Source organism: Alosa alosa, chromosome 20 (genome assembly GCF_017589495.1).
Source record: "Alosa alosa isolate M-15738 ecotype Scorff River chromosome 20, AALO_Geno_1.1, whole genome shotgun sequence".
In the NCBI taxonomy this organism is placed as follows: Eukaryota; Metazoa; Chordata; class Actinopteri; order Clupeiformes; family Clupeidae; genus Alosa; species Alosa alosa.
This window is the reverse complement of record NC_063208.1, coordinates 22,325,654-22,397,742: the sequence shown is the minus strand read 5'-3', so window position 1 is coordinate 22,397,742 and position 72,089 is coordinate 22,325,654. Positions and strand designations below refer to the sequence as shown.

The following is a 72,089-nucleotide window of genomic DNA, read 5'->3' as shown; positions in this document are numbered from 1 at the left end:
AACAGCTATGTATGCTTGATAACATTCCCCTACTGGGCTATATGAATGTGTTATATTATTATAACACAACTTGTGAGCTTATAATGTGTAATTAATTATTGATATCTAATTCAAATGTCATTATGAATTTACAGTTAAACCCTTTGTTTTGCATAAAGAATGATGCTTGAATTGAGGCTTAATGGATTGGGTAGCTTTGACAATGAATACATTTGAAGCAATTGTGTTTTCAGTTTTCTTGTGACAGACCAATGAGTTGGACAAGAAGCTGTTCTCTGGCACCCATCAGTGTATCCATTACAGGCAACAAGGGAGAGAGTCCTTAAAGGTTACACATGATTTCCCTAAATGGACATTGATTGAGAGGACAGTATTTGTGTCAACCATGACCAGGCAGCACTGAGGAGAGAGGGGGGGGGTTGCACCAACCTTCTCAAAGACAGACAGTCTTAAGACCCCTATTAAGAGCTCTGCAACTTCTGTCTGCTCACAAATAACTAATTAGGAGATGGTCTGTTTATCTTTTTGTGTTCTCCATTGTATGCAGTATGTAATGATTTTAATGGCTGCAACACTGAAAAGTGTAAGCTACTTTAAGAGACCAGAAAATAGTGTGTGGAGGGCCATTGTAAATGGATAATTTACGGTTGATCAATAGCTGCGTGGCTGCAGGGAGACCTCAGAGAAAGAGCCATGGCCTGAGAATAACAGACCTTCTAGAAAGGTCCAAAGGTACTGAAGCTACACCAGGGAACTGGATATCACTTGATGTTTGTATGCAAATCACTGCATCCTAGCAGTGTGGTCAAGACAGTGATCAATACAACCCAGACCACATCCCTAGGTGGTGTACTTTTAGTTGTCTACATAGGCCTGCACACATGTAAATTTCCCCCAAAGGAATACTGTGTGTCTATCAGCAACCTACTACCCCAGCTTAGCAGAGCTTATTTGTAACCATTCAGGTCCATATTACAGGCATGCCAACAAATGGAAACCAGAGAGCCCAATGTAATAGAATCCATTAAGTTTAGGTAGCTCAATTTCCCAGGAGATTTCAATCTGGTGTGTAAGTGTGGTACACCATTTGTCAATAAGCAGGAAATGCCAAGCACAGAACCCAGCATTTCTGCACACACACACACACACACACACACACACACACACTAGTCCATCATCATTCATGCACAGTCACTCTTGTCTACACCTAAAAAAGAGCACATGAAAACACACAAATGCTCATTCACAGCTGTGTTTCTCATGATCACATCCTGTATTTCCAAAGACACCCGAGACGACTGAAAACAGACCTTTATGGTCATCCTTTGCACCTGTCTTCAACAACAAGCTCAACTTGTGTGTGTATGCTCTCTCTCGCTCTGTCACACTCACACACACACACACACACACACACACAGTGAGAATAAGGGGAAAGAGAGATGTGTAAAAGAATGTTCTGGATATATATATAAAACTGATACTGTGCATGAGCCCTCCTTTATGCTTGCTTGTCACCTAAAGGCCTCACACACACACACACACACACACACACACACATGACCACAGATCTCTCTGATGACTGTTTGGGGTCAACCACATCAGAGTCAGAAAATCCCTCGGAGATGACACAGGCGTCAAAACAACATAGCAGCTAATCCACTCCTGGGTGGGTTTCCTTCAAACAGGGCGACCCAGCTTGGTCCTGACAATGATTGGAGGAAGCGAACTTGACACTAGGTGAAATATTCAATCAGCTACACCAATGATTCAACTAATTACAGGTTGCTTTGTTGACTGCTGTTTGACTCAAGCGAGGACATTAGACTTTTCTCTTTACAAATGCAGCAGTTGACTCATTTGAGAATTGAGACTTAGGCTACGTTATTAAATCTTTTGATCTTTGATCGACTGAAGCTGCAGCTTTGTGCGGGAAGGGGAGAGGGGGGGGTCTATTTCATTGCTCTAATCACTTGTATGGAAATCGCTGGCATATGAGCTTCATTCTGGTTTAGAAAACGGTATCCGCTCTTCTCTGAGGCTACACGCCAAGCTTTCGCGAGGGATGGATGAAATCAGATGACCAAAGACCGGACAGGTTAGGGGTGTATAATTAGGTATGTCATGTCCCACCCACTTGTAAATTTTAGCCTACTGATCGTGAGATCTTCAGTTCACGTGTAAGTGAATAATGAATAATGCTTGAAATGATGGCCGACAAATCCGATACAGATAGCCTGGGAAAATGCTGGTGATGTCAGGTGCATTAGGCTATGTGTTCTATCTTTCCCATCGACTTTTTTAATGCGTAAAGTGGAAATTAACGTTTATTATGTACCTTTTGTACCGGCCACGGCACGGCGAACATTGTCACGCGTTTCTGCGAGCATTTAGGCTACTTTACTTCAGAATCAAAACCCCAAATCGTGAAGTCTGTCCATGCATACATGCTGTAAAGATCTGAGTCAGAGCTGTTGAAGAGACTGCATGAATTATCCTCAAGATCTCATCACACCGCCACCATGCGTCGGGTTATCGGCCAGCATGAAAAGCCACTGCAGCTTGCCAACTACTTCTTACCGGCATGCCATTGTATGCCCGAAATTGTGCTGCAGTCAAAAAAAATGCAATTAAAAACTGTCATAAAATGAAGTGACTAAATTAGAACCTTGGGAAACATCTCATCATTTCTCTGTGCGCACCACGACCACTAATATGTTATTGTCAATATGACATTGGCGTGCTGCTGTCGGCCGAAGAAATGTTCATTGGAAATAATACGATTCCATTAATAAAACACTAAGACCATCTCATAAAACCGTAGGGGCAATATCCATGCATAATCTGTGATGTATTAATGTGGATTAAAACCATCATTAGCTGTAGCCTAAATTAATATGATTCGAAAGCAAATTCAAATGCGAGATAAGTGGTAATGACCAAAATATAACACCCAGAGATACTGTTGAGGTGTTGCCTTCATCTCACGGACTCAATCACAGGGACTATTATGGAAATGTAATTCTGAAAGAGCATTATGAATTCCATAACTCCATAACGCCCATATAATAAATAGCGCGAAACTTCCCCTGGATTCATGACAGCTGAGTGACTAATTACATGACCACCCCAACAGGCTGCTAGAGTGTATGTGGAAGTGTGTTTATGTTGTGTCGAGGATGGCTTATGGGGATAATAAGTCAGGTATAGGGGTAGAATATAAGAACATATTCTTATCGTGTAAGTCTATTCAATGTAGGTCTGAAAAAAATCGATTTACATGAAGTGCCCATGTCAAAGCCCGTTTGGAGCGCGCAACAGTTAAATTGGCGGAATCACAGCTCATCACACAGCATATAGACAAGGACGGTCCCACTTCTCTTCCATCACAGTCCAGACATTGTGTGCTGAAATCAGAGCCCCTCACATCTTGGACTGGAGTCCACACGATTGCCACAGACATCCTTCGAATTTTACAGTGGTGTGATTTCTAGGAGATGGGGTTGGTAACGACATTTAACTGTGCCCCATCATTTTTGTTTGTGAACCGTATAATGTCCCCAGCACCTAATCCTGTTCACGAACGGCTGGTGCTTGAAATAAAATGTAAATGACATGGCAACATACCGAGACCATAATATGAACCTTATCGTGTTTCTTTGCGCGCGAAAAAGACTTTTAATGGTCAAACGTCCAGTTCATCATTATATTGCAGCATGAGTCATTTTAACATTACATAAACGTGGGGATATCTAATTTAAACGTCCCAATTTCTCAAAGAGTTCAGCAATTAATGGACATAAGCAGCTCACGTATCCGCTTGAGCATACTGCAAGAATTTTTATTGAGCTCTCGCTCAATGCCTGCATTGAACGGCAAACCTGGCAAGTGAATGCGTCTCCCAAGCTCCTGCCTATATTCGTGTATTTTTGCAGAGCAGACGGATATTCCGTATAAAACACATACAATCCTACGCAGGAGGTAAGAAATACCAAATAAATAGATTGCATCTTTAGAGAGTGATTACCTACCTCGCACACACGTGACCATCATAAAAAATACGAGATTCCAAAATATAACTCCAGTTTTAATCCTCATTTTTTTAGCTTGTAAAAAGTCCCCTGGACCACGTTTAATACATCCTCTCTTGAAAATGTTAAAGATTTCCGTCGACCTGATGTGATACCCCTCTATGCCATTTATTTTCATGTTCACATGAAGATAATTGTTATTTTTTCGGTCTCCGTCCTTCGACCAGAAGCGGAGCGTCTTCCGTTGTGTCTGGCGTGCGGTCACAGCTCGAAGTGAACAGCGGTGCTGGGATACCACAGCAACCTTGACTAGGACTCAACCATCTCGCCAACAGGGGCAAAAACTCACAGCTCTCAAATCAGTCGCCGGTGTGTCCGTTTAAACTCTGCAGTTTCCTTAGGTATGCTTCTTGTTAAAGAGTAGTCTTGAATCAGTTATTTTTCCATAAAAATGTATTGTACAACACCACTACGAGGAACCAAACGGTTTGGATTCATGAGCATAACTGAATAACTGTCTTTGCGCAGATAGACATGACAAAATATATATAAAGTTTGTCCTCTTCCTCTTCAAAGGAATAGGCCTATATCGCTCAAACAAATAAAATACAGACGTATACAAAAACGAAGTAAAACACAAAATAGTTTGTATCAAACTCCGAATGACGCACGTAACTATGGCACAAGTCCTTTGTTATCAGTAGAGGCAAGTGGACTAGAGACCATTTTCTATGAAGAAACCATTCTTGTGTAGTGGAATGGAATGTTCGAGTTGAGATTCGACCTGTGGTCTAAAGCTCTTGTTGGAGATGGGTGATGTGCTGCATGTAATTAAACCACAGAAAAGATCCTTGTCAAAACACAGAGAAAAAAATACCATCCTTTAGCACATCATATTTCAGAGGGATTCGATACCAATTACTTGCTCAGATATGAAGCACCGATGTGCCACTCCAAACTCTTCGACTTTACTCAGCGCTTTTTTACACTTTAAAGCTTTGCAGATATTTTCAAGGCAGACGTGCAATTGTGGAAGGACGCTTCTGCCATCTACAGGCTATGCATTCCGTCAGATATCCTCCTCGGCAACCAGGCAAGCGGTCTCTCTCTCTCTCTCTCTCTCTCTCTCTCTCTCTCTCTCTCTCTCTCTCTCTCTTTCTCTATCTCTCTCTGCGCCTGTATCTTTCTTCTCTCCTCTCTGGCTCTCTACACACACACACACACACACACACACACACACAATACACAATCAGGTGCTTCACAGCTACAACCTAAAATGCAATTGGTGCAGCTTTACACATTTATACGGGTAGGCCTAAATAGAATCGGAATAAAACAGTTATTATACAGCTTAATGTCCTATGGCTGTCCTTTGACCACTTTCTAAACACTGATATGATCTCACAGCACAAATGCACATGTTTTCTTGTAAGCAAATAGTTACGATACATATGGCTTCTTGAACGCTTTACGTTTGGTAACTCTCCAAGGTGCTGAAGTTAGACTAACCTGTTATTTTTAGTAAGTGCAGCATGCAGCCAGCATAATGAAAATAACGTGAGCATGTCTTTTTGAACATGTGGAATGTTAGTCTACTTCAAAAATATTAAGCAATACTGTAGGAACAATTTAGTACTCAAACCAAAGAAAGAAAATAAAACTGTGAGCAACAGAAGTTAAAAAGAATTCTCTGTTCCAACAAAATATTATCTCAATATATTTTCAGCCTTTCAACTATTGTTCTATAGTAGAACTCCATCACAGCATGTCCTTTGACTTTGTAAAAGCCGCAAAAGGAAATGACACTCATGTTAGACAGCCCACTCATATTCACAGAAGTTGCCTTATCTTGTCGGATGGTAGTATGTCATGTTATTACACGGCACTTCATAATGCTATAGAATGCTCTACTCACTTGTTCGGAGGTCTTATCATTTTGTATAGCAGACCGTTGCTATGCATAACAGACCGCTATCAAGGAAAATGGTTTGCTTATCACAATGAAAAGTGGACATCAACAAGTTATACGTTGCCACGCAACACCTGAAACTTTCAAGTTCTATTTGTGTGGCGAACTATTTGTTTACTCAGCAAAAAGCCACAACATGGTAACAAAATAATTTTAAAAGACCCAGTGAGTGAAGTTTCTTGACTCATTTTAGCAAGTAGCCGTATAATAACAGGGATAATGTATTGTCCACCGGTCATTATCAAAAAATAAGTCCCTTCAGGACAAAGCAAGACCCCTCCGCTTTCGCGCTGGGGTCCTATTCACCCTGTCTGGACTAATTTTCTGATAATGGCCGGTGGACAATACATTATCCCTTACTTTAAAGCATCCTCCTAACCTTTCTCTATCTAACTTGTGAGAGAAGTCACTGTTCAGGAAGACATTCTGTGTAACAAAAGTTTCTACCATAAGACTGGTGTGGTCATATGTGGTCATGTGGTTCATAAATCTTGTTTTATCTACTTGAAGGCATGGGGCAGGACACTCCTACTTCTCCAAAGTAGCAGAGGGGATCTCTGGGGGAAGATGTCACCTATTGGAGGCTAGAATGAAGAGGTGCAGATGTTGCCTCTGCATGGAAAATGAGTAGGAAATCACATTCTGCCGCTCAACGTCAATTAGTGCTGCAGCCTCCCGTACTACTCTGAGGAATGTAAAAGGCCACCAAATCAGTTTCAGTCAGGGGCACATGACCTTTAAATGTGCAAGTCTCTTCATCACTCTCTCAGCAAGGGTGTGTGGGTGTGTGTGTGTGTGTGTGTGTGTGTGTGTGTGTGTGTGTGTGTGTGTGTGTGTGTGTGTTTGAAAGAGATAGGAACAGAGACACAAACAGAGAGAGGAATGAAATGGGTGGGGAAAAGAAGTGGATGATTCATGACTGTACCTCATCAAACTCCCATTGCTCATGTCAGAGCAGAGTGCATGGGGATGACCCCAGTGGTCGCTGTGGACTCACTAAATGAAGGCACCACTCACAACAGACAATGTCAGGATAGAAGAGTCACACACACAACTGGCAACAGCATCAGCTTATTGCAGCACTCAGAAATCAGCAGATGACAACTCTCGTGTGTCTCTGAGAGGAGGGGGACACCCTACAGCCGCATCTTGACTGACAGAAGTGCAAGGCCTCTGAAGTGGAACTGTGCTGGGAGTCTATTTCAAGAAGATCATGTTATGAACACATCTATGGATATAACACCTGTGAACATCTGGTTTTTGTATTGTCCTTGAGTTGAAATAAGATGTCCAAGCGTTCACAACAAATGACAGCAAAAGATGTGAAGGACCACAGAGAATGGGTTTTGGGGGATCATATTGGAACATGCGCCAGGAATCATACTCCACCCTCAAAGATGAACACAAAGGAAAGACAGAGAGATAGCGAGAGAGTTACCAAAAGAACTGAAGACCAGAAGGCTGACACGGCGCACCATCTCACTAAGACAGCCACCAGCGGAGTTTGCACTCTCTTATGGTTCCGACTCCAGACTCGACCTCGTGTGCACACTCCATTAACCCAATAGCACAGACTCCTTGGCGAAGGTGACATGTCACAAGCTGCTGCCGCCAGCGCCAGGGCCCCTTTTTATTTATCGTGCCGAGGCTGCTCCGCCCATCAGATTTATGGGGGCCCCGCAAAACGAAAGGCTTCCTTTTATGACAGGCTTAATTGCCACACCTTGGTGCGTGCGTTGGGGAAGTGGACCGGGCGAGCTTATGGCTTTGCATGAAGTATTATGTACATACGTATATTCCTCAATTCTTTTTCATCCATATGAACAGAGAAGAAAATGCATCAGTGTGTGAAATTGATGTGCTAGTAGGGCATAACTCTCCCCCCTTTCCTGTCTGATGAAACTTGTGTAAGTATATTTACATACCGTGCCATGTTTTCCATCAAACTCAAATACTTTATAGGCATAGTCAATAAAACATCTTTTGAAATTGTATTTCAGAGAAGAGGATCTGAGAGATCACAGAGAACACAGACGAACTAGAGAATAGAGAAAATTGGGGAGAGAGAGAGAGAGTCAAACATTGAGTGTGAGTTCTAACCCCTGCCCATTCTAACACAAGCTGTTATCAAACAACAATGAGTGTCTGGACAGGATACATTGAGGATAACAGGCATCATCTCCTAACCCTGTGTCTGTGGGGGAGAGTTGGCGGTGAGGTGGGATGGCTCTCTGTGAAACCTTGAGTTGACTGACCTCTGGTGTCACGGTTTCCCAAGCACACACATCACTGTGTCAGTGTCTCCACCCTTCCCCCTGTGTCAGTGTCCATCTACCTGCCACAGTTAAAATACAGTGTGTCAGTGTCTCCTCCCTTCCCTCTGTGTCAGTGCCCATGTACCTGCCACAGTTAAAACGCAATGTTGGCTTGTGTTTCAGTGCTTTCTTAAAATGAAGTGGAGTGTTTAACCATATCACAGTTTAACAAGAAGAATACAGATCAATGGTTGGATGGATGGATAGATAGATGAATGGATGGATGGATGGATGGATGGATAGATAGACAGATTGATAGATGCGGCTTTGAGTTATGTTCTACATTTAAAATCCTCTATTTTATATGGGATATTTACATGAATGGGCTCCCTGGTTTAATACTATTTAAGTGAACATAATGTGTATGAGATCCAAGGCTGTTGTATTCCTTGGATACAGAACTCTTTTCAGACAAATATCATTATAGATGTCAGTCTATGAGTTTTTTTCATCATTATTCACTCTCTTTCCCACTCATCTGCAGGTATGTTGAACACAGATTAAAGGCAAGACCTTCTGGGGCAAAAGCATTGCACCTTCCAGGAGAAGGGCTGAAGCTATAATACATTTGTAATCCATAAATGCCAATTACATTATTTATCATTATCAGTGTTCTGAAAAGCAAATCTGCTAGCTGAGTAGAGGGCAAGGAACCCCTCTCCAGCGTCTAAATATACTTTGGGCCGCTGGGGCTTGTCAGACTGATGAGGTAATTACATATGAAAGAGAAATCAGGATGCACTGTTTTTCCTCACCGAGGCCAAGACCAATCTTCCCACCAAGCCGCAAATGACGGGGTGGATGGGAACAGTTTAAATGGCAAATATTAAATCCTTGACTTCCCCCCCCTCCTTTTTAAAAAAAGTTGTCCTGCACTCAGAGAAAGAGAAGAGATACAATTTGTATACCTTCATTTCCTTCAACTCCCCAATCCAAGTTTGATTTAACTTCAGCCACGGCATGAAAATTCCGGTTTTCGCCTTTCAAATTCCATCTGCCTGCGAGATAAGAAGGGGGAAAAAAACAACTTCAGTTCATCAAAGAGCTTGTTTTATGTGTGCTCCATTGGGCATGTTGTTTCCTTTCTTTATAAAGTTGATCATACAGAAACTAGTCACTACTTTCATGTCCCTGCCTGACCTCCCACACCACAACAAAACCCTTTCTGCTGGGAGAATGTGTTAACCTTGAAAAACGTAATCTTGGTTAATTAAGAAAGAGACAAGCATTTATTTAAGTCAGAATTAAGATAGCTCTCACAGATGAGCAGGTCATCATCTAATTATCACCACCTCCAGTGCGACTGTTGCTCTCCAAAGCCCCTGACACTAGAGATCACCTACTCTTGAGGGCATATATTATACTATTGGTGACAAAGAGGTCAAAACATGCTAGTCCTTGTTGAGTGCATTTGTTCCACATATGTTCCAAGTAGTGAAATGTATCTCTCTGCCTGCATCTCTGCTACAAATGTGTCAACCATGTCACACTTGTCTACCAATACAGAGCAGCCTATTGTAGCAATGCAACCAAGATTGTATTACAAACCCCAGAAGATTCAATAACCAGTAATGAGAAGAGACAACTCAAGTCTATTTTGCATCATCGAGTTTTCTTTTGCCACCACATTCTCTATTATTTTCAACATCAGAACATCTTGTTAGGCATCATTGTCAACTTTATTCATAAAGGCAATACTGCAGTATAATCATAATGTATACTACAGTCAAATATGTTGCAATATATTACCATTTTAATTCAATTTTCCTGCAGTCACCACACTATAACCACACACAAAACACACACACACACACGCACACACACACACAAAGTGCACATAGAGATGCTTACAGTGCAGAATTTCCATGTACCACAAGTAAGGCCTCAAAAGCATGAACCTAGCCTCCAGATGCAAAAATCCCTTCCCCATGCAGAAGGAAGAAACAACATACTGTAGTGTGTCTGAGATGTTTGCCACCGTGGCTTCCCTTCCAACTGATGACTGGTTTGTCTGAAGTAATGTTCATCCAGAGCTGTGCAAATGACAACTGAAACTAGAACATGTAATTACGTAACAAAGTTTGTAACTACGTAACAAAGTTTGAACGAAGTTTCTACGTTAAACGGTTGAAGCTGAATTAGACGCAGAAATTTGGTGAAAAGAAGAAGAAGAAGAAGAAGAAGAAGAACAAGACTTCGGATAACAGAACAGTGCATTTTCATGCTCTGTAATTAAGAAAGCATTGGGCAGTGCGTCAGGCATACAGCTGGCTCCCAAAGACTCATTCAATGAGACAGCAGTAAGTAATGTGTTATGTTTGCTGTAACATGTATCAATGCTCAGATGGCAGTGATCATTTGAAGGCATTGAGTCATACTACTGCCTCTTTTTCTCAATGCGGATGCAACATGCAGTATTGTAGCAACTGTTGTGCAACAGTTTGGCATTACATATACAGCACACAATGCCTGTGTCACCATTTTCTTCACAGCATTTGAACATGCACAGTAACATTTAGCTCTTCCAGGAATGGTGAAAAGTACAGTGTGAACAGTTTAGAGGAAAGTGTGAGAGAGAATGAGGGAGAGATGAGAAAAAAGGTGGTTACGATTTGGAAAATGATTTTAAATTTGGACATGGGTGGAAATGTGGAAACCTCAACAGAAAGCAGCTCAGTTAAAGAGCCTTGGAGATTGGAAGTGACAATTGAGCTTCTTTTTCAAAACCCGTCACTTTGAATGGGTGGCAGGTATCTATCTATCAGTGTGTGTTTGTGTGTGTGTGTGTTCTCATTGGTTGCCAATGTGTAGCTGAATGCACAAAGCTGCTGGCCGGAGCTTAGGGCCCTCCATATGTAGGCATTTGCATATCTGAGAGGAAATTGAGCACAGAGGGCTGGTGATGTTTTTGTTTACCATATGTTCATGCTCCTGTACTCTGTGCCCTTATCTCGCCAATTAACCCAGGATACTGTCTGTTTTCAAGTACAAATTATTAAGCTGTTATAAATGCCATAGATAGATGTGCCAACATAGCTCTAACATATTAAGTTGGTTCAGCGTCATGGAGTGTGCACTTCAAAATGAATCAGCTAGCATCAGCCTCAGCCGGATTGCATTCAAGTGTACAGTACAGCAGTGGACCCCTTAGATATCATTTGCGAAGAACAGTTCTAGGATCATCAGTTCAACGATCATCCAACACTGCCTGAAGAGGGTGACTTGATGATGCCAGTTAATGACATGCATCCATTCAGCTGTGTTCAGGAACGATGGTGAACTTTGTTGTGGCATTGAAATTGTGGGGCGGGACGGTGAGATTTGCACCGCAATGGCCTTTTTACCTAAAAGAACTAAGGACAAAAAATGCCATCCCATGGATGTGTGGGGTGGAGCAATGATAACGTCACCGACTGACAATCGATTGACCCGGGTTCGATTCCCTCTGTTGTGAGGCTATTGTCGCTTTGAATAAAGGCATCTGCTAAATATCAGTCAAATTAATATTAATACACAGTGACGTAAACAAATTAGTTTCCATGGAGGCAATACAACTAGGAGCTTCTAAATGGTTAAATGCTTGTTCTATGTAAAGACAGATTAAACGCCAATCAGTTTATTTAGCATTCATGTAAACAGTTCGGCTGAATTTATTCAAACTGACAAAATAAAAAAACGTCCATGTAAACACAGCTAGTGTGTATCTCAGCGTGTCTTGGTATGAAAACCTTGTCATTAGGAATTAAATCAAACAGACATACAGTATGTGAGGATATACTGCAGTTTATATTATTATCCCCCATGAATGAAGTCTTTTTTTATTACTGATGGCGGACTGACATTGGAATCTGTTGGTTCCAGTCATGGCAACACACTTGTCAAGGTTCTTATGCAATATGAATTTTTCACATTATTTCTTCTCATCGCCCCTGTGTCTTGGCTGAGTGAATGTTAAAACAAATCCTTGTCCTCAGGGCACGTCAGCACATGCTCAAGGCTGCCCCTTCAATGCTGACTATAACCTGTGCGTAGGATAGAGATAAGACGCACAGACTCACAGACACACAGACAGGTGAGAACTCTGGTGTAAGGACAATATATTCTCTCTCCACGTGAGATAGAAAGAGAGAGCACAGGAACGTGAAGGAAATGAGACATCGCTGTCGAACGTGACCGACTGCTGTTTGTGTGGATTCGGAGCCGTGACATTTGGTAAAGCGGCCAAGCCGCGCAATCTGTTAAACAACTTGGCTTTGTCCTCGGCCCTCGGCGGAAGGGGGTGTCACGGCCAAGCCTCCCCGCCTGAGCCAAGGAGGGGTGTTTGAATATTCATTAAAGTGCCCATTATGAAACTGGCCTGGCCTCTAACAAACCAATCATATATAATGAATTTGATGTGCAAAGCCTCCATCATTTAGAGGCCTCACACTGTGGGGGAGTCGCCTATTAGCTAAAGAGATTATTCATGGGAGGAAGGGAGGGAGGGAGAGAGAGAAGTAGGGATATATGGGACGAATCAGAGTGACAGAGATAGGAAGGACTGAGTGGAGAGAGATGAGGAGTGAGAGATGGAAGGAGAGAGAAAGAGAGGGGGAAGGAGTGGGTGACTATTAAAAACAAACTATCCTTGTAGTTGACACAGATTGGTCATTGTGACTCAATTTGATTTATGGGTGAGTGTGTGTGGGTGTACATACAGTTTATAGTAATCCAAATATGGTCAGACTATTATCGAGTGCATTCATGGGAAAAAAACCTGTGTGACATGTTTATTTAAAGATCCCTGAGATCTTATAAGGGCATACACATTGTCAGATGGGGACAGTTGTGTAGCAACTATTCAGACTAGCCAGTGCTAATACAGTACAGTCATGTGGAGATTTTTAGTGGCATTTCATTATTTAAGTCCACGCTTATATCCATATCTTCATTATCTTTTTGGTACAGTACATACTGTAGCAACACACCATGATCCAAGACTCAAAATGTAGTGATCTGACAAGATACTGTACAAAACATATAATATGAATGCTGTTTAAACTTATGACCGATGATAGTAGATTATTTCCCCATGTCTTTCACTGACACACACAATTTGTCTCCAGCTTGTATCGGTATGAATATCTGAACTTTTTTCATTTATAATCAGGGTTATGAGTACCGTACTGTACTCATGTAAATGTCACAGTAACTTTCAGCTATCTAAGTCTTTCATTTTTATAACTTTATTTTAAAAAGCTAGTATTTTTATGGTTTACCTTATCTTACTTCTATTACTGTTTTTACCTGAATCAAATTGCAGGGTTATGTTTGGTAGATGATTTCAGACAATTTCAGACCAAATCACTGATAGAAGGCTGTGGGGTAGAGCTGTGGGGGGTGAAAACTATCTGCTCTTACCTGCATATATCGGTTTGTGAGCTGCTCTTGGACATTTTCTGGACGGACACGGAAACCCTAAAAAAAAAAAATCAATCTGCAGTTGAGGGCCTGACTGATCAAAATTCACATCACTTTTTTCCCCAGCAGAGGCTATAGGGACAGGTGGAGCAAGAACACTTAAAAATAGAGAGAACAAGTGAAACAGATCACATCACACTATCCACCCACTCAACACTTTCAGCATATGTGTATGTGCCCTAGTCTGTGTGTGTGAATGTGTGAGAATGGTTACACTGTACTAATGGAAGACAGTGAGAGCATGCAGTTTTTCCTGTTAATACGCATGATATGATTTCCCTTGACTGAGCTAAGTGTGGGCAGGTGTCACGCATTCTGGGCCGGGCCATGCCAGTGGTGTGTTCTTATAAATGGCTACCCCCGCATCTCCCATGAGTCTCATTGGACGTGGCAAGAACACTGGGAACAAGTGACAAACATGTCAGCACTGACAACTGTCACATTCAAGATCCAGCGCTTTAGGTCATTGGGACATATGATGCTTTTGCGGAAGTTATGGTGTGCTAAGTGCTAAAGATCTTTTTGATGTAGGCTAATAAAATGCCTACACTGGAATACATTGATTATTGTTAAGGATACAAGGAAGTTTATTGTCACATGCATATAGTTACTGGATGTAAGAAATGCAGTGAAATTATGTCTGGTGTCAGCCTATTTGTGCATTTATGAGGGGGGTAGATTAAGTGGCAAGGGCTGCATAACAAAGGTGGGGGAGGATTGGGATTGGGGGGGACCAACAAGGAGCACCCAAGAGCAACAGGGGCAAGGAAAAACTCCCTTACTAAGGAAGAAACCTTGGGCAGATCCACGGCTCAAGGGGCTAACCCAACTGCCAGGGGTCTTGGTGTGTGTGTTGGGGGTCAGTCGGCGGCTAACAGTAGCCGGCTAGCAGTAGTAGGCTTGTTATTGTTAGCCTTTTCAGCAAACCAGCTTGAAAACAAAATGTTACATTGTATTGCAGCACAGCAAGACTGGGCAGTTAAATGGTGACCGGATTAAAGCAGTATGTAATTAAAGCAGTAACGTAATCAAGTGTGTTAGAGCATTTAAAATCAACATTAAATCGACCAACGTAGTACAAATACAAAGAAAACACATCTCAACCTCAGCAATTATGGGCGCAGCCATCTTTGTTTTCAACTCGCACGTTCAGCTCAGTGCACACTCAGGAGCCCCAAGGTGGACAGTCAGAATTCCGACAAAAAGGGGGTGTGTGTCGGTGAAATAATGGGAGATTTACATTGGGGGATTTCCGATATACAAATTGATTGACCCATAACTAAGTTAGCAACTTTGTTGGTTGCAATGCAGTTTCCCATTGCCAACCAACTAAATTGTTAACAGGTTATCAAATATGGTTTTGGGAAACGCACCCTGGCCCTGAATAGTTTGTTATTAATAGGAGCTTTTCTTTCACAACCAAACTACATTAGCCTACTGTATTCATACTCTTTTTCATCTGACCGAGGGGATACTGTACTGTCTGAAAGAAAAATGAGACGTTCTTTATCTTTACCTTATGAAATGACCAGGGAGACATACAGAGAAGAGGTAGACAGCATAAATTATGGTCTCAGTAAGGCCTGTATTTTTGTCCACAGAGTAGGCCTACATAATGACAACACTTTGTTTAATTATTTAAATAGCTGGGGAGAGACCTCTGGACACCACTTCCGGAGATAAGGTCAGACTGACTGACTGTAGGCTACCAAGCCTAAGTCCTTTTAGGCAAGTCTGGGTGGTGGTAGTGTAGTGGTTAAGGAGCTGGGCTAGCGTGCAGTAGCCTGAAAGTTGTCGGTTCAATTCCTGGCTTCCACCGTTGTGCCCTTGAGCAAGGCACTTAACCCCAAGTTGCTCCAGGGACAATGTGATCCCTTGCAATATAGCTGACATATGTAAGTCACTTTGGTCAAGAAGTGTCTGCTAAATAAATGTAATGTAATGTAAAGTCCCTCTACTCGGCGACCATATTTGCAACGCATTTTGGGCACTTATCGGGCATCTAGTATAGGAAGAAGCGTGTTCTAAACCTCGCTCCAGCTGCGAGATCACAACACATGATTGGCATAATCAGAACATTTTCAATAGGTCTCTGGCACGATGTATTCACATGTCAAATTTTGCCATAGATGCACGACATCGACGACTGTCATGTTTGCGTTACGAAATAAACCCCATACATTTCTATGGGAGATTGTTTCCGCAAAGATTGTTAAGGCGGAGCAAGATATTTCATCAGGAGCCACTTCCGGGAACCCAGATCGCACGAGGGGGGGGGTCAAAATCCCCCTTTATGCAGAGCAGAGGCAGCGACTGCTCCATTGAAGTCTATGGGCATAGCTCAGAATTTCACCACATATGCTAAGGTCTTGGTTCTATAGAGTTAGGAATGTGAATTTAGGGCACATTTTCATGATCCTCAAACCCTTCTGAACATTTCAGGTACATTTTAGCATTTTTGAGCAATCCAGTCTGGAGAAAATCAACCTTATATCAGGTGTCGCCCGGTTATTTCTGCCGCTGCTGTTGGCCGGTTGCAACTTACGCTCGTCAATACGTCATCGACCGCCTCTTTATGCAGACAGGATTCGATCCCCATTTCGCACCCATAGACATGAACCAGAGCCATAGAAAAAGAGAGTTGCGACACTCTTTGAAGTCGCCCGCCACGCCGGTCACGTGGTTCCGCGTACGCTTCAACAGTTCCAAACAGCTCTTTGCGTGTAGTGTTATTTCAATGGGATAGACAGCAGCAAGTGCGTTATTTGACGGGAAACATTACAACAAAACAAAAACGAGTGTTATTACGTGTTAGCATGCTTACATTATAGTGTCAATTACATATTGCGAGTATAATTGGTCTGCAACATCGATCTAAAATATGTTCTTTGGTAGTTCTAACATTGGACGCTTGTTTCCTTGCTGGACATATCGCTGTTATTGATTCCTACATTTGCCTGCATCACGCTACATATACTTTACTTACATTGTCAAAATGTAGGCTATGAATTTTGTATCCCTTTGTGTGTGGACATTAGATCCAGTGTCCTTCTCAGTTCGTTTGGTGAGATGAAGATGAAGGTGCCCAGACCCCCAATCTACAGCTTTGATCATTGTAAGACTAGCAATAAACGTCTATCAAATATATAAATAGCATTCAGTAGCCTAACAGCTTACATTTTAAAAGTTTCATCAATGCATTAAATCTGTTCAGTTCTTTTAGAGAAATAGCATAAAGGTGGCCTTGGTAGTAACATTTTAAGACTAGCCATAAACATGTCAAAAACACATAGGCTAAATAAGAATCAATAACAACTTAAATGTGAAAAGTTTGATCAATACTGCAAGACACCCACTGTTTCAATAACACACTAAGCAATAAGCAAGCAACTTTTTCAATAAAATAAGTTTTACAGCATGAAAAGGATGATGATGATTTTCAAAAATTTTTATTAAGTTTTCAAACAAGAAACAAGAACAAGAACAAATGCAAAAAAAGACTGGGAGGAAGGTATGGTGACACTGCAACATAAAAAGGAGGTCTGACACTAATTTAGGTTTCCAAAAAAAAAAAATATTTCAGTATCCAAAGTTTAAACAACAATTGTGTGTGAACTACACAAAAGACACAATGTGGAAGGGATGGATAGCTCTCCATATACTCTGTACACCTCTAAGAGGGACATGGTGACATTCTTGAATTTCCCCTTGGGGATCAATAAAGTATCTATCTATCTATCTATCTATCTATGTATCTGGTAAGGAGGATGCAACACATTTGGCTGGAGTCAGGAGTGTTATGGGAGGTGTGGAAGATGCTGGATCAACACAACTCCATTTGTGTAAGGGCCCCATTGTGTGGACCTCAAACATAAAAAAATATCTTATCTGACCATTCCAGTCATATATCAGACACCCTTCTTTTCTCTGCATTCTTGGTCCTGTGATAAGCAGAACAGGCACAGTGGAGAATGGAGGGAGAGAACAGAGCAGGTAACACTCAGTGTATACTTGGGACAACACATTAAGTAAGTAGCAGAAACCTAAGCAAGAGGCCAGCAAGAGTTTTACATAGGCTACCCATATACACAGCCAACTATTTGCAAGGCTGGTTGGGGTGCCACAAGTCCACACATCAACTATAACAATAACAACATGAAGAATGTTGGGAATTACTTTCAGAGTGATTTATGCCCTATTAACCTGACTACACTTTTCAGTTATCCAAAAAAATACATTTGTCCTACTTACAAAGATCACTGACCTAATGAAAGGCAATGCCCTCGTGTCACGTCGGTCACTTCGATGGAAACTACGCTATGTATTTGACAAATTACTTGACAAAGCAATCAAAATGATTACACCAAGAACACCAACACGAAATGTAAAATTACTGAAAACTAAATGAACTAACCTGAAACCGATTATCAGTTGGAGCAAAAACTCCTACTGTAGGCTACTATAAAGACGCCACTGTCCCACGACCACGCTCGTGCCACACTCGCCTACCGCTTGTGCCACTGTCCCGTTTGGAACAGTGATAGTGGCACGGCACTGGGCTGGCAAGGGACACAAGAGCCACGCACCAGTAACAAAAACAATAACTTATAATAGTCTAGGTTTTGCTCCTACTGCTTCCCCTGACATTCATAACTGAAATCCCCTCTTTCACGAGTCGTGGGGTGTCATGTTCAGGCCATGGTTCAGTTCATAACGCCATAAATCTAGCCATCTAATCTATATCAGGTTTAAAAGACAATAATCCCATTAATTTGCTCCATTTTTCACCAGAAGAGCGTTAATCACAAACCCATTGATAACCAGCACATCTAAATATAGAGTTACCATGCTGAATGAACTGTAATTATTCGTGTTCCCCTCATAGCATGTCTAACGTTAACACTATTATGTCAATGAGCTGACTAGCTAACGTGAGCTAACACAATCAATCAGGTTTGATAAATATAGCATTATAAACATAATAAAACCTGTTGACAACCAACCTATCATCTACAGTTGCCCTACTACAATAGGCTAACCAAATGTGTTTTGTCTGAAATTCATTATTGACGAGGAACATTATCTTTAAGCTAACCTCTCTCCACATCAAGGTTTGCAGGCTAACTTTAGCTTCGAAATTTCGGTCAACATTTAAGCTATAAATATCAGTTAAACAAGCAGCACAAAATCCTCAGAGAACAATACCAGTATCTACTAGTGCAGTTGGTATAGGAAATGCATAGGACAATTAAAAAAACGTCGTACATTCGTCTACTTACCACTGACAATATCAGGCAGAAAGCAATGGAAGTGAATGGGGCTACAGCCGTGAATGTCAAAGTTTGGAACTGTTGAGCTCAGCATAAAGCGGAAGTAGCGTGAAAAAGGCGCCGCCATTGTTTCCTATGGAAGTCTATGGGAGTGTCGCAACTCTCTTTTTCTATGGCTCTGACATGAACTACGACGAAGTATCTTGCTCCGCCTTAACAATCTTTGGTTTCAGTGCCGTGTCTTCTCATTACGACGTCTCTGACCTACCTGACAGGGCAAGGAGCACCACCTTACGGAGAGAGCTAGAGGCTCCCCTCATCAAGGATCACCACATCACCATAGCCTACACATGAATTATTTATCTATTAAAATCAATTGAAACTTTTTTATCATACTATTGCCTACTTAAACATTGTTTGAACTCCATTTCCAACAACACTTTTTCACTGGATATAACTGACAATGGAAGGCTCATGAGCCAAATCCCCCTGTTCATTTTAAATGGTCCCTTCCCAGGTATTGGCGGGATTTTGCTAATAAAAGACTTAGACATCCAAATATGAAGGACATGCTGCTGCTGCAAAATGTAAGGTGCAAATTCGTGTTGGTTTCCAGGCATTTAATTTCATTCTGTGCTCGCTGACACGAAGGGAAATGTCTTAGTTATTTTCAAAATAAGCATGTACATGTAAACGGGGCTTAAGTTAAATTATCTTGTATTATTATTTGTGTAACGACCAATGAAATGAAACGCAAGACATTTTCCACGCATGACAACCGATAAACCTTCCAAACGCTGGAAGAGTGGGGACTTGTGAGTTTTTACAGTTCATGTTAACTAGAACACAGGGAAACAGTGACCATTTCAATGTTGTAATAAATGCTGTAGATTGTTTGGCGTTTATAAAACCATGGTAGCGTCAGTGTGGACCTATGTATGCTAGTCTGTTGTGTGATAGGGCCTGAAATTAGTGACAAAAGGAAATGCCAAAGTAAAGTCAAATGAAAAACATAAACTCACCTACAGCAATGCATGTATAATCTTTGGGGTTTTCTGTGCCCTGCCATTTGTGTTCTGAACAGAGCCCTTAGTATAGAAATATATTTTGTCTGTGTGTATTCATGTCAGCCATTAGCTCAAATGAAATTGTTTGATTCCTGGCTGCATATTGAAAATAGTCTGTCTTTTGTATTCACTGAGAGAGCTCAAATTTTACCACTACCCTCACGTACAGGCCAAAACCAGCTGAGTGTTTGTGGGACATCATCCCATTGCCAGTCTCATGATGTCCTCAGCTAGACCCTGAGGAATTGTGGGACGGATTGTTCCAGTTGGAGGACTGGCTCGGAGGTGCCCAGTAGCAGGTGCACACTTATCCAGATGAGTGACTGCTTAATAGGGAACACCTGTAATGCATTTTTGGTCAGCCGTCACCGAGGGAGTATGGAAGAAGCGGACTGGCAGAACAGAACAGTACTCTCTGTGGACTTTGTCTGATGACGAGCTTCATTCCTGCAAATCATTCTAGAGTTTCTACCCTGTCGTGTGGAGACCAGGTGGGCAAAACAAGATGTCTATGATAAATAAAATAAAAGAACAATCAGTCAGTTGGAAATGCCTCCAAAGATCGCTCCATCAGTGGAAAATCCATTGCATAACAAGGTAAGCACTAAGTAGTAATTTACTGAGTGAGAACAGTCAGAGTGAATACATAATACAAACTAAAGTATAGTGATGCAATACCCTAGAGTCCATGGGTGTATCCATATTGTGACTATTGTGTCATTGTCTATGATCCTTTACTCTGGAAGCCCCTAGGTACAAGGGTAACAAGTATGTTTAATTATACCCCCAATGTCTCATATCAGTCTCCCTTCAACCCTAAAGAATAAAGATAGGTTAGTGGAGATCCAGGCATGGCATAGAAGTACATCCATTACTGTGTGCTGTATTATGCTGTATGCCTTAAGCCTTGGAAGGGTGGGCTTATCACTGTACCATGTGCATATTTGGGTTGTTTTATGAAAGCTATTTGAGCAAATGCATTCAGGCGTGGCAAAATAAATTCTCAGGAATTTTTTTTTTTGAGAGAAGTGTGTATTTTGTTAATGATTTCAGGGTGTGAAACTATGTAATTTGTTTGACATCATAGTGTTCATACTGTTTTCTAGTTGTCTCTGGTTCTACAAAGCCTATCCATCTACTAATACAGCACTTTTCCATTTAATTTATAATAGAATAACAGCTTTCCAAGTTGTATTAATTAGTCCTTGTCCATGTCCAGTTATGCCTTTTCATCTTGTATGTATGGCAAACTGACACTATTATCAATGTATAGAGTAAAGTATATTGTAGCTATTTGTCATACTTGCTACAAAAAATCTTGAATCAATACAACAGTTTAGAGTGTGTCGAGCTTATTCTCTATGCAAGAGGAGCAGCTCGGAGAGAGCAAAAAGATCATGCCCAAGCAATGAGTTTTCCAGCCTGGAAAGGAGTAGGTCAGCCTAATCATTTTCATATCAGATCTGGAAAAGGAATTTGTTCCCTAAGCAAACCTGATCACATCTCTCCAAAACTCTAACCTGACTCTCGCCAGATGAATTTCGTTCCGCCTAGCTCCAAAACTCAGCCCTGAGTATTAAAAGGTTACATGTAGGGTTTAAGGTCACACATAGACATTATGTAGCCGGTAATTGTCACTTTCAAAAAGTGACACCAACAGGAGATAAAGAAAATGGTCAATGCCATTCTCTGGTTATTATTGTCACAATCACACCAATAAGCCTATTATTTTTTCCCACTAAATACTCCAAAACAACTTCCAGTCAACATCTTCAACACCAAAGCATCTTCAAGCCCATGCTTGCCAACCAAATGCACTCTAAAATAACTGCTTTAATGAAAATGTTAATCCCTTAGTTAGAGCTGCTGCTGAGTGCCTCACATTGAGCAGGTAAAATCTGATTTCTCCTGACAGACCTGGACCAGTTAATTGATTCCCCGGCCATGCAGTGGGACGGACCATGCCTAGGCACGCTTCACACCGCTCAGGTGACTGATTACAAAAGTAGATTGACCGATTGACCAACGGGAATCTCGGCAATCGAAGGCAACTGCTTTGACAATGGTCAATCACTGTGTAGTCTCCTGGGGGCCTCCATTGTCAGGATGTCCACTGATGGTCTACTTTGTGTGTCTTAGTGACGTTCAATTGAAGTTTTCAAATCAAAGTCGCTGTTAGTGTTTTTATTTTTTTGCAAGAGTGGTTCACCCAGCTTAGTTTACATCCTAATCACTATATCATTAAGATGTATATCTTCCAGAAACCACAGGGTATCACTACCAGTCAGTTGTTATGAATGTGCCCAGCATAATGAATGGTGTGGGTGGTGTTTAATTAATGTCCGGTGAAACTTTGCTAGAAGTGCTAAAATATTTTGCACATTTGACAGCCACTTTAGATAATGAACCAGAACAACTTTACTTTTTAGCACATTCAGACCTGAAATGATTATATTCCAATCCTCACCCACCTGTCAGTATAAATTTTGTTTTCGAAAAGGTGTTTTAAGTTTAGAAACTGTTTCTTTCGGTCCTTCTTTCTGTGCTAAGCCATGACAGCAATCGAGTTACCCAGGGAATGCAGCGTGAAGCTGGGGTAAAGGCATGCAGTAATCCACCCCTGCAGTGGTTCAGTTCCTGGCAGGTGTGCCACTGCCCCGCTTCACAGATGCATTGCCTGAGAAATGATGAGGCCAGAAAGGCAACAATGTCAAGACCCATTTAAGGATTTAGTAATGTATCTGTATGTGTGACAGCCTGGGCACCATGTCTGTCCTCAGTTTCTCTCTCTCTCTCTCTCTCTCTCTCTCTCTCTCTCTCTCTCTCTCTCTCTCTCTCTCTCTCTCTTTTGTTTGTTTTTAATTTGCCCTTCACAAGAACATGTTCTTCTATTTAATAGCAATTGAAGAGGATGACGCATATACTGTGTTGTGACAATGCAGGGCTATTGTTTACTAAGTGCTGTTGTTCTCTGGCAGTGTCACAGTGTCACTCTTGGTCGCAGGTCAGAGCCTGGACAGCATTTCTTCTGGTTGGGTGAGAGGCCTCTCTGCCGTTGTCATGGCAGCAACATCAACAGGAAATGGTGGACCACAGGCGGTGCTGTGCATTCTCCCCGTGCTGTTTGTTCCATGTCTGTCAGCCGTGAATAAGGCATAAATAAGAGGTGGGTGGCTCCATATTTGTAAGGAGAGAAGTTGTAGCCTGCAGTCATCCTTAATTGACCCAAGAGTGAAGTGCACTGATGAGAGTTTGAATGGCCTGGGAATTGATGATGAAATTCAGAAGAAATGATTAAAAGAGAACCATATTTCCTAATAAGCATTGGACCTTTGGGGATGTCAAATATTTATTTCTCTTTGGTGTTTTTTCTGGGGATGTATTTCATTTTATCCTAGACACATGTCAACACATGAACACTATGGACATGATAATGAATACAACAAGGGGAAAAAAGTATTGCCTGTTGGTACTCTATACAGAGCTGGTGGGTAGTGCTGGCAGAGTTGTTGATGAGGAGTTTGGGTTCTCATACCTCATATCTGGGCTTTAATGCCAATTAGAATCACAAATCTAAGAGAGGCTAAAACCCTGTCTATGGCCCCGGATACCTAGACTTAGGGTGTTTTCACATAATAGTATTTTTTAAAAGAACCAAACTCAGTCCACTAAGGGCGTTTTTACACCTACAGTAAATGTCAAGGGAACCAACATTCGTGTTTAGTTACATTCGTGTCACCCCCAGGATTTGTTTTTAATTCTAGTTGCTAATCACACCATTTAACATGATTTCAGAGGGTCAGAATTCAGGAATAGGCTACTAAACTAAGACTAAGACTAAGTCTTAAGACTAAGACCGGCCCATCTTCTGTCTGACTCGCATCATGTTACCCCCATGCATTAAACCCTGATTAAACCACATGTCACTGCTTGAACATAGTTCACATTGACAATGGAGAAAACGCTAAGCCTACTTGGTTTCTGACAGAAATTAAGTTTTGTGCCAACGTGTTGTAGAAACATAACCATAGCCTTTATTTGGTGCCAATCTCCTTGACTTTCTTAGGTTATAGTCCGCGATTCACATTAACTAGGCTATCACATACAAAATGTTTTTGCCCAAGTTGTGTGCTGTCCCCACATTTGCAAAATTGCTTTAATCCCATTTACCTTCATTGCTACCAGTCATTGCTTTTTACCTGCATTGAATCGCGATTGAGTGTGCATCTAATGTAACTGCGGAGTCTCCAAGTCAACTCTCCAAGTTTAAAGGGATACCAGGCAACGTTTTCGTGTTAATTAATCATCTTCGTAAGTCGGTATGGTTAAATGACTCATTACAGGGCGAATGAAGACTCTCTCGCCCGCCCCTGCTGCCTGTAGGAAGAATATCCACTTGCAAGTTCGGTGTATCTTACTCGCCGACCTTCAGTCTAATAAAGTCTCAGATATCGCGAGAAGCAGGATCAGTTTACATCCTGCATCCCCAGCACAGAGGCAGGATCCCAAGCAGCTTTCAGCCATAAGGCTACTTTGAGAACATTTCCTAATTCACCCGACACTAATATTCAAAATGTTGAAAACTATTTCGGCATAGCCTATAAACAGTTTAATTAAATGTAATGTTAGTTGTAAACAAACGGGCTACTTGGTGAGGCTTGACCTCACAGATGCACTCGTGCCTTAGATCAGTGGTTTTCAAAGTGGGGGCCGCGAGGAGGTGCCAGGGGGGCCTCAGCAAGTTGGAAGGAAAAATAAAAGCAAAAAATAAATACATTTGGAAAATTTAAAATATACCTATTACTATGTTATAGGGCCATTATAATAATGTGAGGCATATCTGAACATTATATTTCCCATGATAATGACTGGGAATAATAGTAGAGTGATAGCTCTCATATAGCAGAAAGCCCCAGATACAATTTTTACACACTGTATGCTCCATCGCGAAGTGCTTGTGGCTAAAATAATTATTAGGATTATCTTAATGTATTTTTACATTTGCCGTAGTATTGTCGATGGGTTTAATAACACATCAAGGGGGTCCTTGGCCAGAACCTAGTGGTATTTGGGGGGCCTTGTCGTGAAAAATTTTGGGAACCCCTGCCTTAGATGGCAAGAAAATATATATATATATATATAACGATATAGGCCTATTAACTGACCGCCCGATTCACGTTGGCTGGTGTTAGGGGCGGCCATCAGACATTTGTGCCCAGTTAATCCGGCCCTGCCCCCAACAAATCACACCTTCCCACCTCTGTAACAGCTTAAAAGAAGTCGAGAGGACTCCAACCTCGCAGACCTATTCACAAACCGGTTTTGTGGCATTTCGCCAGGTTTTGAAATCCTATGCGGCTACAGGAGCTTCCAATCGAACGAAGCAATTTTGCAGACAAAGCAATTTTGCATTGTAGGCATAACTAACATGCAATAACGCCACCAACAACAACCAAAACTAGGCTACTCATTGTCAACATGTAAATTAAATGTAACATTATTGTGAATCAAATTAAAATGTTCTCTTTTGCAAACGTAGGCATAGTAACAGATTAATTTAATGTTACAAAGATACTACATCAATCCGTATGTTTCATTAGGCTACTAGGCTATTTGTTTTGCCTTACTCTTGATTAATTTAGGCTAGGCCTTTTATTCAGTTATTCATCATCTTCCGCCCTTGTGTAGCGACGATTCTCAGACCTGTCACCTGCCACTCATCATCGTGAAGGGAGGTGTTTGGAATCATTCCCGCGTTACAGTACAATCATCAGCCAATCAAGGTGGTCACTTCAGTCAAGCTCGTGCATGAGTAATAACGTTCCGCTCCAGAATCTTTGCTCTTAGTTTAGGAGTTGTCATTTTTCCTTACTAAGAGTAGGTCTGAAAAGCTTTGTGAATAACTTAAGAGTTTTAGAATAAAATATTTTATTGCTATTTAGGAGTAGCCTACTCCTAGTGGTAAGATAAAAGGCTTTGTGAATATGGCCCCTGGTGTCTAACCCAATGCATAGCCCATTTACACAAAATAATGGTCGAATAGTAGGCTACTGATGATCATTGTTATTTAAGAACATGCAGTGCGCGTAGGGCACCAAAAACATCTTGCTCGTAAAAAATCATCATACCGCACATTGTGGCAGGTTATTTAACCTACTTACAGTACTGTAGGCTGCGCAAACCACAGACCTTTATTTTGGGCAAGCCTGCATTCGAGGCAGGCCTTCTGTTGAAGTATTTTATATAAAGCGTGCGCTAACAGTAATTCTCCTGCCCCCGATACCACAGCTGTGGATAGTGTGGAATGTTCAAGTAATAACACAATCCAATGTGTGTCTCAACTGTCCCCTGCTGACCACCTCACACATTTCTCTAGATTTTGCAACAACCTTACATGACACAATGCCATAAAATGCCAGTTTTTAGGACACAGAATGGGCAGTTCCGAAATTACTCATTTTGAAACATTTGTATGGTTATATTGCTTGACTTAAATCGCAGAGTATGGGCCTAGCGAGAATATATAAACAAGCTGAGAATTTAGCGGTGTCAAGTCTGCCTGTCACAGACGTGGGGAACTATTTGAAGCTTGGGATAATGTGGTACAGTTACTACAGTAACAGTATTTTATTTTACTTCTTATGGAATATATATTTTTTTTCACTTTTATAAAGGCTTTGTTTGAATGCTGTTGGATCAAATGGTAGTTGATTATAAAGGCAACTTTCTGTTGCAATATTCTGTGTGTTCTGGACTGCAGGTAACTTGTTAAGCCAGTGGTTCTCAAACTTTTTTTTCATTCCCCACTTTGATCAAGGGGGCATTGACTGACGATAGTGGAGATAACGTGTTATCTCGAGGCCTTTGCAAGTCAGCATCTCCGACGGTAGTCTACCCTATTAAAAATAAGTTTTCGATGTCCCAAACGGAGAGCCAAACTTTATTGTTTTAACGTAGGCATGGGAACATGATGAAGTATCCAACTGTCGTGTGTTAACCCATTCACGCTGGATGCTGCATGACGCAACATTCTATCTCCCGCCTGATTCTGCATAGCGTAACATTGAATCTCCCGCTGGATGCTGCATGCTTTTTATTTCATTTTTCTAGGTGCTACAGAGGCTTAGATATTACATTTTGGTAGACTTTGACAATTTTTAGTATGTTTTCAGAAAACCCTCAGGAAATAAGGTTATTTAGTCTAGAATGCCATAGAATTCTATAGGCGTTTTTTAGCAGGCATTTTAGGTAATGTGATTACGAGCCAGTGATTTTCAAACATTATAGGTGACTCAGAAATCTAACGAAATGCAACAGGCTCATATCGTCCTCGCATTCGCAAAATGAGGACATACAGACTGCTCAGATAACAGGTATACCTCCAGTTTTGCACGGTTTTAGTCAAGTTATAGGCCGGTTTTAGTCAAGTTATAGGCCTGTTTACCTTTAAAGGTTCTGCATTCTGCATTTTGCAATTGAGCAGTGCTTTCCCTTTTGAATTGGAAATGCTCTGTGTGTGTGTGTGTGTGTGTGTTTGTTTCTATGAATTGTTAATCCGGCCCTGCCCCCAACAACTCACCTTTCCACCTCTGGCCTATTGTCCAGGAGGAGGATGGGCCTGAGGCCTGGACAAAGTCATCAACAGAGTCATAGCACTGAAGGGAGAGTCAACTGGCATGTGATCTTCCCACGGGCCAATGGATGTACAAGTTTTCTTCTGTGCCTACGATATTTAATCCAGTGTTTTGTCAAATTGCTATTCGTTTTAACGAATTTTTATGATAGTATGAAGTACTTTTTGTATAGGCTACTATCTTAATTGGTTTATACTCAATACTTGACCAAAGGCTATTGCATCTTTTTTCGATTGCAAGTGAGAATGTGGCAGGTGATCTACTGTAGCCTATAGGCTTTATAAAATAAAATAAACAGGGGTGCGTTTCCCGTACAACTACGGAGGTTAGCTTTTTACTAACATGGTACGATGCATCGTTCAACTAACCAACATGTAAGTTACGACTGTTTCCCCAAACTGTCGTACTTACATAGTACTTGTAAGTTTGGACTAGTGTTGCATGGTGTATCGATACTAAAAAGGTATCACGATGCCTTCACGCAAAAAACGATACGATTTTCGGACGTTTTTAGAATCGATACTTTATTAAAATAATAACGTTCTGTGTTTGTGTGAACTGCTGCTCTCACTGCTCCTTGCACGCATCTAGGCAAGTGGGCGTGTCAAGCAGGCAGCTCTGAGTGAGTGAGTGCGCAGCCAACGTCAACATAGTTCTTTGCCGACAGTCCTCGGCCTTGTGGATAAAACAAAAGGTGAAGTAAAATCTGCAACTATTTCGGATACATCGCGAATAGTGAAGGCAAGCCATCAGGTACACAGAGGCCCGTTTGTAAAATATGTTTCAAAGTCATTTAAAAGCAGTAGGCTACGCATGGAACTTGGCTAAACACCTCGCAGACATATCCCAACATTTTTAAAGAGTTCAAGTTACAGGTTAACAAATATGCTATAGAAAACACGACTACATGGTTAGTGCCAAGTTCTTCTCTTCTGTTTTAGTCTAGCCTAAGTGAAACGAGTATATGGTTCTCTGAGATAAAGTTTAACCTTCCTTCATCAATGCATTTTTTGAGACATAACGAGCTGTAATCATTTTAGACATAACGAGCTGTAATCATAGGGTGCTAACGTGATGAAAGCGCAATGTTCACGCCAGAATAACATTACCATAACTTGTAAACAATGTATTTCATGTTCGGTCAGTACTACTGGTAATATTTGTCATATTGTCATGGCATGTAGACTGCAATTTGTTTAATAATTATTGGCCAGATGTAAGATGGGATACCCAAAATGCGCTAATTAAAGCCCACGGCATATAATACCACCAAAGCGTGTTGAGTCCTAATAATAATAGCGGCTTATTGTTACGTGGTAGCAAATCATGTTATCAAAGAAATAGACGTAATGTAGGAATGCACACAGATATATTGCAACAGGTAGGCTAATGGTGTAGGCCTACAGTATCTGACAGACCTGAGTGGTTGGAGTGTACTTGTACACTGGGCGCAAAGAAGATTCTCACATTTTTACCTTTGCAACTGTCAAAGAAATCCCATGAACACGGGAAGGCCTAGGGTAGCCTATACTGTACATAAGATGGCCTAAAGATTAGGCCCCTCTGCATAGCATTCAGTGATTTGCATGCAGTAATTTCAACACTGACCTTAATCTAGCCTAGTTTGGCTATTTAAAGCTACTTTATTGCCAAAGCAACACAATGTAAATTAACTATAACAAACAATAAAGGACTTAATCACACAAAGTAGGCCTACTATTTTACTGACTAAAAAATGATAATTATGTAGGAAGTTTAGAACCCAGAGTTGACCTGCACACTACAAAAGTGCACCGAATTCAACACAAATGATTCAATACACTTTGAGGAGGTATGAGTCCTTTCTTTTCCAGATATCTTAGGATTTTGCCGTAGTATCGTTTCAGTATCGAGCATCGTGATATTTATGGCAGGTATCGTATCGAAGTCATAATTTTGGTATCGTGACAACACTAGTGATAGTTTGCAAACTTCAGTAGTCTGAACTAAGGTGGTTAATGACGTTTAGTAGCATGTGACGGGCACACCTGCACATACAGTAACAGAGACTTAATGATGGACTACCTTAGTTTAATCCGTGAAATCTGTTTTTCTCCGGGTCATCAAGTTAGTTCATTGGTTCATATAGACTGACCTTGTAAATTAACCACTGCTTTGAATTAACGTTTAACACGTGTCATTTAAATGTGCTGGTGAAACAGTTGTGTACTCTATTGTTATTTATCCCCTATTCACCCACACCGTCAATTCTGTGGCGCGATGCGTTAAGGCCTGCTGATGACAGCCGCCGTTACGCAGCAGTTATCAGTCCCCTGTCCAAGAGTTCGAATCTGGGTTAAGCGTAGTTAGCTTTTGGGAAACGCACCCCTGATGTGTGATCAGTGGAATGTGGGGAGGGAAGTGGCAGTGTTTTTTTGCATGTCTGCAGAAGTCAGCTGATTAAGTTTTGATTTCTGGAGCTCACAAGCCAACGGAGAGTTGCTAGACTAGCCCTGGCAGCAAATGTAATTTGCTGCCTCTAGGGGCGCGTCTAGATTTCTAGGCTAGAAGTTAGCCAAAAATGAATGCAATTCTGCGGCATAAAGCAGATGTATTTGTTTATTGTACAGAAAAATAAAAATGACATGTCAAGCAGTCAATTGACTACATTGCAGTCAAGAAGTAGGGCAAATTAAATTACGAAACCAAAATGTGGGTCATAGTTGTCTAAGCCTGTTAAAAACGTCGCCAGATAGTATTAAATCGTCAACAACATTGTTTTCTGCAGAAGCCTACCCAAGGCTACAGATTAATTCTGAACAGTTATTTCTGTACTGGCTCAATTATCACACAAGACACTGTTTTGATTTGCGTAGTTGCGTTACCCCCAACACTGACAATAATGTAGACAGCATATTAAGATATATATATATATTTTTTTTAGAGCGGCACCGGTAGGCTATCAAAAGCAGATTTCGATTTTCGTTACCACTGTGTAGTCAAGCCTTAAGCCATACCCAAGTAGCCTAAATCGAGGTAATGTTTAATTATGCATGATTTATTTTGTTATTGAATTCGTAGGCTGGGATTCCTCTCAGCAACAATTACGTTTAATGGCAGCCTCCTGCTTTTTCAGAAGGGGCGGTAGGCAGGCTGACAGCAATGTACAGTGGCAGAGCGACGCACAGTGGCTGAAAGTGGTACTAAAGCTTCACGCAGCTTTACGCCGCGTAATGCGCGACTGAAGTGGCCATTTGAAAGCAACGCCCACTGTACAGTCTATGGGGCAAACATATGAGCTAACGGGCTGTTTTTCAGAGGTACTTGTCATTTTGGCTAAAAAGTGTAATTGGCTGGCGTGTTGACTGACAGTTCAAGAGGATATTACATATATTATAATATATTTTTAGAATGAATTCAGATCAGAAGGTATAGTGTGAACAGGGTGTTACTGTAGTGTGAACAGGTTATAGGGCTGATCCAGCAATTAAGCCCCCGGCTGGACTGTCTGAAAAACACACAGAACAACAGCAGTAAGAGCTAGGAACAGCTAGGGACGTAACAAGGCACCCATGGCCCTAGCATGTCACGGTGAGCAAAAAAGAGTTACTCAAGGCCAGAACTTGTTTACATCCACTTTAGGTGCTGTTAGAGGAAAGGAGAAGGGACAAAGCCTCTTAGGTGAATTGAGAGGTCACCATGTAAGTACTCCTTTCTTCCTCTTAAAAGCTAGCACTCTAGCCAAAGTTCTTTTCTTTTGGAGAACAAAACACAAAATCTGTCTCAAGGGACCAGTCAAGATTGAGTGGCTCCTGAATTCCCTTCTTGTTTTGATTGAGTAAAAGCACACTGTCAGCATAGGGAGGGATGCCCCCCACACCCTGACAGATGGCTAAATATACCCTTAATTTCAGAAGAGGCATGTGCATCATTTTGGGGCAATTATCTCAGCTTCTGTTCCTTCATCGATGCATGCAGCATGAGCTGTGGTTTCAGCTGGGCAGACGGTCACAGGCATCTGTGTATGGCGCACAAAGACTGCATGGTTAGATGAAGCCTTTGAGACCAGATCTTAGTTCAAACTCTTTACTCGACTGATTGAATCAACTCCACACTGTTGTCTGATTATTTAAGGCCTGATCAATTCCAAAACAAAAGTATTTTGGACTGTGCAGCATGTGAAAGGAAAACATCATTAATTTATTAGTCATCCAATTAACTGAAATGAAGTGACTGCTGGGGAAAGTTTATACATGTGCTTCTTAGATCAGGAGATTTGTATGAATAACAGAATAACATTAAGAGAATATAACCTGGAAAGTTGCTTATTGAAAATCGCACAGTGATTCAGCCCAGCCATCTGTACCCCCCCCCCCCCCCAAAAAAAAAAAAAAAAAAGTCACACTAAATATCAGAAGGTTACAAGGCTACAATATGAAAAAACTGACATTTCATTAACCTCTATTTACACACAATACAATGGCTTTTTTACAATGGCTTAGAATCATAGCCTATAGCGTAATTTGAACCTATAGCATAATAACAATAATAACAACAACACGGGTCGGGGGTGTCACTCCCGGGATTTTTGTTATTACCGCAAGTGCATGCAAAATGTTTTTGGCCAAGTTTTGTGCCGTCCCCACATTTGCAAAATTGCTTTAATCCCATTTACCTTTACTACCAGTCGTTGCTTTTTTCCTGCGTCGAATCGCGATTGAGTGCGCATCTAATGCAACAGCGGTGTCAATGCGGCGACATCCACTCACCATGTTTCATTTTTGCTGTTGTTGCGAGATGGCTAATAGGCTACGATATGGGAAATACTTTCAATACGATCAGCTCCAGAAATGAATGGGTTTTCCTTAGCCTGTGCTATACACCTTTCCACCAAGTTGTGCGAAAATTTTAGTTTTTGCGATGTTGACAAACATGCGTAGCACATGGACGCTCTTGAACGCACATGCCACTTAGTCTATAAAAACAATTTATTTATGGAATAAAAGTAGACGGATACCTCGGATTAGCATTGCTGTTTATTGTTAAACTGCAATTTTCTGCACCCAGCGGAGGGCGTTTAGCCTACTATGCGTCCGGACAATATTGTGCGTCAGTGGCTCAGCTAAAAGAAGAGGAAACAGTGAGAAGAAAGTTAATGTTTTAAATAGGCTACATCAATACATTTATATAATATGTTAAGTGAAACTGGACGAGCCATAATAACCTCTGACTAGTTTTACTAATTTTTAATTGCAATATGAGCGGCATCCAGCGGGGCAGGATTATTTAAAAAGCAACTGCAACTACATTGTGCATCTACCCTGATTCTGATACCGTGGCGGTATTAATTTTGCCGTGGCGGGCCACCATGCTAAAACCATGCTTTGAACATATAGCATAGTATCACAGAGAGATAAACTCGTTAGTGTTAGGGATGTATATGGATAGTCGAATAACTGGTTTACCGTTCCAGGTATTCTTCAAAAATATTAACGTCATCCGTATGCACTGTAATAATATCCCTATTCTTCTAAGCCATTAACTAGGCTGAAAACCTTATTACTACTCCTCTATGCTGCTATGGAGAGGATCTCTGCAGACACACTTTTTTAAAGGATTTTTACCTTTAAGTGTAAAAAAGGGGCCAAGGGATCATGGGGGATGCTATGCTATTTAATTGTAAATGTATATTCTGGTCTTACTCAACTCCACCGATAAGTGTCTTTTTGATCCACTCGTTATCCCAAAGTGGACCCTCTATTGTTCTTAGAATAGAGTTCTCCTAGTAGTTGTAGTTGTCTAGTACAGAAGTAAATGTTTTATCCTTTTCTTGTTTTGCCTTTTGCCATGACTTTCTCCTTCGGAAAGGGACTTTACTTACAAATACAAAGGGCTCTTGGTATCAGACAGAGAGAAGTCACTCTGGCAGTCAGTGAAAGTATTCTGTGGAGACGGAGATAATTAAATGCTGAAAAATCATTATGAGCTGGACTCCGAGAAACTGGACTGTCTTATTAGTACCACAGCAATAATCGTCGGCATTTTCTCTCAGAAACAAAAGAATCCAAATGCAAGAGTGGAAAGTTGAAAAGTACAATTGCACTCGGAATACAGATGTCATTTTATTTCCCATTAGTTTATCATAAAAGCCACAAATTGCAGCTCACGATTTCATATTGTGCTATTTTATCACAGTAAATGTTATTTGTTTCTATATTGGCCAACAATACATTTCACCATCCAATTTTGGGTAGACTTGGGCACAAGATTGTATAATAATACAATAATGTAAAAAAAAAAAAGAAATGTTTGAATATTTTCTTTAAATGTGACATGCAGATTGCACTCCCATCAATAGACAATGAGAGAAAGAACAGAGGCAACTTCTGGCAAGGCCAAGTGAAAAGACCTTTATCTTGCCATACAGTACATGTGCATTGTTCAATATGCTTAATACAGATCTTGCAGTCTAAATTGCATAGTCATTTGGAAATGGTAAATGAGGTAATTAGCAAGAACTTTCAGCCTCAGAATTTCCTCATTGTTTTTCACGTCTAACACATAAGCAATGTCCCTTTCGGCCATTTGATGTGTTACCTGAAGGCTTGCCAATTTGGCGAGAGCAGCATCTGCCAGAAACGCACACAGACACACACAGAATGAGCTACAGCTGAATGTGTCAGTTATTCATACAAAACAACACACACACACACACACATATACTGTACACTCTTATACACTCAAAGGCTGTTAGAATCTAGACCCTGTGGCAATTGTCCAGCATGCTCCTCCAACCCTTGCTGGGCTCTCTCTCTCTCTGTCTCTCTCTCTCCACTCTGACAATGATGCAGAGCCAAAATGACGCTTTTATTTCTCATGCACATGAGCACAAATGAGGATCAAGAATTCAATTGCATCTCTCATGCTTGTTGTTCACATCAACAGCACTCATGCATGCTGTGTTTATGGTCAGTAGTTCACTGGGCCATAGGTGTGAATGTTAATGCTGCAGATAAACACTTGCAGATTATTATGCTAACCTATGTGCCATTGGGCTGGGTAGGGTTCAGTGGCTTAACTGATTTTCAGTCAGGGTGACCACACCTTATTATGTCGTGACCACACACTCCAAACAACATGGACTGTGGACACACACACACACACACAGAGAGGTACAAAGACACATAGAGACACATAAATGTCTCCTCCTAAGGAAATATTCTTGTATGTCACTTCTCTGTCCTCTCACCACACTGTCGGCCAGACAGTTTGGCTGCTGGGCTGCTGTGATGAACTGATTAACCAAATGTGCTAACAGCTCCCACTTGGGTAAATGGCAGAAGTGAAAACGCTGCACTGCACTTTGCCACCCCGTGAACCCCGACTCAGGCACTGCCAGGGAAATGGTAAGAACAAGGTCGCCAATGCAAGTCATCAGTGTTTTGCCATGCTCTCTCATGTCTGTGTTAATGTTCTTTATTTTCATCGCCTGCGGTAATAAGACTCATGAAAGTGTCTGGCAGCGGTTTCCATTATGATTAGAACCAGACACCAACCACACACTGCTGTGGAATCAGAGCATTTTTCAAGGAGGTAAGATTCAGAGCGTATGGTGTAGAGGTGAGTTTGGCAAGGTATTTGAGCCTGTGCTATCTGTAGGAGTTTGGATGATATGTGATGGGCTGTAAAAGTGTTGCTGTAGTGAGTTGCATAGAGAAAGCAGTAAACAGAGTTGAAATATTACTTGGATGCTCTAGCTGGAATTTGATTAAATTATCTTACTGAACCGTTGTTTAAACTGTAATGGTAAACAACATACAAATACTACGTATGTGTATGTTTCTAATATCCACCTTTGGTGAACTCTTTTCATCAATGACTACTGACAGAGTACAATTGTCAATGCTAACGTTATGTAAGGGATAACTGCCACTGCGGTGGCCCGATATATTAATGGGTGTTAATGGGTGAGGCGAAAGCAAAGAGACACAAAGCAGTTATCCTACCTATCCCCTGGTGTCCTCATGTATGTTGGCAAGAGTTTTGCATTTATAGCACACAAAGGATAGATGTGGTCAAGTTTAAAAAGAAGCCAAACATGTTCAGTTTTATGTACAAACTCTCTTTGGTTACTGACAGTGATATCGGTGGGTAGTTAGCTTGGTTACGGTTGAAGCCATTGTTGAGAGGCTTGCTTTTTAGTTCAACCACTGTTTATATGCTTGTTAACGTTACCATTCAAAAGGGAATAAATAGGGATAAATAGGCCTAAAGGATTCCAATTTCACCTTTTGCTTTCTTCCTGTAGAGGACCTTGAAACACTATGTAGTTGAAAGCGATGAATCAAGGTAAATCATGATTTGATTGCTATAAATTTGAAATTGTACACACTACTAGTTGTACTTGTCAAATTGCTCTCTTCGTGTTACTTAGAGAGCTGACTGCTTTGACACGGACAGCAATTACATCATGTCATACCAAATAATTGAGATGTAAAGCCAGTAAGCTTAGACAGTGAGGTAGACATCCCTATTTATTTCATGGCTCTTCATAATGCTGCAGAATGCTCCATTCACTTGAATGAGCCTTTCCAATGCTCTGTGGTCTGATATTTCTCCATAACAGACCCTTGCTAAGTATAACAGACCGCTGTCAAGGAAAATGGGTTTTGTGCTTCTAATTCAGGTCTCTTACAGTATCACTCCGCAAGTACCGTAGTCCAGTCACTTCTTGCAATGGAACTTCTTTCAAAAGTGAAAGCAGACGGTTGATCAGCTGTGTTCTAAAGAATGTTTGATTCAAGTTCAGTGTTTGTTGCAAACTATTTGTTTCTCAGCAAAAGCCACAATGAAACGGTAAGAAATAAATGCAGTCATATTTTTTCCTTTGTCAAGTAGCTGTGTAATAAGCGGGATAATGTATAGAGCGCCGGTCATTATTGACGCGACGGGGTCCTGTTCGCCCTGTTGGGACTTACAGTATTTTCCGAGAATGACCGGTGTTCTGTTCTATACATGTGGAAGTGTGGAACTGTTGCATGTCATTCACCCCCTGCTAAAACTTTGAGGCCCATGTATGCATATGCCTTAGCCCTGATACCATGGTAACAAGACTCGAGGTCGACGGTTAGTTATCCTGTTATCCTTAGCCTACACCAAAGCGAACAGATATCTCCTATGCCTCTTGAGAGATTTTCCGAGCTTCATAAATACCAGCGAACCCCCATGTCCACATAATAGCACTTGCTCAACCCCAGTAGGTCAACAGCGTGGAAGGCAATTGCAGGAAATCTAGCTGTTATGTCATTTTCAAGTATCTGCCCACCCAGGCCAAACATAGAACATTGGACTGAGCAACCCCTACGACAATAATCTTGATGGACATAATCACATAGCTGTGTTTGCCTGGAGTCAAACATGAAATCACAGGAGCACGCTGGAGACGCTGTAAACAAATGCGATGTGGAGTGAGACTGTTTGGACACAGTCTTTGCCCCTGTCCACATGCCGCATATGGAGGGCCAGCCGCAGAGGTGGGCAAACACTCGGAGAGCCCATGGATCACCGTGTTTGCCTCCCTGGCACCATATCAGCACACTAGGCATGCTCAGAAATGACACCATTATCAGCAGCAGCATTAAAACTAAATGATGTTTTGAACACTGCTGCAGGATTTGATACACTTTTTTTAAAAAGTGATTTTATTCATCTTATCAAAGACACATGCAACTGCACATGCAAATTGTGCTGTCTGGGATTCTGTCCAGGCTCATACGCTCTCCATTGCCATCAGGGGATTCTTAACCTTGCTACATGCATCTTCAACTATTGTAATACAGGCTTGTCTAGGGTAATGTTCAAAACAAAACATCGATGGAGAGGAGGATTAGTGAGGCAGATTAACAAAGACTCACCGAACCTGCACATTCCAGTCCACCTGCTGCAAGAGGCTCACAGTCAAATGTACAGAGTTGAACAGGTTTTCTCTTTCTCATTAGGTCAAATAAATGTAGAGCAATTAAAACCACTATAAATAGTAAATATAGAAATATTATATATAGAAATTCCAAACTTTTTTTTGTAAATGGATTTTTCTAAAAGCCACCATGCAGATCAAACCCTGACTGACACTACTGACAGGTTGCCACAATCTCCTCTAGCCAGCTAACCATGATTATAATCCAGTGGTTGGCCAGCCCCTCTCTAGCTGTTCCCAGGCTTTGACTGTAAATGGAAATTAATAAAATATTTGCTTCCATTGTTGAGATGTAAGCCATCCTTACGTTATAAACTTGTGCAAATGTGTAGCCTTTACCCCTAGTAAACTGTAAAAAAAACCCACATAGAAATGTTTCAACTATTTGTAACTAAATTGTATCATATGTCACATCATGGCACACCTTTACCAAACTCACCTTGAGTGGTCTCTCCCTGAGACGGGTCAATTCGAAAGTGCTTTTACCACCACTGCGACTGGATTATAATACAGGAATATTTGATGTGCAGCACGAGGGCAAGCAAAATGTTAGACATAATGTAAGATCTCCGTGCAGGCCAAATGCCATGTCATGCAGCATAACAACAGCAAAAGTTGTCCTGTGATTTGGAACCACTGCAAAATTCAAGAGTCTTCCTTTGCTACAGCTTTCTGCTGACTTCATGACACTCGGGCTGGTAGTTTTGTGTAATCCTCAGGGTTAACACTGCAGTTGAACACTGAGCAGAAATGTCAAGGTCATTACATGCTTACAGTACTGTACATAGCCAGCAGCAAGGTAAACTGCATATAACGCTTTTGTCATGAGTGTTATTACTATGGTTGTAATGTGGAGGAACAGTTTGTAAGATTCTTTATTTCTGGTTAAAAAAATGGCCCTTTGGGGGTGCTGTGGCAGAATTGTCCCAGTCTTACCCCATCTCTCTCCCACACGACCATTTATATACATCATGGCACTTTAGCACATGTGCATCATTCATGACTGAAGCATGTTTGCGAGATATTTGCTAGGCGGCCTCAAATCTGTGCCCCTGCCCACCTCTGTGCTCCCTGTAGAGCAGGGGTCTCAAGCTCAAATTACCTATGGGCCACTTGCCACGTGGTCGTCTTATTGGGTACCCAGTGCAATAGGGCATGAGAAAGAAAACTGGTATTATCTCAAAACGGTCATTAAAACCCCTAATAAATGCAGCTTGTTGCACATTGTAATTGAACATTAGCATAGGTCTGTGCTTTTATTAAAATAATGAATATTAGCAGCTCTTGCTTTAGGGTATTTGGAAGGATTAGGACTGTATCTCTGACTAAATGTGGTTGTAAAGACTCCGGTGCGTCAGTCAAAACACAAATGATGAGGAGACAGGATTTTGGAGTTACGTTTCTTTTATCTCCGAATGCAATGTAGTGTGTAATACACAGAAAGTATCCAAAACGCATATTACAATCAGGGTATTATCAAATACAAAGGCAATGCATCATAAATTGGAGGCACATTGTACACCAGAACATAAAATTGACATGGCAGACAGCCAACGACTTTACTAAGAGCACCCTCTACTGGTCGCTCAAACACAACCATGAAACAGTGCAATGGCTGCTATATGCAAGGGCAAGTGCTATCACATGTCTACAAAAAATGTCACAATAGCACTTTAGAACAAATAATTATGTCATGCACTTCAAAAAAAGGAAATTTCTCGTGTTTCTTTGTCCTGTTTTCACTGTCTGAACCAGGGTTTCCGCAGCACTTTCATTCCAAAACCGTGACCAAAAACGTTGCTTTGTCCTGTTTTTCTCCCTTTCATTCCATGATAACGGCAATCTCCCTTCTCATTAAAAAATAAGAAGAAACATGTCATGAATCGAAAAATAATCAGATTTTATAATCTTTACATATGTGATATGCCTCCAAATCAGAGCTAGTGAGCGGAGCTGAGCAGTGCAAATATCTCGATTCTCGTTCAAGAATCAGTCAAATCGCCCCAACCGCCCCCCGCCGCGGTGCAACCCACTGGCGAATATCGAAACCTGCAGAGGCCAGAAGCTTCCACAGGTCATCCACAAGAGCTTTGGCTTCTTCTGGTGTTCGCAGACTCTGCAGGCAGTTGTCGACATAAAAACACTGCTGAACTGAGAATCTCACCCTATCACCTTCATGGGTATGATCGACAACATGGCGCTGCAGAGCATAAGTCGCGCAACACGGACTACAGGTAGTCCCAAAGGGTAACACCAGCCATTCATACACTCTGGGGGATTGATCCACCTTCAGGTCCCGCCACACGAAACACAATAGGGGACAATCACTTGGGAGCAGGCACACCAGGTGAAACATTCCTTTGATATCTCCACTCACCGCCACTGGATGTTCCCGAAATCTTAACAGTACTCCTAGGAGTGAGGCTCCCAGTGTAGGACCTGGCAGGAGGTACTGGTTTAAACTGGCCTTGCGTCTGGTGGGAACAATTAAAGACAATGCGGTACTTGTTGTTATGGCTGACCAGATGATGGGGAATATACCAGCATTCACCATCTGGGTTTGTCTCCTCTTGAACTTCTTGCACAATTCCTGCCTTTATTAGCTTCTCCATCTCCATCTTATAGGCTTCAGCTCGCAGGGGATCCTTCATTAGACGCCTTTCCGTACTGCGCAGGTTAGGCATTACTGACTCCTTAGAGACATTCAGATGCGGCATGTTGCTGTGACGCAGTAAAGGCGTTGCATATCGAAGGACACCTTCAACCTCAGTGCGAACAGTCGCGAACAGTGTGCGGCCAGCAGTTTAAGCGCCTCTTGATCTTGTTTGGACCTGGTCACCTCTTTCTCCTTTCTATGTGGCACAGTGTCCAACTGCCAAAGTCTCTGAACATGTTTGAACAACTCATCAGCTTGTTGGGTCATGGCTGAAGTGAACAGACATTGCTGTGCAGGAACTGGCCGCCCCATGAACTTGACAGGCCCCTGGAGAGCCCATCCCAGTCTGGTGTGAATGGTGGCAGGCCCACCTGGTGGACCAAGTCTGACTGGCTCAACAGGGGTGATCAGATGAGGCTGGTCAGATCCGATAAGGAGTAGTGGCTGAGCATCATTCAGAGGTTGGATAGGGAGACCAGTTAGGTGCCTATATTTCTTCCATAGATGCTCTAAAGGGTAAGAATGTTGCGCTAAACTGAGGCGCTCAGCTGTGAAGGCATTAGCTATTGAATAGCTCAGCTGAGGTTTGGCTGGTGGAGAAACTCTGAAAGACACCAAGAAACCATGCAGTAATTGAATGTCATCTTTGCTGCAGCTGGTAGAAGCATGGTCCTTTCTGACCCATTATCAAGTACTGCATAAGTATCCAAAGTCTGGCTTCCATAATGCACCAGAACAGGCACCACTTTCAACATGACTCGACTCCCAGTGGCCGGTCTGTCCAGGTAAAGTGTGCTGGAAGCAGGGCTAGTAGTGCACTGCTCTTCTTTACTTCTGGGGTTTGCGGCTGCTTTTACAGGTCTGGCATTTACCTCATGGAGGGCCTGAAGATGCCTTCCCTGACAGAGACCGCATGATTTTTTAAGATTGCACTGAGCAGCTTGATGGGATCTGGTGCAACGCCAGCAGCGCTTGTTGTCTTGAATCCACTTCTTCAACTGGTCTGTGGATAGCTTTGTTATGGCATTGCACTGGCTAAGGAAATGTTTTCATTATTATTACAGTAGGGACAGTAGGCCTTTTGATTTGAGTTTCCCAGTTCCTTGCTTCACAGGCTGCTGTTCACCATGTGAGTCTTCTGCAGAGGCACCAGCTCCGAGCAGTATATTAGTAGTTTGCTTACTTGGTTTATCTTTCGTGCCCTTGGACGGAGACATGGTGGTCAAAACTCTGGCACCATGATTCATAGTGCAGCCAATCTGATAACTCGTGCAAAGATGGTGTGGCTCCAGAATGTTGCAGTGTATAGCGGCGAAAGTCTGCCCGGTGTTCTGATGGGAGTTTGGTCAACAACCGTGCAACATGTGATCTGCACTGCAACTTGACATCTCATTCTGGCCCCAAGGTCTTTAACAGGCCCACCAGTGACTGAACCTGCAGGGCATACCTCTGAAATGCAGCAGTGTCCCCATGTCTCACATCGGGCTGCATCCAAGGACACTTGCTATTTTCCTCAAGGCCAGCTGGTGGGGCTGACCATATTTCTCATGAAGAGCAGCCATAGTGTCTGTGTATGGCGTTGGGGAATTCAGGTAAGCATCTGCTATTAGCCGGGCCTCATCCAACTTCAAATGGTCCACTAATATTTGATATTTGAACAGTTCAGTTGCATCCAGTGGTAGCAGGTTTTCCAGGGCTATCCGGAGCCGGGCGAACTCACTGGGGTCTGGTCGATGAATTTCGGGATAGTAGGTTTAGGACCTCTATAGGTGACTTCAGTAGCTGGTGTATGATTAGGATAAGGTGAGGGTAATGGCGGAGCATGCCTATCTGGTCTCACAGATGCTGGTTGAGGAACACAAGATGGTAATTGCTGCCTGACACTGCTTGGAGATGAAGACTGGGGAGCAGCTGGAAGCTGGAACTGCGGTGCAGCAGCTTGTTGGGCCGGCTTTGGCCACACAGGTTGTGGTGCAGCATATCCTTGGGCTGGGGTAGTGGATGAATAAGGGGAATATTGTTCCCTGACTGAGGCCCATAATGATGAGGAAAATGTCTTAATGGAGGGTGGTCCCTGGTGGCAGCTCCCTGGTCCTCTAACTCCAAACTATGACAGTATACATGAAAGCCCCCATCGGGCTTTGGATAACGTGGAGTGTCAGGTACATACTCTCTCTCATTTGGTGCTATCCTTGATTGCGTATAACCCTGTGCTGAGGGGAAAGGTGGAGGTACTCTGGATGCTTGTTGTGGCACATAGGGGCTATGACTCATGTCTGGGTAATAGCCGGTACTGATATCAACCTTCAATGCACGGGCCACATCAATCATTTCTCTTATGTCTGTACGAACTTCTCTAAGTGCCATCAGGTCAGCCTGCAGAGCATGCTGGGCTTGTAGCAGTCTAGCATTCTCTTGTTGAACGGCCCTGATCCTGTCTTGTGTGTGATACTCTGGATACATTAGTGTTAATTTCGTCAGACGAGACGAGAGGAAATATGTTCGTCAACGACCTTTTTTTTCATGACTAAGACGAGACGATGACGAGACGTCAGTAATGTCCTGAAACACTGACTAAGACTATCTTAAGATGCATTATTGTTTTCTAAAAAAGTGGACTAAAATGTTTTGCATGAAATAAAAACTAAGATAAAATCTCCCTTCATGTTTCACAAAATGAGAAGACAGAATATCTAGCTGTTACGTTTTCAAAACCTCGAAGTTGCAATGTAGTCTGTAGTGCTGCTGCAACCCTGTAGCTGCAACAAAACTACATGGAACAAGAACACTGGAGATTTTCTGCCAGAGTTAGCAAGCTAACTACCTAAGCTTTATGCCAATGCTACATACCCAGAAGTTGACGCTTACTCATACAAATTAACATCCCCCAGAATGTCCATACGAAAATGTTCAGCATGTAATGTCAACTATTCATCTAGTTAGACTGATGATGCAAAGTTTGCTAGCAAGTGGCTAATATAGAAAGTTCGCTAGCAAGTTAGCTATGGCTAAGATGGAGAGTCTGTTTGGGAATGTGTTGTGTTTGTTAGCATATATCGCCATCTAGCTGAGTAAAACATTAATACATTGGCCCCACGACAGTGTTTCTCAAACTATTTCAGTTTCAGGACCACTTAACTAACCCTAGCTAAAAAAAAAAAAAAAGATTAGACCTACTTCAACAGTAGCCTATAATTAGTCTATAGGCCTACTCACTAAACCACCTTGCTTATTGTCTTTGCACTTTGCTTATTGTGTCAGAGGATTCATTCTGTATGATTTAAACTGGCATATCTTACATAGACAGTGTTGCAGAACTGTTTGGATTTAACTACAAGTTATTTGGCAAACAACTCATCTATATTATATTTTACCACGCCTGCTTTCGCGGACCACTTGGTGATCGGACCACACTTTGAGAAACACTGGTCTACGAATATGACAGTGGTCCAGTCAAATCTTTTACTGTCTATGGTCAAATCCCAGCCGAGCTATAACTGTAGCTTGACTTACCTGTGCATGTAAACATACGGACTGACAAAAAATCAGAATGAGTAATTATAACAGACGAAGTAGCCCTGTGGACACACAATATTGTTGGAAAATTGAGATGTGTGAAACACTATTTGACTCAAATGGTAATCAGAAATAATTTGTTTTAAAAAAAAAAAGACTAAAATGTGTTGACTAAAACTGACTAAGACTAAGATACCTTTAGTTTTCTTTTTGACTAAAACTAGACTAAAATGACGAGACTTTTAGTCGACTAAAACTTGACTAACAAAAATGATATTTGAATGACTAAATATGACAAAGACTAAAAAGGACATTTCGTCAGAAGACTAAGACTATGACTAAATTAAAAATAGGTGACAAAATTAACACTAGGATACATCCCCAGTTGGGGTGATGAAGCATTCTCTGTGGCAAACTCACCAGGACCTCTCCCAACTCGTGGTGGGGCTAGCTGTGGTACCTCATGCTGAGCAGCATCCCCACGGGTCTTTCTTGGGTCAATCTGTGGTAAGTCAGGAGGGACAAAAGTCTCTACAATTTCGCTAGCAGACAACAATAGAAAGGAGATGCTAACACACTGCAAGAAAACACTGCTTTATGCATTTAATCTCCGTCTGTTAATCACGCATTTCTCCCGAACCTCCACGATTATAATTAAATTACTGCCTGCACATTTACCTCGCGGTTACCATCATCATTCACAATAGCACTTTAGAACATTCATTACTTACATTATGTCATGCACTAGCACTCGTGGCAACTTCAATATTACGAACAGGAAATTTCTCTGTGTAAACCTTTCTCTGCGTAAAACTGACCACACTAACGTTCCCCTTCTTCTTCACTGTCTGAACTATTTTGCGGAGAATTCCTGCGCAATGAACATGTGACTCGGCATCTACCAACGGGTCATGGCTACGTATTAAAAACATAGTCACACAATTTACACATAATAAATGAACATATTAATAGAAATTAGGAACCATAATTATAATGCTAATATTAACTAGAAAATGTAATTTCGAGGAAATTACCAGTGCATGAAAATATAAATATACTGTATATTAACATAAATTGCAAAACAAACTTTTATTTGGAAACAGTTGGCAGGAGTCATAGTTGATAACAACTGACAGTTGAAATGTCTAAACAGTTAAATAGTTGAGTAGTTTAAATAGTTAAATTATTTAATAGTGAATTATTGTAGTGAGGACATTTATTTTGAAACAGTTGTGGGCAGAGGAAATAGGAACAGAATCTGTAGTCTTAATAGAGCCAGATTGTATGCTTAAAGCCTGAGACAGAGTATATAGTTTAAAAGTTGAATTTAGATAGTGTAATGGATGTTGATAGGCAGATTGTTTAATGGGTGGATGAGTGAATGGTTTGAAGAGGATGAATGGATAGAAAGTTGGATGGAATGTGCCTTATATCCTTGTAGAATGGAGAGACACAGAGAAAGTTGGCCTAGTTAAGCAGAAAGCAGTTGATACAGGTGTAACTGGCCCTTTGATGGGTCCTAGTAGTGAGCATCTGGAAGTTGATACAGGTGCAAATCAAGTTAATTAGCCCATTGTGATGTCATCAGCCCATGTTAAGTCTATGGGGAAAAATAAGCTTGTTTTTTATTAATATCTCAACAAGTATAAAGTTTACAAAAGTGAAAAATACATTCCCCACGTGTCCTTTTCAAGAACTACGTTACAAAGTTTCAACGAAGTTTCTACGTTAAACGGTTGAATTAGACGCAGAAATTTGGTGGGAAGAAGAAGAAGAAGAAGACTTCGGATAACAGAACAGTGCATTTTCATGCATTGTAACTAGATTAGTCCAAGGAGCCTTTTCTACAGGTATACTGTCAAACATTCTGTCATTGTATTTGACTTTACTTTCTAAATAACATGCCTTTTCTGGGCAGACAATATTCGCAACTTCCAGCATGAGAGTTCACTTTCAGTCTTTCAGAAACTCTTCCTCATTTAAATTCCCATTGCTTCGCCTTCGCCTACTATATTATAACTTCACTACACACTCCACAGCTTATACCTTCATGGCTGCGTGCGTCACATTCTCTTCTGGCTCTTGGAAAAAGTTCAACGGAAAGACTTCAAACTTCCAAGTTATGATGCTTTTCCCTCCATCTCGCTGGCTACTCTTCTGCATGTTTGGTGGTGTAATGGGGCTTTACATTTTTTCTCGGACTGATTGTTGCCTCCGTAACCACTACAAAGAAGGAATCACATTCTCCCCTTTACTTGAAACTGATGCACCTGGTCAGCATATCCAGATTGTCATGTTTACTTACATTTATAGTTTAGTGGTACTGTAGCCTGTATTTGCTTTCCCCTGGTTTTCCCTTCTGATTATTTTGGTTGGCAAACCCACAGCAATATAAACTGACACAATTGAAGTTATGCAATCTGCTAGCATTAATTGAATATTCATACCTCCATCATCAAGTTTGCAGATAACACAGTGATCTTGGGCCTGATTAGTAACAACAATGAAAAGCTCTACTTGGATCAGGTTGATGAGGTGACAGTGGTGTCAATCTAACAGCTTGACACTGAATTGTCAATAAAACCAAGGAAATGGTAGTGGATTACAGAAGGCAGCAGCAGAACTACAGTTACACCCCACTAATGATCAGCGGGCAACCTGTAGAGAGAGTCACAAGTTTTAAATACCTTGGTGTCCACATTACTGAAGACTTAACATGGACTGTTAACACTCAATATGTTCTAAAGAAGTCCAGACAACGACTCTACTTCCTTCGTCAGCTAAGGAAATTCAAAGTTTCTACATCCATCATGAAGGCCTTCTACACTTCAGCGGTTGAGAGTGTTCTAACTGGTAGCATCATCACCTGGTATGGGAACTCCACAGTTAGAGATTGTAGTACTCTGCAGAGAGTAGTGCGCTCAGCTGAACGTACTATAAGAACTCAACTCCCTGCTCTACAAGATATCTATTCCAGAAGAGTACTCCTAACAGCCCAAAAGATTCTGAAGGACTCTTCTCATCCTAACAATGGATTATTCCTACCGCTGAAATCAAGAAGACGCCTATGTAGTCACAAAGCCAGAACTGAGAGACTTTTTATCCCCAGGCCATCCGAACTCTGAACTCACACTATACTGACTTTGCACACATTCACTCCTCAGCACTCAAGACCCCCCCCCACACACACACACCTACATGACTTTTAGCACTTTTACATCCCTCTCCCTATGCTACAGACCTTTTATTTATTTTCTTATTTCATCACCCGTCAAAACACACACACACACACACACACACACACACACACACATATCTGACTTTCTCCAACTTTTGCATATCTCCATAGAACTTTTTATTTATTATTTTTGATTTCTCCTCCATCTATCTACCCATGTCCTTGATTGCCTAGCCTTTCTGCCAATGGCAACGGAGTTTGTGCTTGGAACTTCATTCAAAAGTGAAAGCAGACGGTTGATCAGCTGTGTTCTAAAGAATGTTTGATTCAAGTTCAGCGTGTGTTGCAAACTATTTGTTTCTCAGCAAAAGCCACATTTAAAACGGTAACAAATAAGTGTAAAGAGACATCATGGAGTTTATTTTTTCGTTTTGGCAAGTAGTCGGATATAAAAGCGGGATAATGTATAGAACGCCGGTCATCATGGGAAAATAAGTCCCTTCAGGGCTTAACGAAACAAGACCCCTGGCTGCCGCGTCCGGGGTCGCCTCTGTCGGACTTATTTTCCCCATAATGACCGGCGTTCTATACATTATCCCTTACATATTGTTCTATTGTATTTAAAGTTGATTTTTCAAGAAAAATCACTTTTCACTACTATCTTGCTTCATGTCCCTTCATTTGTCAAAAATGTTTTTTTAACCTAACATATACACTTTAAGCTAACAGGAAAAAAAAATGCAAGATTGATGTGCAGGCTGAATCTCTTTACAAATGTAAATAAGCAAGGGGCTGTACAAAACTCATGGGCCACTAGTTTCAGACCATAGGTAGAGACCAAAATGTATGATTGTCACAAAAAAGACCCAAGCCACCCAAGACAGTTGTCTGTTTTGTGTCTTGCCATATTGTATTTCATGGTCTGGTCACACATTTTACCGTGGTCGTATTCTGACTGCCTTTGAACAAAGGGGTAATATATTGGGCATCCATGTGTAAAATGGATACTTTATACCTCCACAAGTGCAGTTGTGCAGATCAGTGGACTTGCATTACTCTTGAAATGTTGGTATTGATCTTCAATTTAACAATGGGAACCATAATGTGAAATATTACCATAAAAATGTCTTGCACACATTTTACTGTGATATTGTGTCCATCACTGTGATCTGACGTAATAACAAATAATCAAAGTGTTCTCCTCTTCACTGGACAGATGCCTCTTGCATGTTCTCCTAAACTTCCCCCCAGCTCAAAAGTCTCTGTCACCCGTTATTAAGTCAGTAATTTGACTAATTTATGTATCAGGACCATCTGTGCTCCTTCCGGATAAAGGGAGTCAACCCAGAGACAGTCACTCAGGCTGATTTCATCTGGCCCCTGTGACAAGCCACCAATCACCAGAGGAAGGTCAGATCCCACAGGATGGAGCCCCATGCCGTAAAACATCCTAAATCTGACACTGTGGCTTTGTAGAAAGGTCAGGCTCCTGTTACTCCCCCACCCCAACTCAATCTGCACCCCACCCTCCCGAAACCCCCTTGATGCTGCCCTGCCCTGTGTAAATGAAATCACCTAAACAGCCTCAATCACTCCAGCCAAGTGTGGCATTTCATCTCATCATATTTATGGTGGACCCTCCCAACCAATGTTTTACATTCAGAGTCAACTGCAACTTTAACAGTCACACCGTCACTTCCCAGCACAAAACCGTCCGGTCCCTGTCATGATGTGAGCACAAGATAAATTGCATAGAACTTCCATACTTAAAAGAGCTTGGATTTTTTTCACTCCTTTTTTTACGACTTAAAGAGTGTAACATTTATGACCACATCCTGTTGCAAATCATGCTGGAAATGTCAGCTGTGCTCAGGAGTCCATAAAGATCTGCAATGTGGGTTGAGAAGTGAGTCGAACATGATTGTTTGAACAGATATTGCAAAAGGGTTACACTGCTGCCAAGGCTGTCCTCTGTGCATCTGTAGCCTGCCAGTGTGTGGAATGGGCCTCACTGACACCAGACCCTTCTCAATTGAGGATGGGTCTGGAAAAGGTTCTTTGACTTACAACTTCTAGCAGGGGCATAACTTAAAACTCAAAATTAAATTTAAATTGGTGCATTAAACTTTTACCAATTTTTTTCAGAAGTGTAGCAATCTTGTAAACAAAGGTTTTAAATGCAGTTTACTCAATTCCAAAGAAATACACGTCCATGCCGGATTAGTGATTGTATTTGCGTGCCTGTGTTTTAGGGACATTGGAAATGGGCTTCAGTGGCCTCTTGGCCAGACGGACCTGCAGAGCAAATCACAAATTTGCCGAAGGTTGGAATGGGTGTTCCATGTGGCCCTCTGCATTGATCTGTGTTACGGCTCCTACACACAGCTGCGTGCATTGCATTGCTGGAGACGCATCCCATTCACTTTACATGGGCTCACGTCATCCGTTGCCAAACTGAATTGTGGGTCCGTCGCGTCGCGTTTCTCCCGTCGCTCGCAGAGAAGTTCAGCTGTTGCTGCACCGACAGACGGCACCGGCCAATCAAGCCAATCTATGGACGGCACCAATCAATCACATTACGGTTTTACTTCAAGTCATTTGCATAGCTACCGTCGGGAACACCCACTGGCATGCATTGACGGAACGCAACTGTGTGTAGGAGCTGTTAGTCTGAGACCTGTGCGGTTCCACCTGCCAGTCCCACTGGCCTTACAATGCCCATTACCCACACCTTTTATCACCTTGCCACCTCAGTTAGGAGCTCCAGGGGCGCAGGGGGAGAGGGCACCTGGTATACATCAGGAAACACATTCACATCCAAAACTGTGTCTACTGGACAACCAAGCAATGTGCATGTAATTGGACATTTAGTCTAGTCCACAGAATTCCTTGGCATGTAGAGACAAAATATGCATGATAACAGTTAAAGTCAGTGGTGTAGTCTACGTAGAACACAGGTATACACCGTATACTCACCTCAAAATGTTGGTTATTTCAGTATACCCACCTAAAATGTTCAGTATACCCACTTAAAATTCATTTTTCAATATTTAGGAAAACATGCCAGTGAATTTCGCTAGGTAGGCTTCCCCGACCCCGAGCTGCCAGGTTAAAGCAGCAGCACAGCAGCGTTCCAGGTTTTTAGTTGGGGACGACAAGGATGGCCAGGCGCAAAGGACTGCAAGCCCTTCGGAACTTTTTTAAGGTTGCCCGACCTGACGTTTCCGAAGGTAGCTGCTAAGAGTCAAAAACATAATTCACGCTTTTTATGAGACTTGTATTGCTACCAAGTTACCCTTCTAGGTTGTTTAATTTGTGGACATAACACAGGCTAGTCATGCTGTAGTCTAGCTTTCGTTCTTCTCTCAATACTAGCAAGCTAACGTACTCTGATCCACGTTACCCTACTTAGTTTTAATTTCTGGACGTTTGTTTATCTGGGATTCTTCTTTGGGAATAACTCCTAATCGCCATGTCTGTCTGTAAACGGTCTACATGATGTGTACTGTGGCTGTCTGGATTAAGTATCTATCATGAACTTTATTTACTAGCCAGAACCATGCTATCTCCATGGTATGCATGGATGGAGAGATATATTATCTGTACTTATGGGTAATAACATTATCTACCACACTGTTTTTTTTTTTATCTGATGTATTTTATTGAGCATTTATAATACAGATACATTCATTGATACATTTCAGGCTCTTTTTTGTTTACAAGTGTGTTCATAAAATGTAAAAGGATATTGTATTTTGATAAAAAAAACAGAAAAAAACAAACAAACAGACAAAACAGACAATGTACCACAAAGAACATACTAGGTTGACTAGGACCCTTCTCCCTCTTCCCAACCCCTGAAGACCCTACTCTTAACCATATCAGTGTTGCTTACTACATATTAAGAGACGGGATTTTGCATTTATCTAGCACACTGTTACTGCAATACAATGCCAGATGCAAAAACCTTTAGTGCATGTAATGAGTTTAAATGAGTTAAAACAGGCTATATTTCTATTGATCAACATTTAAAAATCAGCTAATCTAATTTTGTTTGGGCTTGACTTGCTGTAGGCCTACTCGATAGTAACATTTTTGATTGTCATAGATGAAAAATGCTTAAAATTGGCCTATTTTTGTCATAGCTTTTAGAGGGCTTTGCATCTGAACTCATATGAAACAGAGTTGTTCATTGTTTTCTCTAGATGGCAGTGGCAGTCAGCAACAAGGTGCAAGGGGAGCTGGGGGACCTTGACACTGAGATGGTGGACCAGCAGGAGCAAGCAGGAACTTCAAGGGCTGGAGAGGGTATTTGATGATTATTTACTATTGGTTTTATTTTTCATTTATGAAATAAATTGACATGTCGAAGACACACAACCTGTCTCAAGGTGTGATGGTGTTCTGCTGCTTTAAAACAATCACTCTGTTAGGCCTTGCTCTATGAGAGATGAGTACAAAGATTAAGTGCCACATGGAGTTCCATTGCCTTTGAGATACACAGCACACAGCTGTCCCTCACGCATGCAAGGGGCAGGTGAGTGCAAATCTGCGACCCCCACAAACATTTTTGTCCCTTAATATTGGTCCCGAGGGGTCGAGTCCCGTCCCCTAGTTTGGTAACCACTGAGCCCATGACTGGCCAAATATACAGTATGCCCACCTCAAAAAAGTAGACTACACCACTGGTTCAAGTGGACACATCTCACAATGCTTGTTAGCTCCAAGACTGGAGCAAATCATTCTTAGCATTATAATGTGTTTATACCATGAAGATGTGATGTTGGGATTGTAAAGTTAAGGATATAAAGGGATTCTTTTTTTTTCTTCTCACATGACTCTTCTTTCTTCGGCCATCAAACATACAGCGGGAGACACTTGTTATAAACCTTCTGTCATCCAACAATCAGTAATTGGAGACATTTAATGGATTTTGTGTTCTGATTACCCCGTTTCAATTTGGTTAAAAGCTGTACAATAATCAATTAAGGAACTGAACACGAAGCTACTGAGTCACAGACAAACCACATAATTAGTTGGTATCAAATGCGCTCAAATAGGGAATTAAGACAGACAACATTATTGGAATGCAGTAATTGCTTAAGTGGAAGTACCACATAACAGACAATGATTATTCTCTATATTCATATTGATCTCCTGTCATCTACACAATGGTGAACACATTATTTAAATTCTGCCTTTTTTATTTCTTGAATGTCTCCCATCTATTTTTGTTTTACTCTGAATTTGTAAGCTAAAGTGGGTATTGCACTGTATGCAAATGTAGTCTGCGGTAATTAAATTCACAGACAATTTTTCAAGTTCACATTTTTTGGCATATTGTCAGAGCTGGTTCATTGACATTGCAATTTTTGTTGTTTTTCTTTCTCCATAGTCGTCTTGAACTGTTCATGATCTAGATGGACAAATAAGACATATTCTTCTTAATGAAGCTGAGTAAGCAGGCTGCTATTCAAACCATTTATTTAAACCAGAGACTTTCTAATGTGGAGACACAGCACTCAAAAAATCCTCCATAGAAATGCATGGGGTTAGTTTGTAGCGCCAATATGGCCGTTGTCTACACATCCCACCCCTTCCTAGGAAAAAAATTACATGTGAAAACATTGAGCCAATCATAAGGTGTGTTGTGAAGACATCGTGCCAATCATGTGTTGTGAACTTGCCGCTGGAACAAGGTTGGTGTCATGAAGCCTTGCGCACGCGCATTTCTGCCGAATAGGATGCCCGACGAGTGCCCAAAAAGCGTTGCAATAAGGCCGCCGAGTGAAGGGACTTGCCTAGAAGGACTTTGTTTAAACTCAGTCCCTCTCTGTTTTCACGCATAAAGAACCGGGATAATGCAACATGGTCTCATTAGCCAGCGGGGGTGCTAAAGAGAAACGTTTAGACATTGTTTACTACAGTTAGGTCTGGTCGAACTAAATCGTAGCAGTATGAATAGTGCCTATATCTCGCTATGTTTTCCAAAATATAAGGGCACAAACATATCATCAGGCCATAAAGACCTCAGCTTCTATAATGGGAATAGGCTTTAAAATATGTTGGACCTTTCTGGGTTCTTCTGTGTTTTAGGTTGTTGAGTAGCAAAGGTTTTCACTAAAGCTATTATTCACTGGATTGCCATATGCATGAGTGACAATCTATTAACAATAGAACATTGAGTTTTACGTCAGCACCACAACTGTACTGTATGTGTGGTCAATATGACACATGAGCGTAGAATATTAATTTGCACAGGTTAAATGACTGAACATAATTTTCTCGCTGGGAGGTAATGTCAGCTGTCAGAAAGAAGAGGGAGATTCATGATAATAATGATACAGTAGCTGTAGCTGTTGGCCTACATGTGCATTTTCACATCATCAATTCTGTCAGGAGGCCTGGACTGAACCAGTTGATTACTTTTATGTTAAATATTCCTGAGGTAACAGATTGTTGAGATTTCTATTAGGAAGCCTTGTATATCATGTATTGAGTTAAATAGCACAGTTGCTCTTACACACTATGCCGAGTTGCATAGTGGATTTAACAATTGGGGAAAAAGAAAACGCTTACATTCTCTTGTGGCTGGTGTCTATATTTTTACTCCTTTGACGTGGAGAACTGTCTCTGGCTGCATTCCACCTGACAAATGACAAGCTCAGGGACCAGCAGGACAGTGATGCAATACTCTGTCACAGCCTGTCAATGCAGCACTCCTCGTCATCGTTTCATCATATTTTAATGTGGACAAAAGTTTCAAAGGCTCGCTTTGCATTTAGCTTCACGTGATAAAAAGAACATGTGAGCAAGCTTGGAAGATAGACCCGTCACTGTGAGCTCTACGGCTCTCAGTAATCGCCCAGCTGAGACACTGGCCGGTGGACAAACGAATGACCTTTTCATGAAGATTATATACTTACTTCTCCTGCCTCCTGGGCTTTTGCTGTGTGACCACAGCTGTGTGTGATTGATACACCTGGTTAGCCATGATGGATACGGCAGATACCGTGTGATTGTCAGAGACTGGGGTGCCTGATGGATGCCAGTGGTTAAACGTGATCGATTGGAGTTTGGTCATGACTGAATTCAAGCGATGCGGCTTGCCTCGATACAATGTTCATGTTGGAGTGAGTAAAGGGTGGGGGTGGTAAAAGATAGAAGCAAATAAATTGAAAGAAAGAATAATTTAGAGAGAGACTGGAGGAATTTGTTTGATACCAGATAATTGACAGAAGTCATGTACTGTAGCTTTTAATAAGCTAATAAAAAGGTATACTGCACTCATTTTAAAGGCAGTACATCAATTGCCATTTTTGTGCATACTTTATTATGACTCTGGTTATTTTTAATAATCGTAATAAGGCCATAACTGTCTCTTCCATTCTTCTATTAGATTAGAAAACACTATTGCAGAAGTTAAACGGCATGATTGACACATTATTTCTCCCACTTGTTAATAGGCAGATGGTGGCACGGTAATGCAGGGTTTTAATTCCGTTACTTGCTCTAATTTGATAATTTTATCCCCTAATTAATGCTGTTGGCTCTCTTCCTCTGGAACGGGCCGTTAGTCAGACATGTCTTCCCAGAGAAATATTAGGGGGGAATGGCTGTCATCACACTTTGCGAATTTCATTTGTCACCATGAAACACTATCAGGGGAGCTCAAGTACATGAAAGGCCAAGATTAAACTCCCTCAAGGGGACATAATTATTTAAAGGGCTGAGACACAGGGTCAGACAGGTAACTCGCCCATCTGAAATGCCTCCATGGTTACGTAAAGAATGGCTAAAGACAAGCTATTTTTTGAGCGGTTACTTTGCACAGATAACTTTTTTTTTCACAGCAATTTATATCAATGTGGTGGGCTGCATTAAAAGAGATCATGGAAGTGCATTAGCATTTCCCATGGTCAGCATTGCCCAGCCATTTGAAACTGACCTGAAATAGTCAATATTTATGACGAGCTTGTGCCCTTTTCACTGAAAATTTCACCTTGGTGTCTGAACTTTGCTACACTTGCCTGTACTGCAGTACACCACATATACACTCACAGTGCAGCTGTCTTCTGATGGTTATCGTAAAAGCACCAATTACCAACCCTTTCATTTGAAAATTCTAAAACAACAATGTTTTTTAATACTTCAAAATAACATTTGATAAATTAACCTTACATTTTTCAGTAGCCATTGGTGTGTAGATTTGAACGAAATCTAGTTTGGTTCTTACCGGGGGTTTTACTGCCTGAAATATCCGATTTTGTTTACCACGCTCGCTGTTTAGTGCTGCTGGGTGCTTATTTCCAACCTTTCTCACGGCACGTCAACGGTTAGACCGACAATTCTCGTCGCAAATTAAAATTCCGCTGGAGCTCTAAGCGGATTTGTACACCGAGCCTTACAACACTGTTTATAGCTCTTTGAGTCACGGTAAAATGTAATTTTTGGTACATAGCTAATTTAAAGCAACACCAAAGAGTTTTTTTGTACCTTAAAATAATGTTTCCAAAATTGTTTCAGTGGTTCATAAACTCGTAACAGGGTGAACGACAATTCTGCATTCGCATCGCGGCCCTCGATCGGCTAAAACCGCACTATGTAAGTTTGCCAGATCGGGTAGCAGATCTGTAGTTCGATGGAATGAGACATAAGAAACTACAGATTTGACTTGCATCTGATGTCGCAATACATCATACTTTTATAAGTCATGCAACATATTCTACCGTCTGTGGACATTGTTATTTGCAAAGCCGGTGTTGGATAAACAAATAGCGTACGTGCGACAAAGGGAAAGTTCTTTGGTGTTGCTTAAAATACAATTATGGTGTGGGCGCTTGCGTTTCTTTAGGAATCCGCCGTCTTGGTTTGTGTAGAAATGAATATTAAGTGACACATACACGTAAGAGGTCGGAATTAGGGGACGGCTGGTAATAGGTGACGTTCCTATATCTGGTTTCTTGAACATGGCAATGAGTTCACTGTACTCAAATGATCTCCACACATTGTGAATGTGCAGCCAACTAATCTGCAGCAAGTGTGTGATGTCATTGGACCAAAATCTGTGAGGAATGTTTCCAGCGCCATGTTGAATCTGTGCCACCAAGTTTTAAGGCAGCTCTGAAGGCAAAGGTGTAGCTAATGAAGTGTCCAGGGAGTAGCCTGTCATTTGTGCTGGTTATTGTGGTTTACCTTCTCCCTGCTACTCTACCCTGATGGAAGATGAATTGAGGATTATTCTGGCCATGATCGGGTATAAATAATGCCAAAGTAGCAACTACATCCTAGCCAGTCCTAGCAGCGAGTCTGCTGCTCTCTACTGCTGAGTATTAGCTTGCACTACCTTGAGGAAAAGCCTAGTAATAATTCAGAGCTTATTTTCTCCTGAACTGCAGCACCTGTTTTTGTGATTTTATTGAAAACCTACTGTACAGCACTCTTCTCTCCAACTCAGTAAAATTATTTAGATATCGAACAGGTCCTTTTGACCGAACGCTTCATAAGTAATCCTGCTTATTGTTTGGCATTTGTGAGATATGAGCGTATGAATACTTAGTGTGTCTGCAGGTGGGTATGAGAGAGAGGTAGAGAGAGAGAGTATTCATCATGAATGTGTATTGTCATGAATTTGAAATTATCACAGTTTCCAACTGGCAATGAGGCAGTTCCAAAGGCAATGAGGAATAAAATAAGTGTCAACTCCAGAGCAAGAGCAGCCTGAGATTTTAATAATTCAAAACATCACAAGTTAAAGAAGGATTAGAATGAATGAATTTGTTACATTTATTTGGATTATTTGTTGATCCATAAATTATAGAATGTATATTATAGGTTTGAGTCCTGACTGCAGTCTCATGGCCTTTATTCAAAATCACTCTTCACTTGATGACTAGTGGTCACTTCTTAATCCTGGCTTCTGTCCATAGGTGAGGAGCATAGCATGGTGGAGGCCTGCAGCCTGTACTCACTGCAGCACAGCAGACCAATCTATGTGATGGCTCTAGTTCTTTTAAACCAGGGCATCAGCAACAATTAAACTTTTTGGAAGCTAGCCCATATATTGCCTGTAATATTATCTGTATATGCCTGTATATTATCACCTTGATGGTAATAATATTGTGTATGTACAATGTTGTAATGTTGGAACAGGATGCAGATGTCAATCAGTTACCTAGTGAAACAAGGCTGGAATGAAAATAAAAGAATTTGCAGAAAAGTACTTAGCCTTTACATTTTGTTTGTGTACTTGTGCAAATACTACACACCTTTTGACTATAAAACCCATTTTTGTGAAAAGGAGGAGAGCTGAGTAGGGTTAATGGCATTAGAAGTCCATAACCTGACATTTACGACCAACAACTTACGATGGGCATTTTCCCATTTTAATGGCCATTTTTATGTCAGGCATCTCATAAAAATGTGGGTCAGATTGTGTTCTATTGTGTCATAAAAGGTCATAATACGACAAAATCACAAACCATTTTAATCACAAACTGTTTAAGGTCAAGATACACGTCCCACGGCATTCTAACATTTCATATGATGGCATGAAGTTATTTCATTGTGCTCCAGCCTCACTTAAAACTAATTGTGGTATCAATTCCACACAGCTGACAATCTGGAACAGTTGGAGTGGCAGTAAATTCAGCCTCAGTCATCTTCATCTTGTTGGGTAGGGTCTTTTGATGCCCGTGAACAGACAGACAGATCAAATTGAAAAAAAGAAACAAAGGAAGAATGGAGGGGGTGGTGGTGTTGGGGTTGGAGGTGGGGGTCCCCCCTTCTAGCACATAAACAGAAAGCCTCATGAGTGTATGACAAGTCAATCCCCTCAGTGTACACCCTTCATCTGGACCTCCTCCTCATCCTCCTCCTCTGCCATCTGAAAGGTCTCAGATTGACATCACACGGAGCCGAGGCATCTCAGACGAGACCTCCAGTGGTTTTGGGAGAGAGGCCAACTCTCCAGTGAGTATGTGTCTCTTTTTTTTTTATTTAGACAAAAAAAAGAAAAGTCAATACCATGAAATAAATATGAGGAAAGAAAAGCCAAGAAAAGAAGCACAGAAGCTTTGGAAGGCAGCAAAAAAAAAAATGACATTTTTTTTTTTCAGATTCACACTTTTCTGAATCTTTAAAATGATTTTTAAAGACGTGTATTTTTCGGTGTTGTCTGGTATATCCAAAAATTATGTGAGAGGGTATGTTAATGCTGATGAGTCTTTTTTCATTGGGTCAACAAGATATCTCTTGGACCAAGGGCATTCACAGACACACAAAATCAAAGCTGGAATGAAAAGTACTTCAGCTCACCTCTGTACTTTTAGCACTTTGTGTGTAGTGTGCAGATTATTCTGGCATGAAGTTCATGATAAGGAAATCACAAGTAATACAACTTCTGCAAAGGTCAGAGTTCATCACTGATTGACCTTTCTAATACAATTTTGAAGGGCTGCAACTCGGTCTACTCACATACTTATCAGTAGTAGTAGTAGAAGAGAGGCAGGTGAAAATGTGGTCACAAATGAAACCCTACATTTACATTAGGCTACATTTAAGAAACTCTGGGGTAATAATGCACACTATTGCTATGGCAACTATATTCAGAACATAAGATCATATGTGTAATAGTTTTCCATTGGATCGCAATCATGCAGATGAGACATTGCAAATATCCTACACCCAAACCCCTGCACACATTCATTGTCTGCCTTCATGCAAATCTCCTGGCAATGCATCTATTACTATGACACTACTCGTGCTGTAAAAACAAACAAAACATGCACTGATGGAAAGATTACTGTCAACACGAGATGCAAATGCTTTTAATGTTTGCCTCCAGATAGATGATAAGATGTGCAGCTCCTCTCATTATCATTCAGGCTCTCAAGTACAAACTTCACTCTGCTTTTTCCAGAACACTTAAGTCCTGGCCTCAGACCCAGTCAGAGAACATGTAGGCCAGTATTTTATGCTGTTATTTTCCTATTCTATTCTTAAACTAGATGTACCGCAGAGCGGTACAAAATATGACCGCCGCCCAGTCCAGCACATTTTTTCCACAAAAATAAATCACGCTGAAAGGCCTATATGATTCTAACTGTCTCACTAAATTGCATTATCCACACTCAATTCTCACTGGTATCTGCTAGACAACAAGTACTAAAACATGATTAGTTCATAGATTTCACATGTAAAATTAATTTTATACAACCCCACCCCCATCTTGCCTGTTCATAATTCTGAGAAATTCTTGAATTGTGTGCATGTGTGCGTGTACACGTTTATGTTTATGTGTGTGGGGTGTGTGTGTGTGTGTGCGTGCTTGTGTGTTTGCCTGCGTATGTGTGTTTGTGCATGTGCATGCATGCGTACATATGTCTACTGTGTGAAAAAGAAAAGAAAAAAAAAGAAAACAATCTGACTAAACCTATATGACCGCTGCGGCGGTCATTATGATTGTGAGGTGTGCTCATTTGAATGTGATATGAATGTGAAAGTGTATAGCATGCTCTTAACCGCTTCATTATTGGGTTCAACTTGAACGGGCTCTGGAAAAGTAAAAACAGACATCATAGCACTTGTTGAAGAGCCCCATTTTGTTGTTGTTAAATCGTGACAAAACCAAGGACTTCAGATCGTTTGAGGGCAGACCGAGTAAATGGATTGGTTTGATTTGAGTGTCGCCGGAGTCCAATCAGTTGCTTTAGAATACCATTATCTGCCAATCAGATGATGCCTGGCCTGATCCCTGTCTGTTGGTCTCCTCGGGGCGATATAGATAAAGGAGAACTGAATTAAATAACCTCCACAGTCAGGGGGGAGCTCCTGTCTGTAAGAACTCAGATAATTGACGCATCATCTTCTGGGTGAACTCTATTGGAAACAGATACTCCATCCAGAGTGAATCAGGGGTACCTTTTCCTTTAAGACGGAAATCAAATCGTTGTATGGGCTTTCGCTCTCACAAGTGCTCCTCTGATCAACAAGTTTTGTTTAGATGTGCTGGTGATGAGGGGAGAACAACTCAATGATGTCTGGTCACAAAATGTGTGCTGGTGTTCCCTCTCAGTGTTCTTGTAGTGTGCTGCTGGAGGGCAATTAAGTTATCTGGACTACAAAGAGATGCTCTCCTTCAAGTATTTTAAAGGGGGACAATTGTTCATTTGCTAATGAACGTTCATAGTCTTTTCAAAGTTGTCCTATGGTGTGCTGTTATAGTAGTTTTGAGAGGATTTTGATAAGCCGTGTCCTTCCAAGTCCCTCTGATACATTTGCTAGCTCACGCCGGATGCCATGGAGTCTCATGTCAAGGTGAGCGAGGCACAGCAATGACTTTGGGTATTACACAGCCTCTCCCTGTACAATTTTCCCATACTGATGTGATAGTTTTTTTTGTGTGTGCCAAAGTCATTTGCAAAGCTCGTCATGACACAGGCTGCTTATCATGCCTGTGCTTATTTTCTCCCTGAAATTAGGCTTTTAATCTCGTAACGTTAGGATCTGGGCGCGCTGGATGAGAGGTTGGCGTTGCCTTGAACTGTGAATGAGCCTCGATCAAAGAGTTCACGCTGTCAGAATGCTTATTGTATATAATGAATGAGAGGTGAAGAGTGGCTGAACACGTATGTGGGCCTCATCAATATTAGAAGCGTTTGACCTCTCTGTCACATGTCGTGAGAGAGAAAAGACTGAAATATTTTTTGCATTGTCAAGTGGTTCATCTAGGAAAATATTTTCAATATCTAGCCTTGGCCTTGCCTTGCAGTTAAAGAAGTCGGGGCATCAGCAGGCTGTCACCAGGGACCTGCTCTCATGCCAGGCAGCCTGGAAGACCCCGTCTTCCGAGACAAGCTATCCTGGTCTCTCTGCCGGTGGTTCTCTCTCTCTCTCTATCTCTGTCTTTTTCTCTCTCTCCGTCTCTTTCTCTCTCTCTCAATTCAAAAGGAGCTTTATTAGCATGGCCATAACGTTGTACAGTATTGGCAAAGCATTTAGGTCAAATACGTAAAAAGGGCAGGTGAAGAGGGGGAAACACACAAAACAGAATAATGATAATTGTACAGTTATGAACTATGGCGATGGGGAACAGTGTGTTTGTGTGGGCGTGTGTATGTATGAGTGATGTAAATTTCACTTTAGCAGGTCCTTTATGGCAGGATTATACATATTGAACGGCAAGGAGGAGGTATTTCTCTTGCTCTCCAGTGAGGTATGAAAGCCTCTCATTGAAATTGGGCTAATGATAAATTCACTGTCACAGCATGGAACGTAAATGGAGTTAAAGACAGGGTAAAGCAACAAAAAGTTCTGCAACTAAAAGAAACTGTCTTCAGATATAGTTTTTCTGCAAGAGTTGTCCCTGAAACCTGGTGAGAAAACAGTGGGTGGGAGAGGCATTCGTATCAACGTACACATCTAAAAGTAGAGGAGTAGGTATTCTGATAAGGAAATACTTGCCATTTAGCTTAATCTCAAAACATTCTGACCCATATGGTAGATATTTAATAGTTACGTGTGAAAAATAAATAAAATAGAGATAAATATACACTAATAAATATCTACTCTCCTCCCTCAGATAATATGAAATATCTCAGAAATATTCAGAAAATAATAAATAGTATATCAGCAGGAATAATTTTATTTGCCGGCGATTTAAATCAAGTCTTCACCGAACAAGACAGCTCCAACTTGAAAAGGAAGCCTAATATCCCTAAGGAGCTTCTGGAATTCCTGTCATTAAATGACCTAACAGATGTGTGGCGACAAATGCATCTAAGAGATAAAGATTACACACATTATTCCCATGCACAAAAGAGCAATAGCCGCTTGGATTACATCTTTGTTTCCAAGGAAGGAGTAGAAGATGTAATCACATCTAAAATACAAGATATAGTTATATAAGACCATGCTGCAGTTACATGCACTATGTGCCCTCCAACTAATAAATTAATATATAGAATCTGGAGAATGAACAGGAAATACCTAAAAGATGAGGAGTTCATTAATTACGTAATAAAACATATTAATGAATTTATAACAATAAATGTCACAACCTGTAAGGAGAAGCCACCAGTTCATATTATATGAGATGCATTTAAAGCATACATTAGAGGAATCATTATTTCTTTTTCGTCTGAAAAAGAAGGCACAATTAAATAAAAAAGTTAAACAATTAGAGACCGATATCAGTCGAGCTGAACACTTGCATAAGAAAACTGGGGTAAGAAAGGACTATTTGCAAAAAAAGCAATTGATAGCTTCCCAAAAGGGAAAGCTCCAGGTATGGATGGGCTACCAACCGAGTTTTATTCAACATTCTGGCCTCAAATAAATCTTCTCTTTTTTGAAGTTATAGAACAAGCCACTACAAATTAAATCCTGCCACCTTCAATGTATAAGACTATTATAAATGTAATTCCTAAACCAGGTAAAGAGTTCAATAAACCCTCTGATTTCAAACCAATAAGTCTAATAAATTGCGATAATAAAATAATTACAAACGTTATAAATAACAGATTAATCGAAATATTTCCATCAATCATTCATTTTAATCAAACAGGGTTTATTAAAGATAGGCAGTTAAAAACCAATGTTAGAACTTGTATATCTCTAACGCAGTTTGCTAAATTAAAACTAGAGGTGACCCTGATGGCAGTTGATGCTGAAAAAGCATTTGACCATTTAGAATGGAGTTACCTGTATGAAGTTTTAGCTGCATATAACTTCCCAAATGAAATTATAAAAATGATTAAAACTGTTTACAAATCTCCTGTGGCATATGTTTATTCAAATGGTACTCTATCAGAGGCAATTAGAATAACTAGGGGCACAAGGCAGGGATGCCCACTATCCCCATCACTCTTTGCCTTGGCTATAGAGCCGATGGCTCAAAAAATTCGCCAATCAGACAAGATAAGTGGTATTAATATTGGCAGAGAATGTTATAAACTTAGTTTGTATGCAGACAATCTGGTGTTGTATTTGACTAACGCAGAAAAATCTATCCCACATCTAATGAGAATTATTGAGCAGTACTTAAAAATATCTGGTTACAAAATGAACATAGAAAAGACAGAACTTCTATCAACAACAGGACTTTTACCTGAAAATCATAACTTATTAAAATGTAACTTTAAATGGCAGAAGGAACGGATTAAATATCTAGGGTGTTATATCAGTTTAGATAAAGCAAAATTATATAAAGATAATTATTTACCATTAATTAAGGAACTTAAGGCAAGTCTAGATAAATAGGCAGACTTGCCTATTAACTTAATTGGCAGAACTAATATGCTTAAAATGATATGGCTTCCTAAATTCCTGTTCATCTTCCAGACAATACCAGTGATCCCCCCAAGTTTTAAAACCATAAATAAGTTATTTAGCTCTTTCATCTGGTCAAATAAGGCTCATCGATTAAGTAGGAAATTACTTCAGAATAAGAGAAAAGAAGGGGGGCTAAATTTCCCAAATCTTGAGTTATACTATTATTCTGCTCAGTCTTTTTATATTAACTATATAAATATTAAATCATTAACAGATCAGAAGGAGATATGTGGGTAAACATAGAGGACCATCAGCTTGGGGAAAAAACATATTTTTAGCCTTATTTACAAAGCAGAAAATTAAAAATTTCAGTTTTGTCACAATAGCACACTAAGAACATGGGAGAGATTAAAACATGTTGTAGATATATAAATCACTGTCCCAAAGAACACAACCTTGTGGAATAACCCATCCATCACCATACAGAAAGAGGAGCTGAAGTGGAGATCATGGTGCGACAAAGGAATAACAACTGTTGGAGATATTATTTCTCATAACAATATAAAGTAATTTGAACAATTGGTAATATAATTCAACTTAACTAATAAGGAACTTTTTAGATATCTTCAATTAAAGAGCTGGTTAACAGATAACGTTGATTTGAACTATAATAGGCCTACAGAACCCTCAGCTACTCAGAGGTTATTCCTTGACTCAGGAGAAAACAAAAAATGAATAGGGAAAGTATACAAGCACCTAGAAGCACAAGCAGACAATTATTCACTCCAAAAAATATATGAGGGTTGGAACAAAGATCTTAAAATAAAAAACTGTAATATAACTTGGAAAGATTGCTTAAATACAACCAACACCATTACCACAAATGAGAATCTGCGTCTCATACAGTACAAACTTATGACAAGAATGTACTACACTAAATCAAAAATAAATAAATTCGATGCATCTTTCTCCCGTTTGTGTAAAATGTGGCATACACAATGAAACAATAATACATGCTTTCTGGGAATGTGAGAAGGTTTATAAGGGTTGGTTAGAGATACAAAAATGGATGACCAGCACTTGTAGAATCAGAATTGAATTTACGGTCTTAAACAGTATTTTTCAAAACACAGCCAGGCTAAAATACCCCATTGGATGGATGGTCCTCTTTTCCTCTTTAGTATAAAAAAAAATAATTTTAAAGCATTGGAAAGATTCAGAGGCCCCATCGCTACAGCAATGGAAGGGTCTAATGAAATACTATTTAAATATAGAAAAATCAATGTTTGGAAGATCGGAACAAAATAAAACAATTTAACAATGTGTGGCAGAAGATATATGAAGCCTTGTATGTAAATTAAGTGGCTAAGAAATAAGAACTAGGTATGGCGACTGAGAGCGGGAAACCAAACGTGTGTGTGTGTGTGGGGGGCATGACTGTGGGTTAAGATCCTGTGGAGTAAAGGAGTACTGTTACTAGTACGATTTGATGAAGTTACACAGTATATGCTGGTATATGTATTACTTCTTGATGAAAATAATACAAAATAATTATATTATCCTATAAATATAAATCCTTGTGTCCAGATTTCAGTGTAGTGGCCTACACTCAGAACCATGTTGAATAGCTTTATGATGCCAGTTTGAAATATTGTGCTACTAGATCTACTACTAAACGGTTGTCTGTTTTCAATTTTATGACTAACTTATTTCCTTTTCAATTGTGCTTTTCTTGCTATTTCTTCAAAAAATATATTTATGTTGTTTACTGCCAGATCAACGCCCTCTTTAGAGTAAGCATTTGTGGTTACAAGAAAGGTATAGGAATGTCTGAATTCTTTGTTGTTTAATGATGAATGACCTGATAAAGAAAGGGTCTATGTCTGTTATCATGTAGTCTACAGTGCTATTCCCAAGAGGTGAGCAAAGAGTGTATCTTCCTAACAATTCCCCTCGTAAACCTGCCATTGGCCAAAGGATTAAAGTTCTTCCTGTGAGTAGATATAATATTACTAGGGACATTTTTTGTAAGAAAATGGTCTCCTTCAGTCCTCAAAACATCGTGCTGTGAACCTGTTCAGGCATTTAGATCGTCCCTGGGCCTGGAAATGGCATGTTTCTGTCTCCAACTCATGGAACATATCCTCACTGTGGTATGGGGAATCTGATGGAGGGATGTATTAGTATGATCTCTCTGTAATCTAGAGGACAGTGTGTAGTCAGCTGTAATCAGTTGTGTACCATGTCTCCTGCAGTATTCTCCTGAGAACCAAGAAAAAACAGTGTCCAACAATTTCTTTTTTTGTGTGATTTCCGTTCTATTTAGGATTAAAAAAACATCTTACAATTTTTATTTTTTTTAATTTATTTTTATTTTAAATTTTATAGCATGTCCCCTGTGGTGAACAAAAGGACCGTTTTACTATGAAAAGGACGTTTTACTATGAAAAATTGTCCACCTCTGTGTGCCAGTGCTTTTACAAACATGTTATTTTCTGTGGTTTTCCTTTGCTGTGGAAGAGTTAGATGTATATTATATCTGACATGCTGACATCTGACATTGTGTTTTAAGAAAAAAATGATGCTTAGCTTGTAATTTTTCTTTTATTTTTTTTCTAGAACGAATAATTATACAGCTTGAATTTCTCTTTATTGGTATTACTACATATGAGCAGATTGCTACCCATTCCTATCAGAACACACCTTTTCATAATGTCTTAATTTTTGATAGTTTAATGAGGAAATGTGGAATGGAATGCGTCACATGTGTTACTTGTAAGACCCTAATGGTACATCATTCCCAAGCTCCACATCCAGTTGATGGCCCTTGCCCAGATACTGTCACTCTGCCACCTGAAATGGAGGCACGGTCAGGCACCTGGGCACAGAGTCAAGCCCCTCAGGCTTAGCATTCTGGGACCAGTTAATCGGTCGGATGATGAACCTAAAGGGCTTTGCATTAATGCAGTAAGAAAGACATGACATTTGTCAGTCATCTTGAATTAGGCTCATATTTATTTATTTATTTATTTTCTCCATACCACAGGTCCTCCAGAAACGTACATATCACATTCGAATTTTAAATATGGCTATATTGAGGGTTATTCCAAATCATAGTTTTAAGGCTAAAGTAGATCATTTTGACATCTAATTTTAGATTTTGTTGATGCAAGCCTGCAAGCCTTCGTAAATCGAAATGTATGGAAGAATATTAGACTCAAAAGTTTTGTACGTGTGTATCACGTTTTGAAACTGTAGAAATTATTTGTAACTGTAAAAATGATCTGTACAAGTAATTGTCAATATCACAAACATGCGCTACACTTACAAATCTATTCTACGGGTACGGATCGGTTTTACAGCAACAAATCATCCTACAGTTAAAAATATTTTACAATTACAAAAATATTCTACAATTACACATCAATATTCTACGCACAAAAAGCTGCTCTACAGTTACAAATCTTTTCTACAGGTGTACAGACTTTTGCACCACCTTAGGGATGAGAAGTGTCTCGTATTGTGTGTGTGTGTGTAACAGGATTTGTAACTGTAAAGATGATTTGTGAGCCAGTGTCCAGGGGTTCATAATCCATCCATGCCATGCCTAGGGGGAGTTTCAAAGTACAGTCGGCATTGCCCCTGCCAACACCTACATGGTTTCTTGGAGGACAGACCATCCCGTCCAGAAGACCACCAGGTCTTTCAATGTCTCTAAAGAACCTGTAAGAATTAAAAAGACAATATCAGAAAATACTTTTAGTAGTAGTTTGTTTGTTATACAATGCTAGCCTGGTTAGCGCTTCGGACTTGTAACCGGAGGGTTGCCGCTTGAGTCCCGACCAGTAGGCACGGCTGAAGTGCCCTTGAGCAGGCACCTAACCCCTCACTGTTCCCCGAGCGCCGCTGTTGTTGCAGGCAGCTCACTGTGCCGGGATTAGTGTGTGCTTCACCTCACTGTGTGCTGAGTGTGTTTCACTAATTCACGGATTGGGATACATGCATAGACCAAATTTCCCTCAAGGGATCAAAAGAGTATACTTATACTATATACTTATAATACCACAAGAAAATAATATTTGTGATTTACTGAACAAAGTTATAGCATTTCATACATCTGTGATTCTGGGGAGCTAACAAATGTGGAGGGCACTGTAAGCTATATTACTGAATACAGTGTATGGCAAATGTAGTCATCACAATCACAAAAGATACTTTTGAAAAAATACTTTCACATATTTTTCAGTCTGCGAGTGGTTCAAGTACAGATCTCTCATCAAATCCAAATCACTCTGATCAGCCAGGTTTCAAAATCTGTGGGTGGGGGGGGATCTTAGGAAATATTTGTCATACCACTTACAACGTATTGTCTGAGGTAGGCTGTGACACGGCATGAGTCTTCCATTTCATCTTCGTCAACCTCTGCCTCATCTGGTCAAACCACTCTTTTCAAAATCATCTGCAACAAAAACAGTGCACCTTGTTTGGAATACTATTGTGCACTGTACCATAGCCATGATGTACTTTATTCTGTCAGTTGTTTTCCTCCACTTACAAATTTACCTTTGCAAAAAGAATGTGAGAGGATGTGTCATGCTTGCCATGTTTAAATTGCCATGCTTGAACATTAATACCTTAGGATCCATCAGAGATGAGGCACCTCGTGGGAACAGAACTCTAGCCAGTTCTGGCCGTTCTGTTATCATTGGGAGCACCCCAGTATCCTGTAGCCCTCTTTTAAGGCCTGCTTTTCCCATCTGCCTATGACCTGTTAAACGTATCATAACAACAATATTTTAACCTTATGAAGAACACATTGGATTCGAACACCTACCCTCCTTCCCCCAACATTCTAAATCCCATATTGCTATGTAGCATAGTTATGTTATACACCATTTGGAAGCTTGGACACTTGGGAATCTATACATCATAACCTTTTTCATGTACAATCTGTGTAGTGCTTTTGGTTTTACTCATTTTGAGTAGGCCTAAACTGTTCGCCAAAGGCCATCATCTCTGGCCCCAGGTTGATAAAAACAAAAGCAGGCTCTGATTTAGCCTAGTCTACTATATGACTTCAACGAGGTGATCTTCAGTTTCGTTCTGCTTACAGTATCTCACTGCCACTGCAACGCCTTTGAATGCACTCCGCTGCCCTGTTTACAAATGCTACAGTGGACTTAAACTGCCACCTTGTGGCGATAAGTTGTAATACATTTCACACAGCTGCATGAATCGCAGAAAGCGCGAAAGAAGTGGCCACTTCTGAATGGGACCCACTGTATGTGGTAACAGTCAATATTTTTTTTTCAAATGTGCTTCATAAACATACAATCCTGCACTGTGAAAACAAAAAACATCTGAATTATACTTCTCCCTTTTCACCCAAATACAATAATGAAGGTGAAAGGTTCACCATTAAGTTATTAAGCCTTAATGGTGCTTCCTAAAGGGGGTATTGTCAAACCTGCTACTAAAATTACAGCATGAAGAAAGTCAAGGACACGCATGCCAGCTTCCACTCATCCCAGTATTAGATGACTGGTCTTAAATGAAAATGTATTGGCTGTGTTGTTTCTTTTTTTTGTGGGATGTCCAATTTATATGTAGAAATGCACATTTGCAAAGGTGACTTAGTATGTTGTCGTAAAAGAGGCTCTCCTTTTGATTTTGCACTGCCAATGTGTCTCTTGTGAAAAAAATGGTAAGGATTACTAGTGTAGGTCCATGATTTATTTTATAATTAATTAATGATTATAAGCATGAGGCTCTGCAGTCTCCTCGTTTGTTTTAAATATATATAAATCAACACTTAATACTATTTTTACAGTACAAAACAACTGTATTCTGGTATCTAATAGCTTGTGAGGGGAAAAATATGTAAAAACTGCAGGACAGCAGGACTCAATGGCACCTTCTGAAAGTATTCTGAAAACAGGGGTAATGTTTGTACTTATTTTGCACAAAAAAAAACAAACAGACATTGCTTACCTCTTCTGGAAATGGCATGTGAGTACTCAGTGAACTAGGCTCAACTCACTGGTACAGAGGAACTCTAAATAGTCCAGGTCCAGAGGCTGCCTTTGAAGAGCCTGTTCCAGTCTGGTTTTCAGCCTCTCTAATAACCTGCCAGTGTAGAGAGTAACTATAAATTTATCATAGATAATGATCTATCACTGACAGGAACCAACAAAAACGTTTGAAAATAAACTGACTTTTTAAGATCGACTAGAAGTGATTTCTCTTTAACTCTTACAACATATAAAACATACACATCCCAGGATGTTGTTTTAAGTAGGAATACTGCCGTCAACAAGTTCAAAAGGTATGCTTTTTGAAACTCACATCGGGCGGCGACCTATTTTCATAATCAGTAAAATATATTTTATGACCCACCTGTGCTTCGGAAGGAGGCAGCAACTGGGGATCCATAAGAAACTGCTTACACAGAAGAAATAGATACATAGACAGATTAATATGATTGTCTACCAATGCCCAGCACTGTATTTCTGTATTATTTATTTTGTACCTTATGATCAGTCATGAAGAACCATCAGAAAATGCCAACATAGCCTAGCTGATGTTGACACCAGTTGGTATGTTTTGACATATCAATGGTTACTTATTATTAACTTATAACTAACTCCAGAGCAATCTGTTGAGCATCAAACCTACTACGGTTTTTCTGCAGTAAAGAGTTTCTGTTGCCAACTATTCACCTTATTCAACCCCGCCCATTTTTTTAAATTCCACGCTGTCTTTAAACTTCCGGTCGGCTAGCTACGTCTAGTTAGCTTCATTGGGATAACACGGCAGAAGAGGATAGAGAGGCTAACTTACAGAACAGCCGCTCCAAAGTCAGTTTTTTCCTAACTTCAGATAGGAAAGCTGTATAACAGAAATGTCTTAAGTCACCAAAATCCTAAATAAACGTTCCTAACTTTAGGATGACCCATAATATATGATGCCAGTCATCTCGATAGAGCTCTGCTATGTCAATGTATCGCAATGGATGTACTGCTCAATCGGAAGTTCGGAGACAATGTGGGCAAAGCTAGCGCCCCCATGTTTGCGCGCGAAATAAGGTGAATAAGAGTCGTCAAGTCCGAAGTAGCACCTCACAATTTGGAGGTCAGTGTTGTAATGTAACGGAGTACAAATACTTCGTTACTGTACTTCACGTATCTGTACTTTACTTCGCTATTTAAATTTATGTCAACTTTCACTTTTACTCCACTACATTTCCTAGATAAAATGTATACTTTTACTCCGTTATATTTCCACTAAGCATCTTCGTTACTCGTTACTAAAACATAAAATTAGAAGAAATGTGTGCGACTGCAATAAGGGAGGTTTGGCGAATCACTGCTCCTAGATTGCAGTACGCACGCTCCACGCTCTATTTCAGCGCTTGTTTGTTGCTAAAGGAGGAGGATGCACAACTGAAACCGCCATGGAAGCATGAGCACCTACTGGAGGACCTCCCCGTTATCATAGGCGACCACCCGGCGATAGTGGTGAACTCGGTGAACAGGGTAGTGGTGAAGATAACGTCATACACCCGTGGCCGTATTTGCAAGAAATGTTTCTGTACATTGGCAGCTTTCTGTGAAGCTGAACACTCCGCTACCTGCCTCAGCGGCCTGTGAGGCTATTTAGCATCGCATGACTTGTCTTCAGTCCAAGAAGAGTAAGACTGAATCAGGCCCGGGGTGGGTAATCGGGAGAATCGGGAGAATTCTTCACTTTTGGGCCGGTCGAGGAAAAAAATATTGACATTTGTCACGTTAGTCTATCTTTTCAGTAGGACACACTCCGCATTCTGTGCATGACACCAATGCAATGCCTCTGCATGGCTTGTAGCCTACGTGAGGGAGTTCTCCCCTCCCAAAAAGAGTTGGTTGGGTCCATATAGCCCGTCTTTTCCAAAAAGTTTTCTCAGATACGGATAGCCGAGCCGGCCCTACAGTAGACACAAGCGTCAGGAAGGATGGATGGTAGAAAGAGGCCAGGAGAGACTGAGCAGCAGATCAACCAGTCGACCACTGAAAATGATGAGCCCGAAATTAGTGATGAGGAGGCATGATTTCAGGTAAAAATGAAGTTCATACAAAAGTGCCATTTCTGTTTCTGTTTTTTTCTTTGATGTCAGCTCTAAAAATATGCTGTTTGTTCTTTGAACTTAAGAGAATTGTGCCTGAAAAGTCCTAGAAAAGAATGTGATTTTGATTTGATGAGTGAGATTAAGAAGATATGGGAACCCTGAATACGCTTGCTTTTTACTTTTTCTTCAAATACTTAAGTACATTAAATATCAGAAAATTACTTTTGATACTTAAGTACAGTATATATCAGATACTTTAAGACTTTTACTTAAGTAATATTCTAAAAGGTAACTTTCACTTCAACCAAAGTGTTTTTCTAGTACGATACTTGTACTTTTACTCAAGTATTGCTTTCTAGTACTTTATACAACACTGCTGGAGGTAGACCTGGCATACGAGGCCTAATGGTTAGCACACCTCTTGATAATAATGCTAGCCGCCTGCCTCGTTTTGCTGAGCCTACCTTATGACCGACTGACAAACTCCCTTAAAACTTTGACCGCATTTGTTACATAGTAACAATAGTGGACATAGAACATGTCTGTGTGGTGTAGGCTACCAACATACCTCAAGGAATAGAGTCGGCGAAGTCCGCCCCTTCCGTTTGCCTCCATGGGACCTATCTTTCAAAGAAATTTAACCATTAGTACTAGTAACTATTGAA

The 72,089-nt window shown here is 40.8% G+C and overlaps 1 protein-coding gene and 1 long non-coding RNA gene across 2 annotated transcripts in view; one reads left to right on the top strand and one right to left on the bottom strand.

Moving 5' to 3' along the window:
• Positions 1-4,287, bottom strand: part of csmd3b (CUB and Sushi multiple domains 3b) — a 388,634-nt gene extending 384,347 nt beyond the window's left edge. Inside the window, 1 exon segment of the mRNA XM_048229290.1 lies at positions 4,029-4,287. Within this exon segment, the coding sequence (XP_048085247.1) occupies positions 4,029-4,206 (178 nt within the window). The 5' untranslated portion in view covers positions 4,207-4,287.
• Positions 4,288-19,770: 15,483 nt separating this feature from the next.
• On the top strand, positions 19,771-51,299 carry LOC125285527. Its single transcript, XR_007192034.1, has 5 exons — positions 19,771-19,857; positions 20,279-20,706; positions 22,025-22,098; positions 23,114-23,275; positions 51,254-51,299. It is a non-coding gene; the product is annotated as an uncharacterized LOC125285527 (long non-coding RNA).
• The last annotated feature ends 20,790 nt before the right edge of the window (positions 51,300-72,089 follow it).